We start from the raw sequence: 72,089 nt of genomic DNA, 5'->3' as shown, positions 1-72,089 counted from the left end.
TAGACAGTGATGACATCCCTGAAATTCCCAGAGTTCTTGCCTGAGAAGCCAAGGACACAGCAGCACCTGGCACATTGATTTGCACATAGTGACATGCAACGGACACTTTTTAACTTTTCCAGTTCAGTAGAATACAGTCGACTGAAACAACAGTAGTCAGTTATTGTCCTTTCATGACATACATGATAGATGTCACTTTAATCTCCTAGCCCATTTCTACATGCTGCACAAGGTTGTTTCATGTAGAAATACCAGCTGCAATAGCACTTTCTCTTTCCCATTCTGGAAGCATATGGAAATGAGCATGAAGGTTTAATAACAAAAATAGTAATGATAAAATAATAATGATACAACTAGAATATTTAAAACATCAATCTGATCACTACTTTGTTAATAACCTTGTGATAGAGCTTGGCATGGTGGTCGTGTCAGCAGCTGGGCACTTGTGTACCTGCAGGATGGAAATTTATTCTAGCAAGGGCCCCACATCCACCACAGTTCACACCGCAGAATTATCTGCAAAGAACTTAAGAGAAGCAGGAATAACAACTTGATCTTCAATGTGAGCTCTGCTCGTTTCCTGGTCAGACGGGGTATAGATAGATTCCTGGGCGCGCAGGGACTGTGAACTACTCCAGGGAACTCCCAAGGGGGCAATTTGATATGGTCGGCTTCCACCTCGGGACCTTCCGAAGGGTTTGTTAAAAGTGGAATGACAGAAATGCTGTGGCCTGCTATGGGGTGAGAGGGACCGCACAACAAAGATAAACTTATTTGACTTTGATGATTTTATTTTTGAGTACCACACTATCACTTCCCAGTTCTTTGGCAATTTAATTCTGAGGGAAAAAAACACACAACCCTCAGTTTTTCTCCATAATAGAATTTTAATTTTCATTGCAGTTGAGACATTAATTTTTTTTTTTTTTTGTCTTTTATAAATTAGTTTATGGTACTTCCTGAAAGATCCTCGAGGAGCAATTGAGCCTGATGAACTGACTTGACTAGCTTGTAATGTCCTAAAGCTAAAGTAGTAATTAACTAATTGATTTTTGGTGCTCTTTTTGGTATAGTGGAAAGAGAGACTGGGTTCAAATCCTGGTTCCATAATTTACATGCTGTTAGACATTGGGCAGCTCATTCATTCATTCATTCATTTGTTCATTCAACAGATTATAGAGTTCTTACTTTGTATCATAGTATTAAAAGCTCTGAGGAGAGAAGTCAAATAGACATAATCTTTGTTTTTAAAAGATTTTAGTCCAAAGGGAGAGACTGTCCAGTAAATCAATAATTATGGTACTGTACTATGGAAATACATAAAATGGTATATCCTACGGAACCAAAACCAAGCCAGGTGAGCATTGGGAATGGGAGAAAGTGTTAGGGAAGGCTCTCAGATCAAGTCATGCTTAAGCTGAGTCTTAAAGCCAAGTATAATTCAGTTGAATATAGATATAGAAAGAACATTCTAGCAACCTGTGGGGAGCTAGCAGAGAAATGTGAAAAGATAAGATAGGGGATAGGTTTACAGATCAATATCGACTCTTCATTATTACTGATAAGAAACTTTTATCTTGAGACAAAGGAGATAAAGTTAGACAAATGTTTCCATTTTCTTTTCTCTAAAATGAAGATAATTATATCTGTGTCATGGGTTGGTTGTAACCACTCAATAAAACAGCATATGCAGACTACTGGGCACATTGGTGCTCAAAAATGTTAGCTCCTTTTCTTCCCATCATCTGCCCTATTGATGGTCACTGACTTTTCAGTTGCACATTATGGCTGTGTTTAGGGAACGCGGAGGAAGGATAAAAAGCTTTAAAACCCTGGTTTTTTCCTGACCTGGACTGTGGCATGTTGAGTTGAATGGGGGCAGTACTGGCATTTTTTGACACTGCATTTTCCTTTGTCATCACAGTTGGTATTTGAGAAGGGCACTGGTTCCCAAAGGGCACTGCATTTTTCTTTTGTTTGATTTGCTGAGTGCAGCACTGGGCACAGGCCATGGGCACTGCAGAGCCCGGAAAAACCTTGGACTGATGCTGTGTGTATTCTTTCTCCACCTTGAGGTCTCTGAATTTGGATGTGCTTCAGGGAGCTCAGTTTCTAAGTATGCACTTTACTCTAGGTAGCCCATCCATACAGCCTAGCATCTAGTAAATATTATGGGCCCCTACTTTTAGGGATGTTTGGTCTGCATTTTGATATTTCTTTCAAGGAGCTTTGCTCAAGTACTGGTTGGGTTGTGATAATTGTCAGCCTGGAGAGATGTTCATCATCGCATTGCCTTTTGTTGTTGCTGTTAAGAAATTGTTATTTACACTCAAATGTGGTTTTCCCAAGTGTTTGCCAATTGCAAATACTTTTTATGATTTCTATCACACCCAGCTACCTCCGTTCTCTTATTTACTTAATATTTTTCTTTAACTCTCCAACCTTTAAAAAACTTGTGAAAATTTAACCTCACCCTAAGCAATAATACTTATGGATTTATGGACTGGTTATGCTAGTTCTATTTTTCTAATATATATTCAGACAAGTGTTAAAGTAAAAAATTATCTATTCTATCACCTAATATTGGAGATAAGCAATTATAGTCAAGTCCATTCATTTATGTATTGTCTGTGCCTGCTTTTGACTTCCAATAGCTTAGTAGTTGAGACAGAGACAGAATGGCCTGCAGAGACTAACATATTTATTATTTGGCTCTTTACAAAAGTTTGCCAACATCTGACCTAAAATTACCTCCATGCCATCAATAGGACAGAGAGCACACTCTGTAAAACATTACTATAGTACAGTTATCAAGGGGCAGGGTGCATGAAATCCTTAATCACATTTTTTTCCCAGAACCAGCAAATACTTTATATTTTACTCTGGAATTAAAATATTTAATTATAAATAATTTATGTTCTGAGAACCTTGGTGACAAATCTGTTTGAAACCAAAAAAACAAAAACAAAAACAAAAACAAAAACAAAAAAAAACCCTCAGAGATATTAAGGATAATTTATATTTTTAAATAAAAGAAACATTTACCTATAAAAATATTTAATAGTAGGAAAATGCACAAAGTAAGAAGTGAAAATCTTACTGCAAGGAAATTCCATTCTCACCCACTAAAAATGGCATTCTTTGTATTTCCTTTTAGTCATTTCTGGGCATATTTGAGATTCAATACTTTTTTTGTTCTTTAAAATGTAACTTCTCTTTTTAAATGAAAAAAATAGAATATCAATATATACAACTTGCTTTTTATAACTTATATTTTTGTTGTTTAGAAATCCAAGTAATATGTCTAAAATGATAAATTGCTTAATAATACTTTAAAGTGTTTCTTAAGAGATGTATTGAGATATTATTTACATATTGTGAAATGCATCCACTTTAAGTGCAGGATTTAGTGATTTTTAGTAAGTTTACAGAGTTATGCAGCCATCAGCATAGTCCAATTTCAGAATGTTTCCATCATCTCAAAAAGATTCCTTATACCCATTTGCAGCCAATCTGCTCCTACCCTGGGCCCCAGGCAACCACTTATCTACTTTCTGTTTCTATAGATATTTCTTTTCTGGACATTCCACATAAATGGAATCATATATTATGATCTTTTGTGTCTGGCTTCTTTCACTTAGCATTTCAAAGTGACTTTAATGTGAAAGATGAGGGAAGGGTTCAGATAGCCCCAGGTATCTATTATTTTGCATAGGATGCTCTAGTTACAGTCAATATTCTGTTTTCTTTCATTTGGAAATCAGTCTTTGAGACAAACAATAGTACAAGTACCAGGTAACTGCAAAAGTTACAGTCCCTGAAACCAACAAGTTCCCATACTTTGTGCACAGATGCAACTGTGGATATTTATTTTGCTCTCCGGAGCAAACAGAAGAGGCTGCTCACTGCCGGCGGCCACAGGTCCAGGCAGCTCTGCACCTTGCCTGGCTATTTTGAGGGGAATGATATTTTGGCACAGCTGTAGCCAATGCACCCTTCAGTGTGCTGTGCTGTGCAGGCTGGGTGTCCTCCTACAATTCTTTACCTGGTCACAGAACCTTTCAAATGTTCTTAACTATATAGACCCAGCCTTAAGAACTTTTGCTCATCTCTGCTTCTCTGTAATAATGACAGCCAAAAGCCTGCTCATTGATAGTAAAAATCAGTGATGAAATTAGTTATTTTTCTCTATTATATCAGCAGATATACATTTTCTTATTCCTTTTTAACAGCTGAATAGAATTTTAATGCTTTGATGTCCTAATTTATTTAATCAATTCAGTCCTTCATTTGTTTTCTTTTTAATTATTTATTACAAAAGTGGTGACTTTCACATGGCCATTTGCATATTCCTACCTTCCTGTGTATCAGTAAGATAGGTTCCTACAAGTGGACTTGCTGGGTCACAGGCTGTGCCCATTCCAAATGCTGATATCTGTTACTTGAAGTGGCAGGTTAACTAATGGCATCCTGACCACAACTTGTTATGGTGTCAGTGGTAGGCTGCAGTTATGAGAGCAAAGGTCTTTTTGTTGCTGTTGATAACCCTCACCTGGGGATATATTTCCATCGGAGAGCAGGGGTGGGTGGGGGTTGGGGTTGGGTGCGGACAGGGGAACAGAGAGAGGGAACAGAGAGAGAGAGAGAGAGAGAGAAACAACAATGTGAGAGAAACACATTGATTGTTTGCCTCCTGAAGGAGCCCTGACTGGGACCAGGGATTGAACCTATAACCCAGGTATGTGCCCTTGACCAGGAATCCAACCCATGAGCCTTCTGTGCGTGGGCTGACACTCTAACCACTGGGAAACACGGCCAGGGCAAAAGCAGAGGTCTTAATGGAGTGTGGTGGGTGAGAACGAGTGCATTTCAGGGGGCAGGGAGTGGGGGTGAGCTTAAGTGTGTAATTTGACCAGCCTCTCCCAGTGATTCTGCTGTGGACACCACAGGGCTAGAGTTCGTTTCTGTGCTTTCTACCCCAGCATTTGAATGCTGCTGCGAGGGGTGTGCTTGGTCCTGAGCTCATCAAGGTTGTCGTAACAGGCACGATGGTTTGGGGGCTTGTTCTGCTCAGTAACTAAGGAGAGGAGCCAGTAGAGCAGAAGAGAGTGACCCTACAAAATGATACTAGAACGATCTCTGGTCTCTTTAGATAAAATACACATACGCCCCTTATAGCTCTTAAAGAAAGAGAGCAGAGTGAGCCCTGCTCCCTACCAGGTGTTCAGTGCAGACTGCCCTTTGGGGAGGGAGATTTCCTCTTCCAGCCTGTGCCCACTGCTCACGTTCCCCTGTGCAAGCGGGGTGGGAAGCCGCACACGCAGCGCGCCTGTGTGCTCTGCACCGTTAAACAGCTGGCCGCCTCCTGATGCCTGCGAGTCCCCTCTTGCACTTTAATAAAATAAGCCCGGGGTATAGTTTCAAGTCATAGGACAACGATACTCTGCGAGTTCCAAGGATGGGAACCATGAAAGCGGATGTTTCTAAGTGGGTGTAGGAACACTTCAGCAAAATCAAGTAGTAAGGAATTAACCTCTTTGAATCACAGCATACTGTGGAGTAAAGAAGCAGTTGTGGGTCAACTTCAGAATAGTGGTATTTTCATCTCTGTTGGAATTTCTTGGCAGTGACTCCCATGTAAAGGTTTATAGTGAATATAATATACCATTTCTGCTGATCAAAGAAAGCTATTTGGTGTCAGAAAGCAACTTGGGAGCCAGCGTGTTTACTGGGTAAGTTCGTAATGAGTCCTGTCACATGGCTCTCATCTCCCTAAGAGGGGGATGTCGCTCGGAATGCGCCGTCCAGCCGTGAGCATGTTGGCAGATGTGGAGATGCAACACAGCTGGGGAGAAACTCTTCCTCTTGAAATCACATCTCTCAAACACGACATCCACTTTTAAACATGTTCCACTGCCAGTCCAGATTTTAATATGAACAGGATTTGGGGGATGTTTATTGCTATAGTGAGAAAACTGTTTGGAATCTGTTCACTGGTTGCCCTCTTTTGTCTCACACATAATCTGTGAGGACAACGGGTGAGGGACAAAGAAGGAGGGGAATAAGGGGTCCTGCTGGGGATTGGCAGGGACCCAGGCAACCAGGGCAACTAAGATAGTCACTTCTCCTATGGCATGACCTTCGCCTCCTGAATCAGCAGTCCTCTGGTTAATCAGGGCGCACAGACACAGGGAGCAGGGAATTATTCTTGTTTATTTATTTATTTATTTATTATTATTTTAATCCCCACTGGAGGATATGTTTATTGATTTTAAAGAGAGAGGAAGGGAGAGAGAGAGCAACATCAATGTGAGAAACATTGGTCGATTGGCTCCTGTACAGGCTCCTGACCGGGGATTGAACCTGCAACCTAGATATATGCCCTGATCCAGAATCGAACCCGCAAGCTTTTGGTGTACCGGACGACGCTCCAACCAACTGAGCCACCGGCTGGGGCAAGAAATTATTCTTTTAAATATGCCTTTTTTTTTTCATTATAGAGTTATACGTGTTTGTTTTATAAAATATAGGGAATAAAGGAAAAATGGGACTAGATGTTGCCTGTGCAGCTCCCAGCATTCTGCCTTTAATATATCATGTTCCTTTTGGTGTAATACAACTTGAATAAAGACCTCAGTTCCCCCAAGCAGCACAATCTAGTTCTTCAGTACCAGTCAACAAACATACGTCTCATGCACTGAGTTCGGAAACATACCAGGGCTGAAAATACAAAGAGAAGAGAGATTTGGTTCCTGACACACAAATCGTAAGGGATAAGTGGTGAACAGTTAAACTGGTGATTGAGTCTGAGAAATTACAGTGTGTCTGGAGCCTGATGAGTCTGTCTAAATAAGAGGGAAAAAAGGACAAGTGTTATGGGTCACTAACTGTTTGACCCATAACACTCATGAGTTCTTCTATGAGTCTTGGCTTCTTTACTTGTGAAATGAAGGGGTTGGACTCGATGATATGTAGAATGACCAATTTGTTCAGGTTTGCCTGGGACTTTCACAGTTTCAGCACTGAAAGTCCCATGTCACTAAATGTCGCATGTCCCAGGATCCCCTTACTCCGAATTTTAAAACTGAAAGTCCCTTGTGGTGGGAGCCCCCCAAATCCAGGGCAAACTGAGAGAACTGGTGAGCTTACTTATAGGGGTCCTTCTAATTCTCATATTCTATGATTTGTTAAATAACAGAATTCAACTATGGAAATTTTAAAGATCTTATTGACCTTATTCAATGATTCATGAATCATGTAGCATCCAATCTAGCAGATAGAAAGGAGCTCTGAGGAGCTGTACAAAGTGGGAGACTTTATAGGCAGAAGGGAGCAGGACACGGAGGTTATGCTAGGCAAGAGAGCAGGTTAGTTATTGCAAGGTTACTTTTCTTTAGGGGATAGCAGGGGTGTAGCAGGCAGATTACTAAGTAGTGATGATCAGGTGATTCTTTATGGACTGGTTTAAGATTCCATTTTTGGGAGAGCAAGAGCCAAAACTGTAATTAAGTTGTTTCAGTTTGGTGATGTAGGATTTAGCATAAGTGATTCCATTTTGGTCCTGTTGTCATGTTTTTTAGCAGATTATCTATTGAGAAAGAATATTTGGCAAGGTTTATGATAGGGCCACATGGTAAGACAGATTGAAATAATGTATGTACATCAATAAGACTATTCTTTTCTTTAAAAAACCACCTAAACACATTTTAGGTAAAAGAGGCTTTGTGTACTAGCTTGTGACAAAAAACATTATTATGTTTATGGGAAAAGGAGTTTTATTCTTTTAAGAAAATATCTCACAAATAAATGTCATTTTGTAGAGTCAGAGAGTTTTCTGAAAGCACCTGCCCTGTTGTGGTTGTCAGTTGGGTCCTCCAGGAGTCTGGTGCAGAGGAAGAGGACTGGCTTTGCAACCAGACAATTTTCACTCTCTTGTTTACCAGCCATGAAAGCTGGAGAGAATAGCTTCTCCATTTCACTTATAAAATATAAATTATAATAGCTACCCAGCAAGGCTGTTAGGAGAATTACAGAGTATATTGGTATGTAGTAAGTGCTCAACAGATACTTGTTTTTTTCCCTAAACAGTGTTCTTTTATTTTTAAATCAAAGGGAACTGGATCTGATTGGAACACAAGTGAGAAGGGTACTTTTTACAGGAGCTTACTCCCCAAAATCTTAAATATAAATATATATATATGTGTGTGTAAATGTTACTACTGAAAATTCAGGTCCAACCTAGGTCATAGTCTTACAAACTGCACTTAACTGTTAAAAATAACTATTATAATGCAGTAAAAACCAATTTAACTTATTCAATATCCATTGAGTATAATTATTTGTTTGTGCTTTAACAGCACAAAAGAGAGCTATAATTGTGCAGGCAATAATACCTTATTGAATGCCTATGCCTAGTTATTCTAACAAGGATAATTTTAAATTTAAAAGAAATATTTAAAGACAAAATTCTGAAATGCACACCAAAAGCAATGGCCAAGAAGCAATAGCTTTTAACGTTTTCTAGTGTGCATCTGTTACAAACACTACTATGGGGAGCAATGGCCTAAAGTAAAAATAAGGTACACATAAAAAATAGAAGTCTGATGCCATAATGCATCTGAAAAAAGAATGGGAAACTTCAGAGGTTTGTTACATGCTCACTGGTGATTGAAAGAGCAAGGGGGCCCAGCTCCTTGAGATGTATAACTATTCAGTGACAAGTCAGAGTGTTATTAGCCTGTGTTCTAGACAGCAGATAATATGATTCCTCCCCCAGCTCTACATTTATACATTTCTTAGCTAGGAGACAAGTGTCATTTTGCATTTCATAGCCTTGGCTATTTTAACATCTCCATTTTCATTTGTCTGTATAGGAAAAATGTTGGCTGCTGGAAACAGCCTTAAATATTGAATTATTTAATTCAATGTTCATTACCAAAATGCTGTTTTGCACCCACTGTGTGCATGGGAGCTGTTCTACGCACTTTGAGGAATGATTACAATGCTAATTAGCTTACAAACAAACAAATGACAAGTATATTTCTTGTTCTGTAAGAGTTTACAGTTTTGCTATGGAGGCACAACTTTACAAATGAAAATAAGCAATTTAGTTAGGATTATTTAAACATGAGTTTTTGGAACATTTTCCGCCAGAATGAAAAAAAGTAGGATTAGTGCCAAAGCGGTCAGTTCCAAAATGATGTTCTAAAACTTTAGAAGTTTTTTTGGAGTAGCAAAAACTTTCCAGGAAGTGAAGCAGTTTATAAATAGTTTCAGATCTTTGTGGAAACATACTGAGAAACTGAAAGAAAATGAATCCATGGAGCTTTTGACAAGACCCACCTAAGCAAGATCTAAACACAAAATCAGAGGGGTTGTCTTTGCATTATGTGCCTATTGTCAGAGACATTCATGCACAAAGGGTTAGGCGACAGGATGCAAGCACAAGAACATGAGGTAGTGAGATTCTGAAGTGCTCTCTTAGGCTGCATCACCTTCAGAAAGAACACCCCTGCTTTTGATAACAGATGAAGAGAGGCTGTGGAGGAGACAGATGCTGGTAAGGCAGTTCATTCTCTAACAAACAGTGGAGATGGTGTTTCTAATCTACGGGCATGGGCTTTATTTCAGTGCTCCAGCTGTTTTTGAATCAAATGGGTTGTTCAGGATTTGTGACATAATAGGCATTACTGGAAAAGGTTTGGGAATTTTAGAGAGCTGCTCCTTCACTATATTTCAACAGTGCGATTGGAAGAGTTTCAGGGAAGGCTTCCCATCGCCTGTTAGCTCTCACACTTCTGAATCAAAAGTCCCTATTATTAGCAATTTCTGTGTGTGAACACCATCCTTTCCCTTTGTCTCTTTTGAAGGTGGAAGAATTGCCAAGAATGGCAGCTCCGTTTCTCCTTTGCACCTTAGATCAATGCTAATTAGATCACTTTCCTGTTTGATGGGAGAGATGGGAAAACTTGAGATTGCTAGGGAGTGAGTGTGGGAGGGGGTGGGGAGAGCAGAGGCTGCAGAAACGCAGCCTAAACCCTGGAGGATGGTGGAGCTGGCTTACCAGTTTTTTTCCTGGGCTCTGCTGAATGAAAGATGGGATTTATATACAAGGACTTGAGAGTTAAGAACTCTCTATTTTGTGTAGGAAATATCTTCTGTTCTATTCCACTGGGATATTAGGATGGAAATCATAAGGAAATAATAATAATAATCGTAGTAATAATAATAAAACAACTTTTAAAGTTCTCCGAGCATTGCTGAAGAATGCAGCTCAGCAATGCGTGATAGTGGACCAGTTTTCAATACCGACTTTCATGCAAATCTAGGTCAAAGAAAATTTAACCACAAGGGGAAGAAAATACATCCATGAAACTGTGTTTTCAGCAAGGTCACAGAGCAAGTAGATTCCAGCCCTGAGAACCCATGGTTTCCTTCCTGTTTCTTTTCGGCCTTTCACCATCCTATATCCTGCTACTTTTTGTCTGATGTCCCTTCCCCCACCCTGGCCTTTCTCAGCAAGACCCGAGGACACTGCCACTGTTTTGGTTATTGCCTTTGCACTTGTAGAGCAGCTTTTCAATTCTCATCTTTTTTAGCAGCTGCAGCCAGACAAACATATGAGTCAGTGGGAGGGGTTTAGAGGAACTGGCTCAGTTCTCCAGGGAGCAGTAACCTCTTGGCAGTCCAACAAACAGCACATTTAAAATCCAATGACTGCAAAAGCTCCCTCTGTACATGTGATAGCAACTGCAGTTTTCCCAAGGTCTACCAAGAGTTTTTTCAGAGGGAATCAGGTTTCTGCCTATAGAGAGACGCATTCCTGAAGGCTTAACTCTGACCTCATAGCTGAAGTGGATACAGAATAAAATCTGGAGACAGCTGGGAAGTGATAATGTGGGGGAGAAAGAAATTTGGGAATATGAAAGTGAAAAGTCTTATTAAATGTTCTCACTGGATTTTGTTGCCTGTGTGTTCTACACCCCAAATAGTGAAGCAAAGCGAATCTTCCCTTTTTCAGTAGTTCAAGGTATCAGGATCTTTTTCTTCACAATGTTTATGTAAGTGATTCTCAAAGTGTGGTTTCCCAACCTGGTGGTCTTTGAGGGACGCCTAGAGGGTGGGCATGTTCAACTTAATCTTTTCACATGTTTATCATCCAACAATGACAAAGGTCCATGGCTAAGATGGGCCTGGGGCTGAAGCTTCTACTTCAAGTACCTAATTACTGATATTTGACGTTTAGAAAAATTCCAATTTGATCAACTTAATGTTAAGAAGAAAACAGAGAGGAGTGGGTTGTTGATTCCTATGAGAAACCAATAAATGATTTATTTCTCCATTTCTTGACAGTTTTCTTCCCCACAGCGCCTCTTCTTTGTTACTTATCACAAGGTGAAAAGAAAGGGACAGTCTTGTGGAAGGATGAATCATGGAAGTTGTGTGTGTGTGACAAGCAGGAACAATTGTTTCTTTTGCTAAATGAAAATTCAGACAATAGTTTCCTTGATACTTATTTTGCTAAAATAAGGTTTCACAATAAAGTTAGTTTATACTGAAAAAGGCAACAAAATAGTATCTTAGTTAACGTAGAAGAAAGCAATATGAGGCCTGTTAGAAAGCCAGAGCTTCAATTCCAATGAGGTTGGAAAGTTTTACTTGATGACCCAAGTCACCAAGTAGGGTTTTTGGATTCAAATAACAGAGAACTTCTGTTCAACATAGGCAGAAAACTAATTTGTTGGAAGGATATTGGGTTTCTTACAATTTGGGCAGACAGCTAGAGATCTGATTCAAAAAGAGACTGGGAATCAGGAGAGGATAAGCAGCTGAGGACACAGCCGAGTTCATTCCGCTGGCATGGCTTGCTTAGAATTGGTTACTCTTACTGTTGCCATTGACATCGATGTCCCTGGGCACTCTCCACCACACCACTGGCCACTGCCCTCTGCTGCAGGGGCCAGGAATATTCTCTGGCTATTTGAACAACTTGACCTCTATTTCTCAAGAATCAAAGGGCCAGTCAAGAGCACCTAATTTGCCTTGGCCAGGTGGCTGAGTTTGGAGCATTCTCCGGATGCACAAGGGTTGTGGGTTCTATCCCCGGGCAGGTCACATAACAAGAATCAACCAAAGAATACAGAAATAAGTGGAACGTCAAATCTCTCTCTCTCTTTCTTTCTCTAAAAAAATAAATCAATAAAAAATTTTTTTTTAAAGCAAACACCTAATTGGCTGAGCCCATGTCATGCGTGTTTGTCCAAAGAGCTAGGGATGGTATCCAATTTGGGGCCGGGGAAGGAGGGCAGGAGATTGGGAAGTGGGCATTTTCATTTTCAACTTAATTTTATTATTCATCTCCCAGCAGTAACAAGAAGTCCTCTCCCTCTTACTTACGTGGTTGAAAGTAAAGAAATCCACCTTTTTTGTGCTCTTGCCATACTTTGTATATTGTTCTATTTATAATTTATGTTTTCCCTCACTAAACTGAACTTATGGAGAAGAGAGATTGAGTTTTGTTTTTAGCCACATCACTTAAAGTGGCTAACAAGTAGTAGGTGCTTAAAATATATTAGTTGAATAAGTTGTGTTTAATGATGATATCCCAGAGAAGGCTAATATAATGATAACGTGTAATATAATAAATTAGCAAAATATTGATGGAGCACATGTATACTGGCTATTTTCTCATTTCATCCATATAACAATCCTATGAGGTAGGTTATATTCTTTTCTTCATTTATGCATAAGAAGCTAAGGCTCAGGTTAACTAACTTTTCCTGGTTTACGTAACTGAAACGACAGAGCAGGGATTTCAGCTAGGGCCTGCTGACTCCAGATCCTATCATCAGAACCGTACTGCCCCCTGGAGGTCAAATCAGAGAGAAGCAGAAAATAGGTCCTGTCTCAGAGAAGAGAGGTCATTAGTTTACTATTCTCTATTCTTAATGTTCTCCTAGAGTGGAAGGTATTTATTCGATAATAGACAAGCCAAGAAAGAGTTTGATTTTTACTGATATAAATTAGATTTTCTTTTGAATTTGCCATTTCCCTGAAGGAACTGGTACTTTTCATAGTAACTTGAGTAATAAAGCATTCCTTACTTATAGCATTCTTGGCTATGTGTTTACCTAATAATATAAGCAAATAAAATATAAATAAATCCACATAAATGTAGAATATTCAAGTGAGATTTTAAAAATTTTGTATTTCATCAAAATCTTTGTTTTTCATATTTAGTTAACATAAATCACATAATGCACTTCATATTTTACCCTAAAACTTACGAAATTTGAATTTTTTCCTTTCATCTTTATTAAAAATTTTTTTTAATTGATTTTTTTCTTTCTTTTTTTAAAGAGAGAGAGGAAGAGAGAAATATTAATGAGATGTTTCCCATTATTCGACCAGCTGCCTCCTGTAGGTCCCCCCTCCCCACCCCAGGGTTCAAGCCTGAAACCAGGGCATGCTGACTGGGAATCTAACCGATGACCTTTTAGTTCATGGGTTGACAATCAATTGCTGAGACACACCGGCCAGGCTTTCTTCTCATCTTTAGAAGATATGCCAAAGTTACATTTAGGTTGTCTTTATTGGAAAAGATTTCTTACCTGAATATGAGTTTAAAAAAAGTAGTCATCAGATATTATTATTGGCATAAGTGTACATATTTTTATTTTTAAGGTGAGTTATATCTGAGAGACAGAACATACCTCCTTTTGTCAGAAATGATAAAAACATGGGATTAGTCCTTGGGAAACATCAAAAGCAGATTTTCTTCATGATACTTAAGAAAACAGAAAAGATTGTATCTAGAGAGAGTAACAAACCTGAATTTAAAGGTGATTGTTTTGTACTTGGATAACCAATTGCTAAAGCAAAGATGTGTTCTGCTATGTTATCATTTTATTTATGATACTTGAAACATTTTCACAGAAATATGCAGAACTCATACCTGTAATTAGATTCTTATACATAAGTCGTCTTGTACAGCTCTGTTACTCCTGGAGGCTCGTTCCTAGTTGTGGATTTATTCAAGCTGCAAGTTTCAAGTAAATGGAGAAGTAGTAAATGCAGACATAGAGGAATAATTGGAATTTAAATGGACTTTTGGGAAAGATTTTGCAGGCTATGAAAGGTTGAGTGTATCTGTAATAGAAGGAAGAGAGAGGAGGGAGAAGGAAAGAGTGAAGGTATGAGAGGCAGGAGGTTGTGTATGAGGCTGCATACTGTTGACAAAAGGATGGAAGGAAAAAGGTCAGGGTCAATAATGGAGATGCTGGCAATGGAAGTAAGAGTAAGAGAGACAGAGAGGGAAATGCAAAGATCATAACCTTGAAGGGGGGCAGTTCTAAGAGATGCCAGGATGCAAAGTGATGGCAGTGGATCACAGCTGTAGTTGTTTGACAGGAAAGATGTGATGGCAGGTGTTGGGCTGTAGAAGATTTTGTCTTGGGTGTTAAAGTTATGAAACTTGGGAACGTGTCCTAGAGGGCAGCAGATGATGGTGACAGAAATGCAGGACAGTACATAAACGCTCAAGTGTGCCTCGAAAAGCGTGCTGAGAGCTGGTGATGGGCAATTTTTGGAAGCAGCCGTGGAGAGTATGTAATCCAGCCCCCTGAATTCAGAGGAGTGGAAGACAGCAGCAACTATTGGACAGAAAGCTGGGAGTGAGCATCCTACAGGAAAACTGAGATTTCCAATAAGATTAGGAGAAAGTACATCTCTTTTTGGCTCTTTCTTTAGCTATTAACATAGTCTCAATGAATAACAACCATGTGGGTAGGCATCGTGTCAGATGTTGGGAATTCAGAAATTTAAAACAGTGTGTCATCATGAAAAGTGGATGGATTTTGAAGCCAGCTGAAGTTGGATTTCAAATCTGACATCATCACCACTAGCTCTCAGTGGTCCTATGAGAGTTCTTGGCCTCCCTGAGACTCAGTGTCCTCATCTATAAAATAAAAATTCTACTAACTCACCTTGCAGGGTTGTTGCGAGAATAAAATATATTGTAAGTAAAACATCTGTCAGAGTGCTGCTTAGAGATGTTGTTATTATTATTTTGGTCCCCAGTCTAATTAGTTGGGGCAGATGATATGCATATAAGTAACCACAAGCTGTAAGAAAGACTAAGGTTAAATAATTTTTTTTTTTTTTTAATATATCTTTATTGATTTCAGAGAGAGGAAGGGAAAGGGAGAGAGAGAGAGATAGAAACATCAATGATGAGAGAGTCATTGATCAGCTGCCTCCTGCACACCCCCAACTGGGGATGGAGCCCGCAACCCGGGCATGTGCCCTGACCGGGAATCGAACCCCGATCGCCTGGATCTTAGGTTGACGCTCAACCGCTGAGCCATGCCCAGCCGGGCTAAGGTTAAATAACTTATTTGGGATGCGTGGCACTGGGTTTGAATCTCATGAGCCCTAGACCAGCAAGGTTTGTCAGGGTGATGTGGTGAGGAGCTAGGACACGCAGCCCGCTTTGGCAGTGCTGCGGTGTCTGGTGGTTGTGGGCGCAGCCTGGAAGTAAGGCCCAGGGGGAGTGGAGGGAGAAACGGTTGCATCAGAAACCAGAGAAACCATCAATCTGGGCTTCAGTTACTTCACTTATTGCAAAAATAAACTTCCTTCTCTTCTGTTTGGATGTTGTGAAGCTTACATGAGAAAATATAAGTGAAAGCACTTTGACAACCGTGAAGGGTGTGTATATGAAAAGTGTTATGTTTATAAATATTTGTGGGCAGAATTTCCAGTAGCTGCTGTTCCCACCATCCTGAAGAGACGTGGGGAAAATGTTCTCAACAGGAGATTAAACACAAGCGTAAAAAAAAATCACTTTAATATAAAGGAAACATTTATGAATCACAAGTTAGTGAAAAGACAGAAAACTATGTAGCTCTGAGGAGGGAGCTGCCTGATAACTTCTAGTCTTATCCCATTAGTTATTAGAAACTATTTTGCTTAGTAACCAATACTAGAATATGATGAAATGGGACATTTTTCTAAGCCATTTTTGAATCCTTAAAAAGGAAAAAAATCTTCCATTGTTTATTTAGAAAAATATCACAAAATGAGGATTTTTTACCCACTAATATTTCTGCTCAGACTTATATTGCTCTTTGTAATATAAATATCACTCACACAGGTTCTTCCTCCCCTCTGCCTGTCTGTTGCCTGGTTGGCGCAGGTTCTGCTTATTGGACTTACATCTCTGTCTCGTTTGGCCTCCAGTGATTGGCTGTATCTAGATCTTTTTGAGATCTAGCCAGTTAAAACTATGGTAGGTCAAACCGAATAAATAGAAGGGATTGATTCTCCAGAAAAGAGCTCCCATTTAAGACCAGATCAGCATTTATAATAATAATGGTTAATCAGTTGTGAATGCATTTTTTAACCTGTTTAAAATCCTCTCAACAACCCAACGAACTTTTGTTTTTACTCCCCTATTTGAACGCTGAGGGGATTGAAGGAGGAGAGGACTCCACTTAATCAGTGGCAGAGCTGGGACTGGAAACCAGATACTGTAGCTTTACGCACTAGAATATAGTCATTTTAGTTTTGAAAAATTAAGTGAAAAATGTTAAAATAGGGGGAAAATAATTGATCAATCAATCATCAAAGACCTGGAAAGGATTATATTTGGTTATTAAATTTTAGAATGTGAGGAATAGGAGGTCTTTGTGAAATGTGAAAGAAGTAAATTTAGGACAACAACTGGAAGTGTGTTTGAGAAATTTATGCAATTTAGTAACCCAAGACACAATTTATACTGAAAACCTTCAGCCTTTAAAAAGTCTGGAGAACCGTGGCTGAGTAGCTCAGCTGGTGAGAGCATTGTCCTGCTGCACCAAGGATGCAGGCACACCTAGCCAGGGCACCGCAAGGGTCAACCAGTGAACGCATAAATACGTGGAACAACGAATCGGTGTCTCTCTCTCTCTCAAAATCAAAAAACCCACGCACACAACAACCTCTGGGGAAAGAAACGTGCAATTGACTGTCCTTGCTCTTAGGGCATACATCTTCAAATTCTTAGGCTTATTTAAGGGCAAATAATTAAACTGCCTTTTATCAATGTGGTGCTGTTCATAGAAGCACAGTACTTGGCTGTCCTGTGCTCTGTGAGAACTTTGTTCTGTGGTTCTGTCTCCACAGGGAGCTTTCTTCAAGTTTTTCAGAATCACCTGCCACTTCATTAGGTTTTTAAAGTAAATTGCCCTGCCTTTGGCTTTAGAGACTGAATTTTGGGTGGCAACCATATAACAATGAATGGAACAGTGGGAGGGTGGCTGTCAAGAGCCAGAAAGCTCAGGTTTTCAGTAGCTTGTAATCGAATTTACTGTAACTTATGGAGCACTCTAAAGAGAAACTTTTCATTATGAAATTAATAAGATAGATTTTTAGATCCTTAAATCTGTCTTTGCAAAATTATTCTGTTTTAATTTGTTGAAATGTGGCTCTTGATCTTTCCATTCGGAAATGTGGGTAGTGACTTGGTGTTATTTGTAGCTGTGAATTTTTCTTAGCACATTCACTTTGTTTCAAATGGTTAAATGGAATGACTACTTCTATTGTTTTAAGTTTGATTTTTAAAAAAGTTATTTCAATTTCTTTTCTTTGACTAAGTAGTATTCTAAAGAAGCTTAAGATTTAAAAATATATTACACTTGCAAAGTTGGAGTTATGGTATATTATTGTTTTGTAAAATATTTTAGCCAAAGAAGGGACCAAATAAGGAATGTGGTCATTAAGGAAGCTTGTGGAGACATGGATTAATAGTAAACTCAACTCAGTTACTCCCATGGCTTTCCTGATCTATTTGGCAATAATAGGAATTAATTTTTTAGATCATACTGTTTAGAAATACCAAATTACCCATAAATACTTTCTACTAAGATATACTATGTGAGACAAATGGTGTGGTATTTTGTTCAGCTAGAGGAAAACAGATGTTTCAGTGACAGTGGGTGTTTCCTAAGTGGCTTGTGGGTAAGTGGGACAGCGCAGTGATAAGGTGACGATTTCCAGAGGACATGGGAGTCAGACTGATGGCCAGGCTTAAGGGAAATATTCTGGCTTCTTGGTCTTGGCTCTCACCCCCTGGGCCAATATGCTGCATTCCCTGAGGCACATTTCATGCTAGCATGAGAGGAAAACACCCTTATTGGCACATGAAGTCACCAAGAGGCGTGCACAGATGCCATCTCTGACAGCTTCTGAAGGGGCCTTTCAGCTGTCACCATGACCCCCGCTGGGCTAAGCATATGTTTAGCACATGTGGAGGAGCGGTCAGGCTTGGAGGCTCTGCTGCTGCTCCGTATTATTCCTGGCTCTGCTTTCCACTCCACTTGCCAGCACTCTAATTGTGTGGGGCCTGCAGCTGCCACCGTCATGCTCGTTTCAATTTGGCATTTCCGAAATCCTGAAGATTCCACCACTTCCTCCAATAGTCCTCCCAGCTGTTACCATCCGGATTGCTTTAAAGTTCAGAGGCAAAGCTGGGGAGACTGCCTCTCTCTGTCTCTGTCTCTGTCTCTGTCTCTGTCTCTGTCTCTGTCTCTGTCTCTGTCTCTGTCTCTGTCTCTGTCTCTGTCTCTGTCCCTTTCTGTATCTACTATATCTACCTACCTACCTACTTATCTCCTGATCTATGATCTGTCTAGCGCCTGAGTTCACGCTGTCTTAATTACATACTCAGCTCAGGGAGGACAGCTCTGCTAACTTTAATTGTATGGCGCCCCCACAGGGCTCTGTGCCGAGGAGCGCTTTGTGTGGCTTAAATGTCACTCACCAATGTTTTCCTAGTCCCCTTTGTTGCTTCTTGTTAAAAGAGTGTCTGGGTTAACTTAAAAGCTTCTATTAAGCAGGAGGTCTTTCCTCTGTAGCAATGCATGATCAATAAATTGATCATGTATAGGCAAGTTGTGATATTTAACTCTGGCAGCTTTTCATAAGGGATCTACCATGTTTATTTAAATGATTCCTTCAATTTCCTGCCATGCCCAGTCCCTAATGTGAGAGTTTAGACTTGTCAGGATAAAGTAAAATAATTGATAGGACAGATAATTCGGTTGACCCAATGAGGTCTCATTAAAGAGTCTGCAACACAGTTGATTCTGATTTTTTGAGCGATAGCCTTGAAGGAAAGAGCAGAGATGGGGGTTGGAAGACAACTGACATTGGTCTCTCCCAGCAGCCACATTTGGGCCTTTTCTCATTTAATCCTAGCAAAAGCCCAATGATCTAATTATTTTATTCCTATTTTAAAAATGGTAAAAAGGAGGCTCAGAGTTTCAAGTACCATATTCTAGGCTACCTTTATGATAAAAGGTAGAAGTAATTTCAAATCCTGATGGGTCTGACAATGTTCTTTCACTTAAATATACTGCCTCCAAGGTTAATTCACACTTACCTTGGTAGGTGTATAATGTATATATGTTGATTTTGAAAGGCTGTTTACCTGCCCTGTTATCTGCCAATGCTGTTGGCCAAAATTATTACCTACTTTATAAGATTTAAATATAAATTAATGAGGCTTATTTTAAAAAAATGTTCTTTTCTTATTTGTTCCAAATAAGAGCTGTCCCCTAATATCCTGCACATCAGGAAGCTATGAAATTATACCAGAGCATGTCCCTGTTAGTGACATTTTAGCAATCTCTCTTTGGGAGTTGCTTTCAGAGCAGATTTCTAGACCACAAAGGGTATGATATTTGTGCTGGGCATTCAGTGTTTTCTCAAAGGATACAAATAAGAAATGACATTCCAGATGAAGGTCTGGACAAGCATGTTGTGGTCTTCTAAAGAAACTGGCCTGGCTAGAGTGGAGAGTACTGGAAAGGAGTGGACCTGAGCAAGGAGGGACGTGGTGTAGCATGGTTGTTAAAAGCATGGTCCTGGGAGACAATAGATTGGGTAAAGTCACACTTAGCTGTGTGACTTTAAACAGTTAAAATGGGAATAATAATTGTTTTAGTCAGGATTCTGCACATCTACAGAACCAATAGGAAATAGATTGATTGATTTAATGATTATGTGGAATTGGCTCATGTGATTGGGGAGGCTGAGAAGTCTCACCATCTGTCATCTGCAAGCTGGAGGCCCCAGAAAGCCAGTGGTGAAGTTCCAGTCTCAGCCCAGAGGCTTCAGAGTGCGATGGAGCAAGTCCTAGTCGGAGGGCAAGAGAAGACCAGTGTCCCAGCTCATTCACTCAGCAGGGGGGAGAATTTCCCTTCTTGCCTTTTCATTCTATTCAGGCCCTCAACAGCTGACCCTCACTGGGGAAGGCAATCTGTTTTACTCAGTCTACCAACTCATATGCCATTCTCTTCTGCAAACACCCTCCCAGATGTGCCCCAAAATAAAGTTTAACCAGATATCTGGCAATCCTGTGGTCCAGTCGAGTTACGTAAAATTAACCATCATGACCATTCCCACCTCCTTCCCCACAGATTATTACCAATAAATAACATGATGTGTTTTTAGTCCTCAGCATAATGCCTGGCATGTAACAAGCATGATAAAGTGTGGCTGTTATTTCCTAGGACTAGCAATGAAAGGTCTATGCCAAGAGGTTTAGATGTTTTTCTGAAGTCTTCATACATAATACGATCAGTACATAACATATGAGCTTGATGTTTTTGCAGAATGATACTGTGGAGGATGGATGGGAAGATGTTGAAAGTAGAGAGAACAGATTTAGGGAACAATATATGAAATAACAAGGCATTGCAGGAGTGAAGAAGCAATGACAGGTGACAAATGTAAAGGGGATTAAATGGACCAGTTGCTGATTATCACACATGAGAAGAAAGGAACAAGGATAATTCTGTTTTGAGCCAGGGTGACTGGGTGGTATCAATACCCAAGAAAAGAATTCTAAAAGTAAACACATTTTAGGACAAAATATTATTTTTGAGATGTTGCATTTTAGAAGCCATTGAAGGCACCAGGTGTTAGCATATGACCTAACACCAGCACCCAGTAGAAAGCCCGGTGCATAGAAGGTGCTCAAGAAATATTTGGTGAGTAAATGAGATAATAATCCTAGGAGCCAGAGAAGGCCAAGGAAGAGTTCCAAGTGGAAAGGAGTCTTGTACAATGTTCACACTCAAAGAGAGGGCAAGTAAGATGCACAAGGAAAATAATTCATGGTATTTGATGGTGGCGTTAGTCATTTCTCACCCTTGCCAAAGTACATTCAGTGGAGGGAGGGGCAAGAATGGTTTAAGTGAGTTGAAAATAATTGGAGGTGAGGATATGGGTGTAGCAACTGGTGACTGAAAGTAACTGTTCTTTCAAGGAATATAATTGCCAAGAGAGGGAGGTGAGGCATGGTGGGTAGAAGAGGGTTGAAACGAGGCTCTTCTACTTGACTGTTGTGGAGGCAGCGCAAGAACAGGGAGGGAACATACAGGATAGAATGACCTGTGCAGTGCAGAACTGAGCAGGTGGGAAGGTGTCCCCTCAGGGGCATGTGCAGGGTCATTGACCTTGAACGGAGAAGGGCCATCTTTCCCACCAGGATTGGTAGGAAGGATATGAGACGAGCCAGAAAGCCGAGGGAGTTCCTGTTTGCTAGCCTTGCTCTCTCCGCAACAGGAGACAAGATTTTCTGTTGGAAGCTGGGTGGGCCGCAGTGAGACGGGGTCTTGCAGAGACGTTTGGAGTAGCTGCTGTGGGAAATGAATCAGAGTCGCATAGCAGCAGTTCTGAGGGCCCACCTTAATTTGGACACAAAGTGTTTGATTTACTCTAGGAGTGCTGGATGGTTGGGCTGATAACTATGTAGAGCAGGTCTGGCAAAAGGAGCCATGGCAGTGACGATGGCAGGAGGCAGGTGAGACGAAGCGCTCTGGCTTCTGGTTCTGGGAAAGAAATGGAAGGGATTAGAGGGAGGCGTGTTAAACAAGGGGACGGGATAAATGTCACAGGTGATATATGATGTGAGTATAAAGGACACACTTAACAGGCACGGGGCTGGAAGGATACCTGTCCCCATACTCTAATCTGCAGCTGTGAATATTTATGGTTGGTAGGGGGCAGGGGTCACCTGACCAAGTTGGCAGGCTTCAAAATAGTTTTTAAAAAAACGTGTAGTTACTTTTGATTATTTCAACCTAATGTAGAATGCCACTTTTACTGTAATTTTACACATTTAGTCCATTCTAGTAACATCGTTTGGGTGACAAAAAAGCAAATAAAATAAACTTGTAACTAATTATAAAATTTATGTTCCTTTTCAAAAGTTCAGTGGTAAATTGAAGTTGATAAGTCTGAGGTTTTTCAGATTTTTTTATTCTTCAAGTTCCAGGGCCAGGGCTCTCAGTTTTTAATTTGAGACCAGAACTTTATTTCTACATGGGTGGGTGAAAGTAGGTTAATTAAAAAAATAATCATAGCCCAGCCGGGCGTGGCTCAGCAGTTGAGCGTCGACCTAGTATCCAGGCGATCGGGGTTCGATTCCCGGTCAGGGCGCATGCCCGGGTTGCAGGCTCTATCAATGACTCTCTCATCATTGATGTTTCTATCTCTCTCTCCCTCTCCTTTCCTATCTCTGAAATCAATAAAGATATATTTAAAAAAAAATTTAAAAAAATAAAAAAATAATTATAATACATAATACAGTAATAAATAAATAAATAAATAGATAAATAAATAAATAAATAATAATACAAGAATAAACTCTGTGTTTCATGTACTCACAACTGTAAGCCTACCTTTGGCCATCCCGGTTTATTCTGGGGCAGAACACATGAAGAACTTTATTTCATTCAAGGAAATTCAGCTTATGCTATTCAAGGTTGCAATGACACTGCACAGTCTCGGAAGGTGAAGTGAGCAATGTATTTGCCTTTAAAAAAATAGTTAACTGCATTTACATTAGAGACAATTTCAAAGCTCAACTAGCATATTTCATAAATAATGTCTATCTTTACGTAAACTGAACCCTACAGTAGTAAAATCTTTTAGGATAAATTTACAACCTGTATATTCTGATAATTTGAAGATTTTCAAAATGTCACAAAATTGTCATAAGCAATATCATCACTGAAATTGCTTTTTACAAAAAGAACACTCTCCTTTATTACTTCTACTGAATATATGTTTTGGAAATATTTTGCATTAATTTTTTTCTCTGTGTTAATTTTTATGAAAAGTAATAATGTGATTTACTTGAAAGGTTCATTTTTTTTTTGGAGAATAAATCAATGCTCCTTAATCAGTTGTCTAATCTGCAAGCATTTTAGGTATAAATCAAGTTACAAATTAAGTTAGAAATCTAAGTTAGACACAGATTGATTTTGACAATTGCCTGCAAATGAAATAGCCTGGATCCAATAAAAATCTCTCCATTGAGTTCCAGAAATGGCATTTGGGATAACCTCCTGGTATTAATGTGATGGTTATGGCCTGGTATTTGTACTCAGCTATGTAGTGGAGTAAGTTTAAATAGATAAGATTGAATAAATAGCATTTTTCATATGTTCTGGATGACAGTATATCTAATGTAATTGCATTTGTCTGCCAGTTTTTGTGTTAGAGCGCAAAAGATTTTTACCGTGAATAATTTTGATAGAGACATTCAATTCACTTCCATCTATAATATACTACAAATAATAAATTTTCATTACAACTATGCAATCACTTGAGAAAAGAATGCATTTTAAATCAGTTTCCATGCCAAATATCTCATTTATGAAGTCATGCTGCTTAAAGTTGGACAAATTGATTACCTTATTGAATATTGAAAATATTAGTTGGAAGCATTAAAACCATCTTTATTAGTTCTAGGATCTAAGACTACTTATACTTGTGAAATAAATATTAAGAGCTACTAGTAGAGCAGCTTTTAAGGTGGGAGAATTTCCATTTGTTTAATTATGGTGAATTGTTGAGATATGATTATGTAGGCCTGGGTGCTGAAACATGACTAAAATATTCAAGAATCCTATCAGCTCCTTTAGGCAGCTAATATATATGCCCATTAGATAGTCTGATGAGATATTGTGGGCTTCAAGGCCTGATCATAATAGTGATTTATGTCTGGATAGCTACTTTTATTACAAGAGCGTGAAAGGCTATGTGGTCACTCACTAATTGATCACCACAATCCCTTTATGAGCTACATGGCTGGTATTTATTTATTGTTTCTCCAGTATCTAGTCACTTTTCAAAAGACTAACATATTAATCAATTCTTTTGGCTCCAGTAACTACATGGCTTGAATATATGGTACTGAGTTGAACTATAATATTTAGAAACTCATTGATACAGCTTCTTTAATCAAAAGTTTTATTCCTAACACTGTGCACTCTTTCCTTACTTTTTAATATTAGGTTTAATGCTGTAGCTTTGCCAAGGCTTTCTGGTATCTGTCATGCAGAATCACAGAATTGTGATTGGAAGTGACCTTTTTAAAGTTTCAGGTTCTGATTCCAAGCATGAATTCTCTTCTTGGCATCTCTGAAAGATGGGCATTGGGCCAGGATCATAAATGTGTTCCTTGGAGTTTGCAATGAGAAAGCCCTGATTTGAGTCTCTACCTAATGAACCTGGTGGGGTTATTGCAGATTTTTTTGAGATCAACTTTTCAGTGAAGAGACAGCTTGAATGGTTATAGTTTTATTTTTATGCCAAGGTAAAACTTCTCTTGCAGTGGCCTTAACATGGCCTTTGGAATTAATAAAGTGTGCAGTTTCTACTATTTTGGCACTGCTAATGACTGATATGTTTCCTTTAGGCTTCCATATTCTGTGGCAAATATTTTCATTTTTTTCGATCCCAAAATATTGGCATGGTGCCCAGAGGTCTCATAGATCACCTTCATCAGTGTCTTCTGATATCCACAGTTGTCTTAATTGTCATTTCCAGAATTGAATATGTTGGTTGCTGGTCAAAAATAGTAACAGCCAACATCCCCCCTCCCCCCACAAGTAGGTCTTGTGCTAGGTGGTTTACATGCATTGTGTATTTAAATTTTAAAAAATTAAACATTTGATTCTAAGATAATAGATTTTATCACATGCAGTTGTAAGATATGATGCAGACAGATCCAATGCACGCTTTAGTTTTCCCCAATGGTATTATCTTGCAAAACTATAGTATATTATCATAACCAGGATGTTGACATTGATGCAAGTTATTTGTCTTATTCATATTTCCTCAGTTTTATTTGTACTCCTTGTGTTTGCATATTGAGTTCTCTGCAATATTATCACATATGTACATTTGTCCACCACCACAATCAAGATACAGAACATTTTCATCACCAGAAAGATCCCTTGTGTTGCTCTTATGTAGATAAATCCCCTACCTGACCCCATCCTTAACTCCTGGCAACCACTAATCTGTTCTACATTTCTATCATTTTGCCATTTTATGAATGTTAATAAAAATGGAATCATGCAGTATGTAAACTTTGGGGGACTGGCTTTTTTCACTAAATAAACTTATCTGGGTAAACCCCCAAATTGTATCTATAAGTAGTTCATTCTTTTTATTGTGGAGAAGTATTATATAGTATGGATGTATCACAATTTGTTTAACTATTAATCCACTGAAGGACATCTTGGTTGTTCTGAGCTAACATGAACATGAACAATTGTGTAGTTTTTTGCGTGAACATGTTTTTATTTCTCTGAGATAAATTCTCAAGAATGCAATTGCTGGGTCATGTGGTAACTGCATGTTTAGTTTTTGAAGAAACTATCAAACTGTTTTTCAGAATTTCACACCAGCAATGTGTGGGTGATCTAGTGTCTTCATATCCTTTGGTGTTGTGATTATTCTTAAAAATTTTAGCCATTTTGATAGGTCTGTAATGATATCTTACTATGGTTTTAATTTACATTTCTTTAGGGGCTAATGACTTGAACATCTTTTCATATGTTAACTGCCATCTCTATATCCTTTTTAGTGAAATGTCTGCACGCATCTTTGCCTATTTTCTAATTGGATTGTTTGTTGTTTTGTTTTGAGAATTTTTATATATTCCAGTCTCTTGTTGTATACTAGTAGTTTGTTGGTTTGGAAAATTTTATCTTGGTCTATAGGTTGCCTTTCCATTCTTTTAATAGGGTCTTTTTCAGAGCAAGGTTTTTAAAAAATTTTCTTTTGATGAGGTTCAATTTATCAATTATTCCTTATATGAGTTGTACTTTTGGTGGCAAGTCTAAGAACACTTTGCTTAGTGCTAGGTCCAGATGATTTTCTACTGTGCTTTTTTTGGAAAAAAAGTTTTGTAGTTTCTTATTTTATATTTAAGTTCATGATATATTTTAGTTAACTTTGGATAAGGTGTCTGGTTTATTTTGAGCTTTGTTTTATTCCCCCTGTGAATGTTCAATTGCTTTAGAACCATTTGTCGAAGACTAGTTTTCTTTCACTGAGTTGATTTTGCTTTATTTGCAAAAATCAGTTGAGTGTATTTGTGTGGGTCAGTTTCTGGGTTCTCTGTTCTGTTCCAGTGATCTGTTGTTTATTGCTTCACCAATACTACATTCTCTTGATTATATAGACATATAATGTTGGTAAAGTGATTCTGCCCACATTTTTCTTGTCGAAATTGTTTTAGCTACTGTTTCTGTGTCAAAATTGTTTTAGCTATTCTAGGATATGCACCTTTCCATAAAATTTCAAAATAAGTTTGTCTATGTAATAAAACACATGACTATGATTTTGATAGGAATTGTTTTAAGGAGAACTGAGATCTCTATGATGTTGAACTTTCCAACCCATGAACATGGTATGTCTCTCCATTTATTTAGATCTTTAATTTTTTTTATCAGCATTTTGTAATTTTCAGCATACAGATTGTGTGCATGTTTTCATAAGATTATACCTGAGTACTTAATTTTCTTTGGAATGATTATAAAGGCTACTGTGTTTTTAATTCCAGTATCTCCATATTCACTGTTTGTATACAGAAATGCTGTTAAGTTTTGCATATTGATCTTATAGCTTCCAATCTTGCTGAACTCACTTCTTAGTTCTATAAGTTTTTTTGAAGATTCCTTGGGATTTCTAACAGAAACAATCATGTCACCTGCAAATAAGGAAAGTTTGTTTCCTCCTTTCCAAACTGTGTGCTTTTTATTCTTTTTTTTTTTTTTTTTTGCCTCACTGCAGTGGCTAGAACTATGATGAATAAGAGTAGTGAGAATGGATACCCTTGCCTTGTTCTTAATATTAGGAAGAAAGCATTTATTGTTTTACCATTAAGTATTTCTAATTGCAGGGTTCTTTAGATGCTCTTTATTAAGTTAAGGTAGTTTCCCCCATTCCTAACTTGCTGAGGTTTTTTAATTCTTCTTTAGCTGTTAGTATGGTGGATTACACTGATTGATTTTTAAATGTTGCAAGAGCCTTTTATACCTGGAATAAATCCCAGTTCATTGCAGTGTTTAATTTATTTTATACATTGCTCAATATGATTTCCTAATATTTTTGAGGATTTTTATATGTATGTTTTTGAGATATATTGGTCTTCAGTTTTTGGTTTTGTCCTATCATTGGCTGATTTTGATATTCAGGTAATATTGGGCTTATAAAATGAGCTTAAAAGTGTTACTTCTTTTATTTTCTGGAAGATATTCTGTAATTCTTCTTTAAACATTTGGTAGAATTCTTCAATGGCTTGGAGATTTCTTTTTTGGAAACTTTAAAGTTATGATTTCAATTTCTTTCCTTTCTTTCTTTTTCTTTTTTCTTTTTTTTAGAGCAATAAACACCTTTATTACCTGAGCTAAGATCAAAGGGAGGAGGATTTATTTCCCTTTCCGGACCTTGATTTTCCTCAGATGGAACTCCAGCTTTTTGCCATCTACCACATAGACATCTACTCTGTCACACTGGCCTGGTCATGGAGCGATGTGTGCACGAAGCTGGCCTTGTTGGAACTGCTCATCTAGAAGTTGGTTGATACTGGCATTCTTTTCCCTTTCATCATATTTCTTCTGAATATTCTTTGATCAGTTTTGTTTAAAATCTCTTCCTTCTCAGGAATCAACTTGGTCCCTTTCTTGCAGCTCAGGGATAGTGCCTAGTGGGACTCGTACCACTGTTAGTCGGTACAGTGTGCTGGCAAAGAGCACGATGCAGTTCTTTACTAGGGTCTTGGTACAGACCAGTTTGTGGTTGGATGCCTTTTAGATAATATCAGTAATCTTTGTTTTGTGCATACATCACTTGGAACCCTAGGAGAAGTTGCCTAGGCCCAGCCTCAAGGCACGGTAGTTCTTGCCTCCCCGCACGGGGACTCTCTGCATGCAGTGGGGGCTGATCTTAGTGTTGGCACCAGGTTGTCCCAGCTCATATTTTTGCTTGTGGTGGGGCTACCTCTTGCCCCTGGCCTTACAGCGCTTGTGCCAGTTGTCCTGAGAGATGCTTGTGTCTGGTCGCTGGATGGAAAAAAAGCTCAATTTCTTGATTGGTTATAGGGCCATCAGATTCTCTACTTCATCTTCATAGACACTGGGTAGTTTGTGGTGTTTAAGGAATTGGTATGTTTTTTTCAAAATTTTTAATATATGAGCATAAAGTTGTTTGCAGTATTCCTTCATCATTTTTTAAAGGACTTCAGGATCTGTTGTGATATCCTCCATTTCATCCTTTATATTAAATTTTTGGATTTGTGTATTTTCTCGTTTTTATCTTTGTCAGTCTTGCTAGAGGTTTATAACTTTTATTAAAATTTTTTTGAAGTAGCAACTTTTTTCCTCATTGATTTTCTCTGTTGTTTTTCGGTTCCCATTTTATTGATTTCTTCTCTTTATCTTCCTCTTGCTTTTGGGGGCTATTTTGGTCTTTTCCTAGCTTCTTAAAGTAACAACTTAGTTTCTTAATTTGACACCTTTTTCTTTTCTAATGTAAGCATTTAGTGCTATAAATTTCCCTCTCAGCAATACTGTAGCTGTATCCTACATATTTCAATATATCTTATTCTCATTTTCATTCACTTCTTCATATTTTAAATTTCCTTTGAGTTGTCCTTTTTGGCTTATGGATTATTTAGAAGTGTGTCATTTAATTTCTATTTTTTTATTTTCTTCAAGAGAATTTGTAATTGCTTGTTGAAGCATTTTTTTCAAGTGACTATTTTTGGGCGATTTTATGTTCTTTATATTCAGTTTCTCATTATTATCCTCCCTTTATAAAGAAGTATAGTTTTCTGAAGTATTCTTGCAAGGGCAGTTTTAAAATCATTGTTAGATTATTCCAACATCTAATTCACCTTGTCCTGTTAGTTGATTTTTTTTTTTTCTCTTTCAAGTTGTGAATGAGAATTTTTTTTTTTAAATTCTCACCAGAGGATATGTTTATTGATTTTTTAGAGAGAGAGGGAGACAGAGGTAGAGATAGATAGAAAGATAGATAGATAGGAAGATATAGATAGATAGATGATAGACAGATGATAGATAGATAGATAGATGATAGATGATAGATAGATAGATGATAGATATTGATAGATAGATAGATAGATAGATAGATAGATGATAGATGATAGATAGATAGATAGATAGATAGATAGATAGATAGATAGATAGATAATAGAAAGATAGAAACATCGATGTGAGAAAGAAACGTCGATCAGTCTGTTGCCTCCTGTACATGCCCTGACCAGGGATTGTGCCCACAAACTAAGTATGTGTCCCGACTGGGAATCAAACCCACAGCCTTTTGGTGTACAAGATAATGCTCCAACCAACGGAGCCACCCAGACAGGGCATGAATGAGGAATTTTTAATTTAATTTTATAATATTCTGGGCATGTTGGTTATTATGTTAGGAGACTCTGGGCCCTACTTAAATCTTTATTTTAGCAAGCAGTCATCCCGTTTTGGTTTAGCCTATAGGTCCTGGTCTACTATTTTGGGTTGTGACAAACTTCTGGTGGGAGTTTTATTTTAAGATCTTTCGTGAGCAACTTCCTCTACCAGTATTGCTGGGCGTACCTGGTGGTGTTGTTGGGAAAAATGATTTATTTGATCTGGGGAAAAATAAGCCTATGCGGGTTGCCTTCTATTGATGGGTTGGATGTCAGAAAATGCCAGGCCTGGGTTGCCTTCTCCTGTTGAGTTAGACATCGTGAGAAACCTACTGCTATTTTCCTCCGGTCCTGCATTCCATAGTCAGTCTGCCTTATTTCCACATCTCAGGGCTGTCTTTTAGTTGCCTCTTGCATTATTTACAGAGTATATGCTTGTACTTAGTGGGGAGGAACAAAGAGAAATGAGTCTACAGCATCTTGTCTAATATGCACTATATATTTTAGTTCTAGAAACTACCCTATTATATAGAAATAATTGCCTCCATGCTGCTGCTTGCCCTATAAGATGTTTTCCCTCGGCAATTGGTGTTATGGCTGTCAAAATGTTTTGTAAATTCTATAAGAGGATACTATTATATTAATTGATAGTCCAGTAAAAATTAAAATCATACATTTATTTTAGGAGGACCGTATTTCAGGTTGTTTTTATTGACTGTCTTTTTCTTCTTCTTGTTTTCCTCAATAGTTTAAGTCACTTTTGAGGTTTTTTTCTAAGTTAAAGTTAAATCTCACAGTTTCTGGAACCATTATATTCATCTAAGAAATTTGCTTATATTCCATCACTTGAGATATTTAAAAACTATATGGCAGCCAAAATCTGTAAATAGTTCAAGGGTTGGGTCATCAACGGGTGATATATTGATATAATGGCACATGGTTCAGCAATAAAGAAGAGTGAACTATTGATACAGAGAAAAATATTGCTAAATCTCAAAAACATTAAGCTGAGAGAAAGCCTTACATAAAGAGGACATACCATACGCTTCCATTTATATGAAGTTCTGTTGTAGGCAAAACTAATCTTGGTGAAAAAAGAATCAGAAAAAACCCCTGTATGAATTCTGTATCCTATGCTTTGACATATAGTGATAGGGGGACTTGCTTTATTTAGATATGCTCTTATTTCATTATTTACATATCCCTCTTTATTTAATAATTCCAGGCTATTTTCCCTTTTGATAGTGTTTTACAGGGACTTCAATAGTATCATTCATTTCATTGGTGAAAATAGAAGAAAAATGGGAGTTGAATAGGTCTTTGTCTTTTGTTAACATTGCACCGTTTTCTCCAAAAAGGGGCCTATTCATCCTTATACCTTCATTTGTTCTGAACATAAGTTTTGTTCTTTATTATATTCTCTATCCCTTTTCTTTCATTTTTACTCCAAAGCTTTTTCTTCCTTTTTGAGTCTCAAAAGTCTTAGCAGTTTTCCTAAATAGAGAAAATTAATCATTGTCTTTATGTAAAAAATATAATTTTTTTTCAAATGTCAAAGTAACACTATTGCGTATAGATGATCATTGTGTTATGTTTTCTATCATATATACCGATAAAAACGACCTGTTCCATCAGAATGGAGTCCCTTTGGATAGATTTGTGTGTGTTGATAAGTTTTGTTTTTATCCATTTGTATGACTTTCTCCTTTTACTCCTTTGTAACGGAGAATGTGTTTTCGATTCCGCCGTCATGCATGGGGGTAAAATTTGAGTCGGTCTACTAGTCATAGGAGATTTGAGCCCGACAGCCCCCGGGCAATGCCTGCACTGACATAGCTGGCTACTGAATCACAATATGCAGAAGTTTTCAACTGGTGGGCTTTCCAGTAGGGTTAGGAAGTTCCTTTTTTTTTTTTTGCCATGAATAAAAGATTGTTTCAGTTTCTGAGTACTATACTCAATATTTTGTTACCTAGTCACTTTTAGGAATACATGGTCACAAAAGAGATATTTATTACTTATGACCACTTTAGATGAAACGTATTTGGTTGATTGCTCTTATTTTTAGATGCACCGTAGAGCCCAAGGGCATTTCTCATCCTTATTTTTTTAATATGAAAAAACATACCTCCCCTATTTTTAATATTCTTCTCTGTCTCCTTCCATTTATGTGGACAATAATTATCTTGTCTAATGTGAGGAATTATCTCACCCTCAGACCAGAGAAGGCAGCAGGTGGCATAGTTAAATATATGGTTTTGTAATCAGAATGCACCCTAAGTTCACAGCTGAGTAACCTTAGCTTTGTGACCTTGTGCAAGTTAATTATGGTCCTTAACCTCAGGACACATTGGAAAGAGGATGGCTTATTTTTTAGGTTGCCAACAGTTAAAAGTGATCTAATTATAGATGAGTTCTGTCTGGCCTGGGACCCACCCCATAGGCCTCATCCAGTGGTGTTCCCCCCCCTTCCCTCCATCCTTATTTTTAAAATTGATATAAAATTCACATACCATAAAATTCACCCTTTTGAAGTATACAGTTTATGGTTTTTAGTATATTCACAAGGCTGTGCAACCATTATCAAATTCCAGAACCTTTTTATTACTCCAGAAAGAAATCCTGTGCCCATTAGCATTAACTCTCTGTTTTCCCCTCCCCTCAGCCCCCTGCAACCACTAATCTACTTTCTGTCTCTATGAACTTGTGTATTCTGGACATTTCATAAAATATGTGGCTTTTTGTGTCTGGCTTCTTTCACTTAGCATAATGTTTTCAAGGTTGATCCATGTTATATAGTATATAGTATATAGTATATGGTATATGGTATATAGTATATAGTATATAGTATATAGTATATATCATATTCCCTTACTTTTTGTAGTTTTGTAATAATCTATTGTATGGAATAGGTATACTGTAGTTTAGTTATTCATCGTTGATGGATATTTGGGTGGTTTCTACCTTTTGGCTTTTCGCTGCTATGAACATTGCACAAGTTTTTGTGTGAACATGTTTTAAGCCTCTCAATTATGTACCTGGTGGAATTGCTGGTCATATGGCAACTCTGTGTTTAACTTTTTGAAGAACTGCCAAACTGTTTTCCAAAGAGGCTGTGCTATTTTACACTGCCAGCAGGGTATAAGGGTTCTGACTTCTTTCTACATTCTTACCAAACTTGTAATTTAAAAAAACATAGTCCTCTTTGTGAATGAAGTCGAATCTCATTGTGGTTTTGATCTGCATTTACATAATGACTATAAACTCACTGTCCACCTTTTCCAATATATTGCAGTATTAACTCTGTACAAGCTTGACTGTTGCTGTCTTTTTTAAAGACCTATTTTGTTTCCTATGCCTAGAATCCCTTTATCTAAACCTCTTTCGTCAACACTTAGTCCTTGAAGGTTCATGGTTAAACCAATACTTTAGCCATGAAATAACTCTTGACCTTGCTATCATTTAAATATCCATAACACTTTATGCTTCTTTTAAAAATAATTATTTTGCTGTTTATTATAATTTATAATGATCTTTTACCTCAGCAGAACAGATTTTATTATAAAGGGCAGCCTGTGTTTTTTGTTTTCTCTGAAGTGTCGATATGTATCTCATATATCACAGACAATCAGATATTAGTGAATTGAGCTGATTATAGTGTAACACTCTCCCTTCCTTTTCTCTTCCGTCGTAGTTTGGGCTCTTAATACTTTCTGTCTGTCCTAATTTGATAGCATCCTAATCTATTTGCCTGATGCCATCTGTTTTCAATCTAAACCAATCTATATATTGTGTGATGATAATTTTACAACCCAAGGAAAATCATGTCTTTTTTCTACTTCAAACACAATATTGTGTCCTCAATAAGATCCAGTCTACTCAGTATGGCACCCCAAACGCCCTGTCTCCTTACCTTATGTGCACAGTGCCTGCCCTAAACTCTATGCATTCATCTTGATCGCTTGAACAAGATCTGTGGTATCTTGGTACATGCAGGCATGGGTTAGTAACTCAGAAGGGACTAAAGGCACACAACTACCAATGATGGGTAATTGGCTTGGGACTCTGGCTGCTCCAGTCTTCACCCCACTGCCCTAAGAGTTGAAGAGAATTTATATAATCACAGTGGTACCCTATCAATGACATAACTTGGAGGAAGCTTTGCACAATGCTTTTGTGCACTTTGGCTTTTGGTCATATTGTTTCCTGGGAAACGTTGCCCTCCACCAATTCCATGGGGTATTCCATTCCCTCCCCACAGCGTTGCATCTATTGTAAGAATATATACCTGTCTTTTAAGACCCTACTCTGATGTTGCCTCAAAGCTTTTTCTAATTTTTTCCTCTAAAATTATCCCCCCCCAAGGCATTTTGTTTATACATTTTCTATAAAACTACAAATAACCTCTCTGGTATTAGTTACTCCTTATTACCTTCAACCTCATAAGGTTGCAGGTTCCTTGACTTGCACTTCACTCACTGTGTAACCCCTTACACTTTAACCTTCCTTAGCAGACAAGATGGCCTGCACATAGAAGACATGGAATAAACATCTTTTTGAGTTGAAATTGGCTCTCTCATAGGTAATATTTTATATTACATGAAAAATAATTACAGTGTTTCTAATCATTTCCTTGTTAAAAGAAATTAATCTTGGTTTTCTTACATCATTTTTTCAAAATCTAGATCAAGTGGTTTTCAAAATTCAGTGTACATAGAATAACCTGGAGAGCTAGGTCCCAATCTCAGAGTTTTTTATTTAATAGGTGTGGGGTGGTATCCAAAATCAGTATTTCTAACAAGTTTGCATGTGATGTGGATGTTGTTGAAGAAAATGCTGCATTAGGCCACAGATATACTTATTTTTCTTTAGGAAGTCTTGTAAAAATATCATTATAGAAGGATTTTTTTTTTTTTTTTCATCTATATGACAAAGTAAAATTGTTAGGGGATATATGAAAACCAGAGGTTAGGCTCCCTGACCTCAACCATTTTTTTGTTAGGCTTATGCACAAGAAATAATGATGTTTCTTTGGGATTTACTCTTTTGCCAATATATTGGTAACTCTCGGTCTACGTATCTGCAATGCTGTGTCAGAGAAGGGTCCCTTTGTGGCCCAGGAATCAAGAAACATTCTTGGAGCCTCTGTATTTTGCTTATAATCTGCTAGAAGCCAGAGGTCATCAGGCCGACATTATATTTAAGTTCAAGCTCTAGAGGAGAGGAAGGAGAAGGGCCAGCCTTATTGCCTGAACTGGTTGCCACCTTGAAAATGGATAATTACAGCAAATGTATGACAGAGAGGAATATAACTCTGAGCAAGAGAGATCCGTGTTCCTGGTGCCACATGGTTTCCCTCCTATGCCCTGTGAAGGGTATATTCCTCATAAAGAACAGTCCATTATTAAAGGCAGTGTCATTTTAATTATGCTGCGAGTTTACTAGGGCTTTGTGGGTGACGCCGTGAAGCTGGCCATAATGTATAGCCCTGCTTCTGGGATAATGCATTCTTAGTTCCAAATAACCAATTTGCAGATCAACTCAGGAAGAACAACCTATCTGCAAATTGGGCACAGCTTGTACTGCAGTTTCTAGAGCATAGATGTCCTGTTCATTTCCTAAAATGGTCCATTTGTGTACAGCAAGGCAATAAATAAGCAGGTACTTGGTCTGTGTAGGGGAACTGACAACTTCATACAGCCAAACATGGTTTATTCACATAACTGTAGGGACAATGACGTTAAAACCTTTTTGTGCAGTTGTAAATTTTGTCCTGGGTCAAAGGAAAACTAAAGGCTATGTCTGTGTTGGCCACCAGTTCAGGTGGCAAGTGCACTAAAGCCACTGTGTACGTAGTGGCCTCTCCGGGATGCGCCTGGCTGGTGGGCAGGCTGAGGAAGAAAGGCCCTTAGGAAGGAAGGACTGGCACTGAATGATTGCACTGACTAAGACATGTAGCAGTGTCCAAAAATAGTGGCCAACAGGGTTAGGAATGTTTATTTTGTATCAGGACGACTGAACAGTGTCAACGATAATAGCTAGGTGAATGGGTTTGAGCAGGGAATGTGGTAACTCACTGTCACCAGATGGTTCCCCAGGAGGCCAACTCTGGGCCAGAGTTTGGTGTGCGGGATGTTTGGGTGTGTGGCGGGGGGCGGGGCTCTTGGGATCTGTATTTATGGGGTAAAGGTAAGGAAGCAGGTCTGGGCTGAGGGGAAAGTTGGGCTGTGGTGCAGTCACGCAAAACCTCCCTGGGCTGGCCCTGCTCTGAGGCTGGGGTGATCTTGCAGTTTCCCTGGCCTGGGCTGGTGGGACTGCCCTTCGTCCCCCTGCACCCACCAGTCTTTGGATACAGGCTGCTCCTCTGGGAAGAGGCTATGACTTTGCTGAGGAAAATCCCGTAAAAGGCCGAAGCTGTCTGCCATCAGTGGGGGGAATTTTTCAGTCCCGAAGGGAGTCTAGGTGGCAAAGCAGAGCACCCCCTGCACCCCTTCAGGAGGAAGGAGAACAGGTGGGCAGCCGGTGATACATGGAATAGAGCTCCATGTTCCCATGTTACAGGGCTCTGGGCACAGTGGAAGGAACTGGAATAATGGGGCCCTCATTTAGTGATTTATTGTTCATCCTTGTAATGGCCCTAAAAGTCGGCATTATTAGCTCCACTTTACAGAAGGGCACTTAGAGAGTGGCATGCCCACAGCCAGATGGGTGATCAAGGGCCCAAGCAGAATTCAACACAGAGTCTTTCTGAAGCTTCTGTCCTTTTGATTCTGTTCCCTGAACAAACTCAGGAAATTAAGTCACAAAAATTTTCTTTTTATTATTTTATTTTATTTTTCCCCCATCACCATTTATCCCCCCTATCCCCTCTTCTCCTTCCACCTACTCCCTTCCCCGCTGCAATCACCCACTCTGTTGTCTGTGTCCACGAGTTCTTTCTCTTTTTATTTTCTTTTTGCCTCATTCCTTCCACCCACCCCCAGCAACACCCCTCCTCCCTACCAGAGCTGTCTGCCTGCTCTTTATTTATGAATCTGGCTCTAATTTGCTTGTTAGTTCAGCTTGTCCATTAAATTCCACATATGAGTGAAATCATATGGTACTTACCTTTCTCTGACTGGCTTATTTCACTTAGCATAATGTTCTCTAGGTCCATCCATGATGTTGTAAAGGGTAAAATTTTCCTTCTTTTTATGGTTGAGTAGTAGTTTTACCCATTCACCTACTGATGGGCACTTGGGCTGCTTCCAAATCTTGGCTACTGTAAATAAGGCTGCAGTGAAGATAGGAGTGCATATGTTCTTTTGAACTACTATTTCTGGTTTCTTTGGATAAATTCCTTTAAGTGGATTTGCTGGGTCAAAAGGCAGCTCCATTTTTAGTTTTTTGAGGTATCTCCATGCTGCTTTCCACAGTGGCTGCACCAATCTGCATTCTCACCAACAGTGCACAAGGGTTCTCCCTTCTCCACATCCTCACTAGCACTTGTTGTTTGTTGATTTATTGAAGTCACACACGTTTTCAAAGCCAGGGCAGATCCTGGAGTGGCCTCAAGACTGGATGGACACAGGCTGTGGGGCCCACCTTCAAGTTTCAGGCTATGGCAGTAAGGGCTCCTAACAATTAGCAGTAGAGGCCTGTGGAGCTTAGCCCAGAGATGAGTAGAGCCAGGGGAGGAGAGATGATAGAACAGAGACACAAAACTTGATATTTCCACCCCAGAGTGAGGTTGTGTGCTGACTGAATGCAGTAATTCATTATGGGTGAAGCAGGCTTGCAAATTAAACTCGCACCACACGGAGCTGTGAAAAAGAGTAATAGGTAAATGTTCTGTAGATTTGATTTTTTTCTTTAAGACCTCCCTTCTCTCTAGTGAGAGGGTGGAAATAAAACACCCATATTTAGTCATTTTAACCCATTAATTTATTCAGGCTCTTCAGGTAACTTAGTCTTTTAGATCAAGCCCTTATCTTTCAGATTTTTACCTCTCTCTCATGTTTACTTTCCAGATTGGTATTGGGGTGTATGGAGCTGGAGATGACATGGCTGGATGGTGTCAAGAAAGAATTGTGGGGGCCTCAGGAGCCACGGGCAGGTCCTGGTACTGCAGTTTTCCTCACCTGTCTCTAAGGTTGGCTCAGGTCAAGTTGAGGTCTCTGCTCTGGTTCATTTATGCTCCTGAGGATTTCCTGAAGACCCAGAATCCCCTTGCCTTGATGGTCCTATGAGCCTCCATGAAATCTTGCTTGCAACTGATTTCACTCACAGCTCTGGCCTTGCCTGCTGCTCCCAGCCTCCGGGCCATTTGACCTCTGCTGCAGCCCTGTCTCTTTCCGGTCATCATGATCCACAGTGCATGTGGAAATCTCAGCCTCTCAGGAGCTGAGGTAGCCTCCAGATAAGAGCAAGCCTTAGATCTCTGACCAACACTGATGAATGCCCCTTCCCCTGGAGCAGCCACCCCCATGCTGACCTGAGCATGGTGGGTTAAATCGTCACCTCGCTGTCTCAGGGAGAAATGGGTCAAAACGCCTTGACCCTCTGTCTTTTTACCATGCCTCCCGCGCTGGCTGAAAGGGAGGGCGGGGCACACATCTGCTCTGCTCCTTCTTCCTCTCATGCCCCCCCTTCCCCCGCCAGTGCTGCGTTACCAAGTGTCCCCCCCCCCCCCCCCGAACTTCCTGCTTTCATCTTTGACTCTTTTTCAGAGTGATGATGATGAAATTGCTGTTGGGGGACAGGGAGAAGATTGAAAGCACATCGATTTAATATTTCCAAATATCTTTTTCTATCATTTATGGCACATTCAGTGAACTGTCTTTGTGTCCTTTCTCAGCACCCAATTTCTGTATCAATTCCCATTGATATTTGCCTTAATTTCTACTGACTTATATAATGCCTCAGAATTAAACATTTTGCCAAAGTGGAAGAAAAAGCTTTTCTAAAAACTCGCATATTGTTAAATTGCTGAATTCAATAATTTAAAGAATCCCTTGGTTGCTGGATTGTGTGGTCAAAGTAATAATAAAAAGCTGTAAATTTCTCAGAAATTTAAATATTCATACACTAAGCCATTTCCGATATAATTGTAATGGGTACTTTTAAGCCCATGGTGTATGATCCGAAGTCTAAGAAGTCAAAAGGGAAATTTTAAAGCATTAATATGAATGACTTCTTTAGTTATTCAATGTTCTTTAAAACCTCATCAGTATGTAGCTTACTTTCATTTTCTGATTGACCATTTATAACATTTGACAGCCTGTTTTGACCAATCTTATATTCTGCAGTGCTGTGTGGTTGGCAGTCTTGCTATTCTGAGTGTCATCTGTGGACCAACAGACCTGGCTTCACCTGGAGCTTGTTAGAAATACAGAATCTCAGGCACATCCCAAACCTACTGAATCTGCATCTGAAATTTGATAAGGTCCCCAAGGGATTTGTGTGCATATTAAAGTTCAGAAGCACTGGTCAGCAACAGGTGAAAACCCTCTAAGGAATCAAGATGACTCAATCAGTGTGTTTTTATTAACTGTTTATAGTACATAGTAAAATGAAGTGGAATGAAACCATCCCTTTGCATTCTGGTTCTTATAATATTATTTTTCAAATTGGTGAACACTTCCTTCCCCTAATTAACGTAGAGACAGCTGCTCACTTGGTGCACCTGGGTTACGCCTGGTCCAGGTCCAGGTCCAGGTCCAGTGAGGCTTCTGCACCAGACAAGCCAGCTGAAAGCAGCTGTGGGCTCGCTTCGAGTCAGCAGTTTCTCGGGCCACCTGTTTCAACAAACACATTAGAACACTCCCAAGCAATCTTGTCTCCAATTCTTTCCTCCCCCGTCCCCCAGCAATAGCCTGCAGTAATTGAAAGCAACGTATATTACTTGTGAAAAGTAAATCTCTGTGAAGAGAAGCAGCTGTGTTGTATGAAGGGAGCTAATTTTACTGAGTCGTTCCCTTCCTCCCCATCAGTTAGGACCACAGGAGGGAGAGGAGTGGAATGGTGGGTTATAAAATTCCGGCAATCCCACCAGGAGAGGCCTCTACAGCCAAAGCAAAATGAGGATCTGCACACAGGTCCTGCTAATGTAGGCCAAGCCCAGAACGTCAGAATAACTGAGGATAAGAGTTCCTTCGCTCTCCCTCCTGACTCCCTGCTATTTTCTCCTGTCTCCCTTTAGCTTTAGCCTCAGCGATTGTCCTACCTTTTTAGCATTCCAAGAATACCTCTGCGCATGTACCTCTTCTTGTGTACACCCACACCTTCCTGCCCAATAGTCTTCTGTGACTCAATTAACTCAGTAGCTAGACTGATTCAGGGTCATGTCTCTAGCTCAGTTCTTCAATAACGGGGGACCAGAACCTGTACGCCGGCACACTCAGCACCTGGAGCAGAGGTTTCAGGAGGAAACAGGGCAGGGAGGGCACAGGATCCAACGTGCCTGGTGACAGGTGTAAACTTTCAGTTTTTATTAGGCAAGTCCAGCAATGGTTATGAATAGAGATGATAACAGTAGTTGCATTTGGATGCCATTGTCATGTTCATTTACTTATTATATTTATTACTTATTAATTACCATTATTAGCATCACAATCAATGTTGTTTTAGAAAACTAAGGCTCTAAGAGGTTAAAAAGAACTCTACAGTTACTAAGCTATGGTACAGGACTCACACCCAGCAGTGATTTGACTCCCAAGTTACTGCTCTTGCTACAGTGGCCTGCTTGCCTTGTGGGTGTCTCAGCAGATGGGCACAGTATGAACATAGACATGTCTGGTAACAAGACGATGCATGGGTATGCAGCCAGGTAGCCATATGGTGGGCATTAGGAAAGTCTGGTTAGAAGTAATAGAACATCTGCTGTGAGCCCAGGGTTCATGGGCAGGATTCAAGTGCTTGAAAGTATGGGCAAGAACCAAGTAGAAGTAGCATCCAGTCTTAGGAGAAAGAGGGTTCCTGGCAGTTATCCACTGTAGGCACTCTATCCAAGTAGAAGCAATCATCTGGAATAGAAGATGGGGACTGAGTCCTAGCAGCCAGTTACTAAGAACTAGGAACAAAGATAAAGTGGGAACAACAAGGAAATGGGAGGAACGTATTTCATTTTCACTTGCAATATGGATCTATGAATTGTGGAATTCCCTCTAATGGTACAGAAGTGGTCCCAGACCAGGGTGTAATGGAGTGTGAAGGTGGGGATTCAGAACATTTCTAGGGCTTCCTTTTGTGGTAGTAGGAATTGACGTGGAAATTACAAAGAGTTAGAGTCAAGTATGAGAAGAATCCTCTAAATCAGGATTTTGGGAAACATTTTCCTGCTTACAGGATACCTAATGACTTCTGTTGCACTTTTTTACACTTTTAACTGTGGCCACGAAGCCTTATCTAATGCACCCTTCGTTTAGCTCTCTGACCTTCCCTTTATCAATTTTGGGTAGGAAAATTGAAATTTTGGGTAGAAAAAATTTGTTCTGGAGAAGGGCTGTTTCATACAGTGCTAGATGCTCAGCATCCTTGGTTTCTATTCATGAAATAGTAGCAACACCCCAAGGCTATCATGTGACGGTCAAAAGTGCGTGCTCCCCATTTTTAACACTACGGTGGAGATCCACTTTGTGGCTTTCTGGTACCCCTTCACTTTAACATGCCAAGCTCTTTCCCTTCTCAGGGCTATCACATTTGCCTTGGGTCTTCTTTCTAGGATGTTTCATATTACTTCTTATGTTTCATTCTCTGTCACTTTCTCCAAGAGCATCTTGCAGCCCCCATTCTGAGCATTTATGATGATCTGAAACTGCTTTCTTTTCTTTGCTTCCTTCTCTTCTATTTCCCCTGCCCTTACAGAGTGAAATCTTCATGAGGAGAGGATTTCATACTTCACATTCACCATTGTCCATTGGCACACAGTGGAATGCCTGGTGTATAGTAGGTTCTTCTGTATTTTTGAAATTTATGAATTAAAACACATTGAATGTTGAGCATTATGAATAAAGGGGGCAGATGATCACTTCCCAAGATCCAATATAAGATTTTTGCATCACATAGAAAAAAAATTCATGTGTTGAAATCTAATTTTCAGTGTTCAATGTGACGGTATCAGGAGGTAGAGTTTTTAGGAGGTGCTTAATCAACCTCATGAATTTAATTAGTGTCCTTATGAAAGATACTTCAGAGAGCTCCCTGGCCTCTCCTATCATGTGTGGACACAGCAAAGGACACCTTTTAAGAATCAGGAAGAGGGCTCTCACCAGACACCAAATTTGCCAGTATCTTGATCTTGGATGTCCAGCCCCCAGAACTATGAGAAGTAAATGTTCATTGCTGTTAGGTCACCCAGTTTATGGTCTTTTGTTCTAAGAGCCAGATAGACTAGGATGACTTGTGTGTGAGATGGGGAAAGTCTGTGTGAGTGCTATGATTGAGCCACTGTAAGTGAATACAGAGGAGCGTGTCTCCATTGATGAGGTGAGTGAGCGTGACAGCAAATGCCTGAGAGGGGGTAGGAGAGAGTGGGGTTCTTTGAGAGTTAGCAGGACAGAGTGTGACCAGGTGGGAGTTGGGCCGAGTATGACTAGGTGTGAATGCGACTGAGTGTGACTAGAAATGAGCCTGGGATTTTGTGTGACTAGTTGGTGACTGGGTGTGTGAATATGAAGAGTGTGAATGTGGCTCTGTGTTGGAGTATGAGGGATTGTGAGTTTATGAGGGACAAGGACTGAATGTGTGTGTGACCGTGACTGTGAGTGAGTTGACTTGAGTGAGTGTGTGTGTGTGGGGCTGAATAAGACTCAACAGGACTGATTGGAGGTCAGTGGGGTGATCGGTTGTGAATGTGAAGAAGTGTGAGTGGGATTCTGTGGGAGTAAGTAGGGCTGCCAGTGAATGGGACTGTTGTGAATGATTGTGTAATCGTGAGTGGGGCTAGTGATTGTAAATGGTCGGGACCAGATGTGAGTGACTGTGCGAAGGCGGGGGCCTGGGTGTGGTTGATTGTGAGATTGAGTGAAGGTGTGCCCCTGGGTGTGTGTGAATGGGAATGAGTCTGTCCACATGCTGGTACCACTGGGAGTCAGACGAGGAGGTGGGCCAAAATCAAGTAGTCATTTCGGGATTAGGGAACAGCACAGAGTTAGGATCTAAAGCAAGGAAGTAGCTAACTTGGCAGGAGGCAAGAGAACATAATTATTGTACAATAAGTCAAGGAAAGAAATAATTTTAAAAAAATCATGAGGACAGGAGGGCAGGGTGAGAGAATAAGGTCAGCCTATAGCCAGCAGCATAAGCACTTGGGCTCCAACAAGATAGAAATGAAGCAACAACCTGGGGAGTAGACATGTGTGCCAGCTTTAGAGAGAAACTTTTGTAGATGCTCTTGATAGAGCATGGATTAATTCCAGGGCATGGGTCCCTCAGTGCTCATTGATGAGACTGGGAAGATGATTTAAGGCCCAGTAAGAGGGGAGATAAAGTCCTGACAAAAGAACTAAGTTGTTTAGTTAATTGAACTCTTTATTCTGTTTTTTCTCACCACCAGTATTCATAAAAACTTCAAAAATTTCATTCAACACAGAGATCTCAACACAAACATCAAAGAGATTTGATGAGGCAGGCTGGTCTTGGCACTCTCGTCTTTCCTTCCATTTCTACCATGTTCTATGCTTCCCCTGTTCTCTTTTAGGCTCATTTATGTTACAGAAATAATTTCTTAAAACTAAAAATAAAAGAAAGATTATTTCTCTTACATAAGTAAACAAATTAAGTTGAACATCTGGGTGATAGCTACATGTCAGGTTTTTTTGCAGTAAGTTATATAAGGGTTATTCAGAGGGAAGGTGTGTCTTTCATATATAATAAATAACCAAGCCTGGTCAGAGTGGCTCAGTTGGTGGAGCATGTCCTATGCACTGAAATGTTGCCGGTTCAGTTCCCGGTCAGAGCACATAACTGGTTTGCAGGATTGATCCCCAATTGGAACATGTATGGAAGGCAGCTGATCAATGTTTCTTTCTCACATGGATGTTTCTCTCTCTCCTCTCCTTCCTTTCTCTAAGCATGTCCGAGAGTGAGGATTAAAAAAATAAATACATAAAATTTAAAATAAATAAATAAATAACCAAAAATTTGATATGGCTGCTAGATACCACTTCCATTGGAACCAAAGAATAATATATAATAATCTCTAGATGACAAATCAAAGGTTTGTGTTAGCTAAGTTCCCATGAGCTAAGGCCCAAGAACCCCTTGGTTCATATGCAAAAATATGATTACCCATTTTTCTGGATGGAACATTCATAGTGTGCATTAGAGTCTCAAAGAGAGACTGATACCCTCATGATTATGAACTGCTGTTTTAGAAATTACCCCCTGTACAAACATTGAGTTCCTTGTGGAAATTCTGTCTTAATGGTTTCGTTACACTGCTCCTGCTGCTTTGCTAGTGCTGACTCTGACTCAGCCTTGACCTTCAATGGATTGTTTCAGAAGCTTTTGCAATCCTTAAAGTCAACACCAAATAAGGAAAAGAAAAAGAAGAGGGAATTTGCCATCTATTCACATTAAAAGCTGTAAAAAGGAATTCAGTTTATCTGTATATATAATAATTTTTGTTGTACCAGTTTCCATGCCTGGTAATTTAAAATACTGGATTAGTTCTTTAAAACATTCTATGCTCCTTTTAAAAATATGTTGTCATTGATTTTTTAGAGGGAGAAGAAGGGAGAGGGAGAGAGAGACAGAAACATCGATAAAAGAGAAACATTGATCAGCTGCCTCCTGCACCCATTTAGGTTTGTTCATTTGGTCATCTTATTTGCAGGTATTGGTGTCCAAAATTTTGGTCATTTTCCATAATATTCTTTCAAAATCAAGAAGAGCTTCTCTCCCTCTCTCTTTGACTATTTCTTTTTATGTGTGTTACCATTTACCAAGAGATTTGCATCTCTTTTAATAGTATATGTAGGGGTAGATCCAGATTTTGTGGGGCATGAAGCTTATGCAGTCTTGAGACCCTCTTTAAGAGGAAGAATAAATGCTCTTAGAACAGCAGTGCTAGGGACTTTCTCTGAAGCTTAGGCTTCACTAGCATCACCCATGCTAATTATGCACATGGGGGACAAACCTATTTAACATTTTAATGTTGGTTTAAGGGTTAACTTTGCCCATTTCGCTTTAATTTGAAAATAAGTTCACCCTGCCAGGCTGGCATGGCTCAGCAGCTGAGCATAGACCTGTGATCCAGGATATCATGGCTCGATTCCTGGTCAGGGCACATGCCCCGCTCAATCCTTGTCAGGGGGCGTGCAGGAGGGAGCCCATTAATGACTCTCTCTCATCATTGATGTTTCTATCTCTCCCTCCCTCTCCTTTTCTCTCTCTCTGAAATCAATAAAGACATATTAAAAAAGAAGAAAAGAAAATAAGTCCACCCTTAAGAAGAACTGTCTGGTTAAATTATTTATTTAATGTTAGCTTGAGGGATTTAGACAAATTTAGGCTATGCCTGAATCCATAAGAATCTAAGTACCACAGCACCTAGAACCCAATGGGCAGCTCTGGGGAGAGCTGATTCAGTTTACAAGTTCAAAACAAGAGGGAAAACTAACTCTAGAAACTCGTTCCCTTGAGATGCTCAGAGCAGTGTCCTGATTTAGAAAGGAAAACGCAGAAAGGAAGCTTTGTTCTAAAAGGCAAGTTTTGCTTTGGAAAAAGGGTTGCTTCTACTCATTGGCTCTGAATAAATTAGTAAATAGAAAACCATTGTTATCTTGAAACTATCGGTGGGACTTAGTTTGAAAAATAACTGAATGAGCTGAGAGAGAAATATGGGTGGACAAGAGAGACTGGAAGGAGCTACATAGAAAAACTGCCAACAAATATTGGTCTGAGCATACGAACAGAATTTCCAAATGTGCCATTAATAACTTCATTTTGTAATTTATTTGTAAGTTGCGAAGGATTCGGAATTTGTTGAAGAAATATATGATTGCAGTAAAATAAAGCTTTGGGAGAATACAGGCTTTTGGAGGAAAAAAATGTAAAGGAATTCTTACTATAAGGTCAAGGTCAAAACATTGCATTTCTTCTACTGCTTCACTAAATAAACTTAAGATGTCTGGAAAGGATCCAATCAATTAAAACAATAGCTAGAGCGAACTGCTCAGGGAGAAGGCTTCTGGCAGTAAGAGTTCATGAAACATTCCCTTTTCCTTTCTCTCTGCCCAAGTGAAAATTAAACCTTGATTATCCCTTTATCAAAGAAGGGTACTCATTTGCTGGTGAAATGTGGAAATTGCATATCCTGAGCATCAAGTATCCAATTATTTTTATAGAAAATAATTTTATCTTTCTGTTACATAATTTAAAAAGACATGATGTCTCTTTGGGTATGATTAGTGAGCGTGTGTGCCGCACATGAGCGCAAATAAACCCATTTACAGGAATATTTAAAAATATGCCTTGGATTTCTTGAGGGTTTCTGGTTTGATTAGGACATCTGAGTAGATAAATAAAGGTGTTAATGTGGTGATATGGAAACAATTACTCAAGGTGGTCCTTTAAAACTTGAAAATGTATCATATAATTCTCATTGCTATACATACATGTACGTACATACATACATACATAAGAATGTATATATATGTGTATATATATCTTGTGAAAAGATGCAGGTCTAATCAGTATAATTTGTGTGGTAATCATTAACAAAATTCTCCCAATATATCTGTTCACCTTTTGGGCTCATGATAAGATTGAATTCCATATCTCATGGTCTTTTTATATCTGGGTTTGGACCATGTGACTAGTTCTAGGTAAATATTTCTGAGCAGAGGTGACATTTCATACTATGGCTGATTGCAAGTCTCACTAGATCCCCCTTTTGCTTTGCAATGTTTGAAATGGTAGGTGTTCTATGAGTTTGGGTTTCTGAATGATTTGATGAGCAGAACCCCCTGTTGACTTATTATGGACATATAACATGAGTAAGAAATAAATCTTTCCTGTTTAACTCATTGAAAAATTGGGGCTGTTTGTTATTGCAGCATGCCCTAGGCTATTCAGGCATCTACAATCTGACAATAAGGGAAAATTTGGAGACAGTTTACCAAAAGTATAATTCTAGTGACTTAGGTTGGAGAAAACAAATCCCATTTGCCACCTGGAGCTGCCATCTCTAGAAATAAAGGGCAATTGTTTCAATTTGTACAGATTCCAGGGGTGTTTTTTTTTGTTTGTGTGTGTGTGTGTGTGTTTACTAGAAATCAAAGAGTTTGTTGTACTGTACAACTTTTGATAAACTTAAGCAGAATAAATCACTTGGAAAATCCATTTTTGCCTCTAGAGCTGTTCATAGGCTCTTTTCAATAGTAGGAAATAGTTTTCCCTGCCTTGGATATAACATAAGCAATGCTAGTTTTTCTTAGCAATGTTCAACCTTCAACTAACCATAACCTTGACTTAAAAATATATTTATACAATGCAAATATTGATAGTTTTTTTTTTGGGGGGGGGCATCCTCTCATTAAACACATTTTATTGATTGCTAAGTTGCACAACCAAAGGTATTATAGAGAGTGTTGGAGGACAGATGCCTAAAAATGCTGTTTGTTGGCAGACTCTCCATGACTTAATTTCCAACAGAATGTTACTTTCTTGAGGCTGGAGCCAAAAGGTATTGTTTAAGCCAAGCTTCTTGAAAGATTAGCTTATAATGTCTTTTCCTGCTTTATGACATTTTTATTCATTGTTATAAAGTTTTAGTCACCATCTCCACACCATGCCTGGTCTGGAAAAGGTCTCTAATTTACCCCAAATCACCAAGACCTTTGGGCACATTTTAGACTTATCATTTTGATCTCTGCAGCTTTCAAAACTGACCAATCACTTCCTTCTTGACATTCTTCTCTGCCTTTGTTCCTTGATACCACTCTAGTTTAGAGGTTCTGTTTGTCTCTATCTTAAAGCTCAGTCATGGGCAAGTGAATATTTTTAATATTCACCTGCTGCTGCTTTTATTGGGATCATCTATGGGGGTACTACACTCAACATATCAAACAAAATTCATGATCTTCCCCTCCCCAAGTGTCTGTACCTCAAAGCCTGTTCTTTCTTTTATATTTCCATTCTTGGTGAATGAAACTTCCATTTGTTGAGCTATTAAACCAGAGACATTTGAGTCATTGACCCTTCACACAGAGTGGGGCAAAAGAAGGCTTACAGTTGTTTGTACGGAAAATAATATGATAATTAATGAATGATACAAGAATAAACTGGGCTTTGTGTACTCACAACTGTAAACCTATCGTGCCCCACCCTGTATATAAGTATTTAAATCTTATCATTTTGAATGCCTAAATATCTCTGGAACTTATCTTCCCCTGTATATTCTTGTTAAAGCTACCATGTTTCTCTTTGTCTTTTTCTGTTTTCAAGAACTAATATAGCAGCTCCCTAACCAGTTCGCTTTCCTCTTATCTTAACTTTCTAATTTATCTTCCCCAGTGCAGTCAGAATGATCTTTCCAAAGACAAGTCAGAACATTTCACTCCTTTCAGCAAAACCCACCAGTGATCCTCCATTGATTTAAAATTATACTCCAAACTCTTATATGGTATATAATGCTTCTTAGAATGATTAGCTCCCTACATTTTAATTTATTGTTTGTCTTCTTTATGTACACTCCAGAACTCTGTAATTCTTTAGGTCTCATACACACACACACACACACACACACACACACACACACACACACACACACATATTTTTCTTTTATCTTTCAAACAGGTTGTTCCTTCTGCTTAGACTGGGATATCTAATGTGTTCCTGAACTTACCTGGTTTTAGCCCCAAAAGTCTCCCCCATCCCAGGCAAGCCGTCATTCCCAGGCAAAAGGGGATGGTTTATCGCTCTCACTCAGAATAACTCTTTCCCTTTTGTCTTTCTGATTTGTCTTCAAGAGTGTGCTTAGGTTGACTTCTTCTAAAATCTTATTCTGATCCATATTTTTCCTCCAGGCTGAAATGTGTCTGTATATCCCCCAAGGAAAGGGTTTACCATGTTTTACTTTAATCTGGTCTTGCTACACTTTGCGCTCTTTGAAGATAGATGCTCTGTTTTGTTTGCCTCTAGATCTCTTCATCTCATGTACATCTAGAACAGTGTTTAGCACATGGTGGGCCAGTGATAAATATTAGTTGTGTGGTGGCAGAAAACCCCAGGGCATCCATCTATCTTAATGCTCTATTTAGCAAGTATCATAAATCCTTTGCTGATTAAATGAGCCTAGTATTTCCAAATGTTTCCATTGTTTTCACCTTGAAATAACATACTTTCCCCCCTCATTGAATTTACTGCCATTATTTAACTCAAAAGTAGTGACTATATTCCTTATTCTTTTAGTATATCTTCCATCATATGTTTAACACTCATTTGAGTATATCCCCCTGTCTCTTCTGTCCTAAATTTAGAGAGCTTTGAAATACTTAAGAATATTTTTAAAAAAGATTCCTTACAGCACCCAGTTATGCCCAAAAATGTACTGCGTGTGTGAATTATTAGGTATAAGTCAAGGAAATTTGACTTCTGCTCTCCAGAAGTTTACAGTCCAGGTGGTGAGGCAAGCATGTAGAATTAACTATAGAATATTTTCTTAAGGATTCTTTTTGGCACATGGGCCTGAGAACTAGAAATCTAAATTATGGCTATACAATCGAATGACCTGAGAATCTCTTTTAATAATGTATGCATACAAAATGTGCAGTTGGTAGTGATAGGTAGAGTGGGGTATTGTTTAGGAAAAAACAAACCCAGTCTACCTCCTGTGCTTCTCCTTTACTACCTGCTGTACTCAAGACATTTCTGATCACAAAATGTGTAGGGTTTTCCCTCACCAAGCAGCTGTTTGGGATACCAGCTGGGTGTTCTACAATTTAACTCAATTTTGTCGCTGTCTACCTGGAGACAGCATCAGATCCCATAGATTTAAGGGCTCAGTTCCCACTCCATTTCAGACACCTTGCAAGTCCCTGTTGTCCCTGTGCTCCTGACCCATAATGTATAAATCAGAGATTCCCACAATACCCTTTTTGGGTTTGATTAATTTGCTAGAGCAGCTCACAGAACTTAGGAAACCAGTTACTTATGTTTACCAGTTTATTAAAAGATATGAAGAGATTTATAGTACAAGGTCTGGGGGATTCCTGAGCTCAGGAGCTTCTGCCCCCTTGGAGTTGGTATGCATCACCGTCTCAGTACATGAATGTATTCACTGACTTAGAAGTGCTCCAAACCTCATACTTCCAGGATTTTTAAGACATCCTCACATAAGCATGATCAGTTACTAACTCCATTTCCAGCCCCTCTCCCCAGCTAGGGACTGAAGGGCAGGGCTGAAAAATTCCAAGCTTCTAATCATAGCTTGGCCTTTCTGGTGAGCAGCCCTCATCCAAAAGCCTGCCCAGAGTCTCCTCATTAGAACAAAAGTACTTCTATCACCCAGGAAATGACAAGGGTTTCAGGAGCCCTGTGTCAGGAAGCAGAGTCAAAGAACAAAAGATGCTCCAATGCTCTCTCATCATTTAGGAAATTACAGGGGTTTTTAGGTGCTCTGTGCCAGGAACTGGGGTCAGAGACCAGTACAGATAGCTCCTGACTTCCAATGGTACAATTTAAGGTTTTTTTTGACTTTACAATGGTATGAAAGCAATATGTGTAATAATTTACGAGATAGTTAACACTTTATTATAAAACAGGCTTTGTGTTAGATGATTTTGCCCAGCCGCAGGCTAATTTACGTGGTCTGAGCATGTTTGAAGGTGGCTAAGCTACAGTGTTCGGCGTGTTAAATGTACTAAATGCATTTTTGACTTGTGGTATCTTCAATTTATGATGGTTGAGAAACATCCATCTGTATATTTTCTAATATCTCACAGGCATTTAACTTGTTAGGTGCCAGACACAATTAAAAAAAGGCATATTTGAAACACAAAACAGAATCTTTCCTTTTTTCCCTTTATTTTATTTCATTTTTTAATTTTTGCTACGCTATTTTTAAAGAGCTTCTTGTCTCCCATTGCTTCTTTTCAAAAACACTCTGTTCTTTGTTACTGATGTAATCTCATTTCTCAGAGAATGTTAATAATAGCTTTTAAATGCTTTATCGCACCTTGCATTGCATTGTCTTTATTTCCTCTGTTTCTATTTTATTGCGGTCATTTTTCCTGTTAGCGGATTCTCGCACACCCTGGTGGCACTCGGCTGTTCCCGTGGTCCGCAGCCCAGCAGCCTGCGGGGCTGCAATCATGCAGCCCTCCCCCCCCCAAATGTCAGACGTTACTAAGGAGTAATATCTTTTTTTTTCCTTTCCACATAGATATACAAAACATGCTTCAATCTCCAGGGTTAATTGACTTTGTTTCCTAGTTTTCTCACTTTCTTATGCCTGCACCCTGATCAAACCACCTTCACTACTCACTGGTTCTGAAGAAAATGGCAAATGCCTTGCCGTCCTTCACAGCATCTTTTTTTGGCGTATCTTAACCCAATTGCCATTATAAGGAAGGCTTAAAACAAAGTCTAGAGCAGGATTCATAACCTGAAGTCTGAGTCCCTTGAATTTTAGACAAAATATTTTGTTTGTCATTTTCTTTTCAAAATGTTTTTATTGATTTTAGAGAGAGAGGAAAGAGAGAAAAATCCATGCGCTGCCTCCTGCATGCCCCCCACCTGGGATCGAGCCTGCAGCCCGGGCACGTGCCCCAACTAGGAACTGAGCCGTCACCTCCCTGTGCATGGGCTGATGCCCAGCCAATAGGGCCACACCGGCCAGAGCTTGTTTGTGATTATTTTATTTCATAGGAGAAACATTGGTATTTTGTCATATCCTCTAAAGATGCTGTGATACCACCATATGTTGAAAATCACTCCACAGAGACTCAAAATGATGAATAATGATGAAAATAGCTGGTGATATCAACACCACACACTATAGCTGGTGACCTCAACACCACACACCTATAAAAAGTGGCCGTTATTTACCTGGAAACGTGGTTACCAGCAATTTAAACGGCATCTGTGATTGACTGCTATTGTTTTCTCCCCATATAATGGCTGCAAAAGAATGACTTTTAGGGAAGTGTCTGTCAAACCAAACCACAAACATGTTCATTAGAAAACAGGCTGCTGAAATGGATCAGGTATGAATATATTTTGCATATCGCAAAGACACCTAAATTAGGGAAAGCTGTGGAAGAGCAGATAGCCATTTTTCAATTACATAGGACTAATGTGGCATTTTTTGATATCTTAGTATTTCAAAAATCTGGAAATGCCATCCCACCTGTGTAATTTAGGGTCACTGCTTTTAACGCAAGCAGCAAGTCTAGAAATTCCTACTCCATTCAATACAATGATACTTTGACGTTTTCCTATTTGTGTAATTACCAATATTGCACCACATTGGACATTTTAATGTTTATGCTCATGAATATTTCCTGGGAAATAGATCTGGGCTTTGAAAAAAGTCTCGCTGATTCCTTGACTTCATCAGGTTGTTTGCGGAGAAGCTATTTCACAAACACACAAGCTACAAATCAAAGGGATGTGACACGTTTTTATATTATCAGGCAACATGGTGAAGAAAGAAATGAAATGGAGTTTGTGAACTTTATTACTCAGGGTGACAAGTTAATATGTGGGTGGTGGTGTGCTGCTCCCAAATGAGATTTGTTGCATCCTGGGAACTGTGTAAAATGCCTAAAGAGAGAGGGAAGTTTCCAGGCCACAGACAGCCTCATTGGTTCTCCGGAGGAAGTGAGATTGGAAACTTATAAGTCCACGATCGTTTGAAGGCGATAAAGAGTGTGAAGTGGAGTGCTGTGAGAGGCTGTGCTTGTGTGAAGAATTTTAATGACTTAAAGTTTATTTTCTTATTAATTTCAGCATAGGGAGGGCAGTGAGGTAAGGAAGTCATCAATCTTGCAGACGTCTTTTTCCCCTACGAAAGGCAACGGTGATTTGGTGCAAGCATCATAAAGCAGGAAGCTAAAAAATAGAATCAAATCAAACATGGTTTTATAGTTGTTATCATCCCTAAGAATATCTGCACTTTCATAGCCTGTGCCTTAGGAGAATGCTATTGGAATTCCTGGTCTGTGCCCGGGGGCAGTTGGTCACTTGGAAAGGATATGCCTGTTGGATGCGATAGGCCTGTTCCAAGAGGCTTTGTTGGGTCTGCTCCCAGGCCTACTCGTGATTCAAAGCTGTGAGTGTCCTCTTTGCACACAGGGCAGGTGAGTTATGTTACTTGCTGGGTAAAAAGGAGGGCAGGAGATGAGTTACCTGAAGCCTTCTGGCTCACTGTCATCTGCTGCAGTGTTGACGTAACGTCCGAAGAGGATCTCTGAATCAGATAGGACTAAAGCCTTCTTTGCAACCTGCCAGTCGGGGGCTTGTCCGCCCTGCTGTGCTGGTCTATGCAGATGGGAACCAGATCAACACTAACAGATTGCCTGATTAAACGGGGCAAGTGTTTGAATCATGGCCCAAATAAATGATGTTTCTGTATCAATTTCCACACATATACTTTTTCCCAGAGGAGACTTAGAAGTATGGGAAAACTGTTTTGAAATCCTTATTAAAACCTAAGATTGAGGCTCCTGATATTTTTCCTCTTTATGTGGGTATGCTCAGTTTAAATAGCTTTCCATTTTACTTTTGATTTAAAAATATGAATATTCTCTTTGGGGCTTTAAAATAGGATCATTGATAAGACACTTGTAATTGTCCACTTGCCCCACAATTCCTGCCTTTTTCTGAGATGGCACTAAAATATTTGATCTAAAATATCACAATATTTTCCAGATCAGACCCTCATTCATTAAAAGAGTGACCTAGTATGAAAAGCCAGAACTTGTACTTACAATTTACTATTCCCTTACTAAGTCAGCTTTAAAGCTGACATTCCATTGAATCCAAGAAAACATTATTTGAGGATCTATTATATGTCAAAACCTGTGAAAGGCATTTGAGAATAAAAGGAAAATGTTATGCCATCTAGAAAAATAAAGATATTAACAAACAACTCTAACACAATATTGTAAATGCTATGATAGGGAATTTGGTTGTGAGATGTGTCAGTAAATTTCTGATTCAGTTAACCTCATTTGCGAACAAAATATTTTTGTAATGAGGAAATGTCACCTCTGTTCACCACTGGAAGTTACTATTTATCAAGCCATGATTTACTTAGATAGTTGCACGAAATAAAGGCATACCCTGAAGATACTGCGGGTTCGGTTCCAGACCATTACAGTAAAGTGAATATTGTGATAAAGTGAGTCACATGAAATTTTTGCTTTCTCAGTGCTTAAAAAAGTTATAGTTACACTATATTGTAGTTTATTAAGTGTGCAATAACATTATGTCTAAAAATGTACATATTTTAATTAAAAAATATGTATTGCTAAAAAAAGTTAACTATCATCTGAGCCTTCAGCAAGTTATAATCATTTTGCTGGTAGAGGGTCTTGCCTTCAATCTGTAAAAAATATATCTTCAAAGCTCAATAAAATGAGGTATGCCTGTATTGTCTTACAGATGATATTGAGGGAAAATAAAACTGTTTTTAGTAGAACCATCTTTGGTTATAAAAAACTGATGTTCATAATATTTAGCGCATGGTGTATGCATATGTAGCCTCCTGCCCATCTAGTCTTTTGTCGGACTAAATAATTGGTTTCCGGGGGACCTAGTACTAGTGCAATACCTCACTGTGATTGATTTTATTAATCTCTTCCTTAGTCATTTTTTTCAAATGAGAATATTTACTGAGTACAAACTGAATTGCTTCAGAGGTTTTCAGAAAGTGTCTTATGGCCATGGCCTTGATTTGTTCCTTACATCAAGGCTGAATTTTAATTGATCTTTTTTCCTCAGAGACTCTTTCAGTTTTATTTTTTACCACTTAATAAAAAAGACCGGCTGTGTGTTCCGATCCAGAAAGTCCCTGAATTTCAGAAGTCTGAACGAAGGGCAAGAAAGGAAGAATTAGGGGTGCCCCATGTTCCTCCCTGTGCCATGCGTCTGTCTTCCTCATGCCCGCTGGGGCAGGACCTGGCGCTCACGCCCAAGCCCTGGACAGAAAGACCTGCTTCATAGTCGCCTTCCTGTCCCCACAGGGAGCCTCCTTGGCGCTTCACCCTCCTGCTTTTACAGATCACCTTCCCCTTGGCATCCTTCCCTGCCAGGATCTGCCCCGCAGCACTGCTCTGGAAGCCCCCAGGGGCCTTATCTCTTAGCTTTCTCTCTGGCATTTGCACTGGCTGAGCACTCCCTGGGTAACTGAGGGTATGAGCAGCCGCCTCCTTGCCCGGCTCCTTCATGACATAAACTGGTATGTGCGTGTGCTGACCCCGAGAGAGGTCAGACCTTGTGGACCTAACAGAAGGAATCCCGTTACCCCAAAGGGTGTGGCTACAGAGCAGGAGGCTTGGATATAGAGAAGAAACTCACTTTGGGACACCGCAAGCTTTCTGTGACTTCACGCAATGTGTCTCTTTAGTTATGGCCCCCTGGGGACTTGGGGGAAGGCTAGTGAGCAACTTGAAATGACAGGAGTTGTATGACCTCAGTAAGTCATCTTATTTAACCTGAGTTTTGGATACATATTTCTATTGCGCAATATTCCAAAGCCGAGTTTTACAGAATAATTTCTCCTAGGTAAATCGCCTTACTCTTCTGAGCAGAGCCCAGGTAGCCTAGTTCTCTTAACTAGAAAGAACTGATAGAGTTTTCTATCTCCTTGGGGGATATTTAAAAACACATAAAGCAAAATTATATCACTTTAAGTACATTATGACTTTAAAAGTATGCAGTCAGCCCCAGCACATTTTCCTTTGCCTTGGAGAATTGGAATAATTATAAGTGCAGACAAGACGAGGTTTCTCTCCCAGGCAGCGTTTGTGATTTCACTCTGCACTTTTGCTTAGGAACTCTTTTCAGTTTCTTAGAACTAAATTAAACTGCTGCAGTGAGGCCAGAGGGGGGCACCAAATAATCATGATTGATAGAGTAGTTTGGCTGAGCGGTTGTGGGAGGCTCAGGCACCTGCCTGGGAAGCCTCTGTGTCTGTTTTGAACATTTTGGGCAGAAAACATATTGAAGTCTCCGTGTTTACTCAATCATTGTCCAATAAGGAGCTGACACCCCAGCTTCAGCGACCCAAAATGTGCTCAACGACTGGGAAAGCAGCAGTTGGCAGGATCTGTGGTGGCTAACATTTAGAAAGCCTCTGCACTCTTTTAAAATCTTCATAGTTCACCAATTCTTGCTACACTGTGGGAAGAACTGAGAAACTTTCCCATGTCCTTGGAAGGTACTGGGACGGGTCTTTCCTGATCTTTCTGTCTGAGGCCGAGAAATTATTGGCAGCTTTCCAGCTTGAATTCTCCTTGATAAGTTGCGGAGATGTCTCTTTGGTCTCCAGGAAAAGGGGATACATTTATCACATTTTAACAGTCATCTTTATCTCTGGCTATTTGAGAAAAGTCTGCATCCTTTGCTGTATTTTCTTAGGCAGGATTTCTAATTTGAAGGCAGTTTTCAAACGTATTTCACGACGACTGCTGCTGTTTATCTAGCATGGGAAAGGCATGTTCCATGTTGTTGGTACTTACTACCCTTTGTGATCTGTCATTTGCTTACACAACTTATTTGTAGTGGATTAATTGAGGGCAGGGGCTAGGATGAGAGCAAAGAGGTTAGGATTTCCTCTGTTCAGTCGAGGTGGATGTGGATAAGATTTCTCTGCCAATACTTCATGGTTTCCAACTCTTCTTGCAAAATACATTTGAATTCCAACAGTGATTAGTTATGATCAAGGGAAAATTAAAACCCATTTTAGCCCCAGGCTCCCATTTGTCACTTCAGTTCTCCTTTTCAACTTTTAGTAGTTTAGGGCCCATTTCAAAGTCTCCTTTTATGGTCTCTTTTTGTAAGGTTAAATCTGTGCTTATTTTCTTTCCCATTATGGGGGCATGTAACAAGTAAACTGACAGAGGCAAGAACAATTCTGACTCAGGAAGACAGAGCCAGTGAGGGTCCTTATAAACGCTGGCCCTATATATGCCCACATTTTAACTTAGTGTTTGAGAACTTGGGTTCCGGAGCCAGACTGCCTTGGTATGAACCTAGGCTCTGCCTCTTACTGCTTATACGACCTTAGCAAGCTGTGCTGCAGTTTCCTCATCTGTAAAATAGGGTAATGACAATATTGAAGGGGTTCAGAACAGGTCTGCCTAAGATGTACCACTTTGGCATGTGAATTATTTTGAACTGAAGGCAATCAAGACCCTGCAGGCAATGCAGAAACTTTTACCTCTTTCTTAAAGAATTTAAATTAGGTGCCTTGCCCAAAATAACAGTTATCACCAGAAATAGCTTAAATTTTTTTATTTTTCAATTACAGTTAGCATACAATATTACATTAGTTTCAGATGTACAACATAGTGGTTAGACATTTATATAACTTACAAAGTGGTTACCCTAAGCCTAGTACCCATCAAGCACCATACGTAGTCATTACAGTATTACTCACTATGTTCCCTATGCTGTAATTTCCATCCCCATGACTGATTTTAGAACTGGCAATCGGTACTCCTTAATCTCTTCACCTTTTTCACCCATCCCCCATCCCATCTGGCAACCATCAATTTGTTTTCTGTATCTGTGAGTTTGTTTCTGTTTTGTTTGTGGAGAAAAGGGAACTCTCATGCACTGTTGGTGGGAATATAAGCTGGTGTAGCCACTGTGGAAAACAGTATGGAGGTTCCTCAAAAACTTAAAATGAGACCACCATATGACCCAACACATGCACTCTGGGCATTGATCTGAAGAAATACAAAACACTAATTTCAAAAGATATATGCACACGTATGTTCATTGCAGCATTATGTCCAAAGTCTTGGCCAAAATATGGAAGCAACCTAACTGTCCATCAACAGACAAATGGATAAAAAAGATGCGGTGCATATATACAGTGGAATATTACTCTGCCATAAAAAGAATGAAATCTTGTCATTTGTGACAATGTGGATGGACCTGGAAGTCCTAAGTGAAATAAGTCAGACAGAGAAAGACAAATACCATGTGATTTCACTTATAAGTGGAATCTAAAAAACAAACAACCAAAAATAACTTTAAATGACATATATAGGACAGGGCAAACTTCTAATTACTGAACATCGGCTCTTATCATCCTGTGAATGACCTTCCTCCCTCCTGTAGCTTCAAGATGCCTTACCTCATCCTTAGCTGGGACTGTCATGTATACCTCATTTTCACTTTCTGTTCCCAAACCTCTCATGAATGTGGGGTCTCTGACATATGTATGTAATTAAATTTGGCTATCTTCTCTTGTTAGTTTGTCTCATGCAGACTTAATTATGAGACCAGGTAAAAAAATCTTGAAGAACAGAGGAAAGTTTCTGCCCCACAGTATAGGGTTACTGTGAGAATTAAATGAGTTATTGTATATAAAGCACTTAGAACAAAACCTGATATTCAGTGGTTTAGAAGTACTTGCTAAATAAATGTTTAAATGCAGTCTAAAACCTGTCATGCCAGTCCTACAAAATTTTATTTTTTCAGAGAAATTCACCATCAGGTGATTTTTATAGGGTCACATATTGACTTGGTTGTTTTCTGTGCTCAGCTTCCTGGCTGGTATTTCAGGACTCTACCATTATCTCTCATGCCTATAGAACCCTTTAAGAGAGAAGAAATGGAATAGCCAAAGTCTTGTACAAAGATCATATTACAACTGACTGCTCAACATAATTTATTTAACAAACATTTCTATAGCACTTACTGTGTGTCCTGCACTGTTTAAACACTATACAAATATTAACTCATTTAATCCTCATTATAGCCTGAGAATACTTGGTTGAATTTCAATTAAGTGATGTCGGAACATCCGCTTTCCCTGTGTCTGACATGATGATCCTTCAACAAATATTTGTTGAAGGAATGATTACCTGTGAGGGACTCAATCAGTGTATCTTGTTTGGTATCAAAAAGCAAACAAGACACCGGGATGTTATATTAAGTGGTCTAATAGGCCCTCAGAAACTGGAAACAGTTGAAACTCTTTCATAGCTCTATTTACTTTGTACTAGAAGAACTAAGTAGCCTAAATGGTCCTGTTCCCTTTTCAATATCAAATATATTAAGTTTAGCTGTTTAGATGTCATAGAATAGGTAAGTAAGGTCTTTGGTGACTTGTAGACTGTTACACTCAACTATATTGACAGTTGAATGTACTATTCTAAATTTCCATTTTTATCAATATTTTGGATTTTGAGAAGAAAGCATAATAGTTGTTTTTAAAACAGTAAGACTTACCATTTTTTTCTTTGAATCACATCCTTTATTTTTATTTTAATCTGGAAAAACATTTAGATCGCATTTCTTGATTTGTCACTGTGTCAGTAAAACAGACATGCAGCCAGATCCCAGGGCTACACAAAAACAGGGGTGTCCAAATTAGATTGGAAGATTAGCAAAACAAGAACTTAACATTTTGCAATGCTTTATCATAATTGAAAATACCCACATCTTAAGCCTGAGGAATAAATTACCTTAAAATAATTCAGATCTATTCCAACAACTTTTTGGAAACACTTGAGATGACAGTTATATATGAAGCTGAAATAAATGTTTTTATTCAACATGGTATTGCTCCAATCAATTGTAGACTCTTTTTATACTCACTAAAGTAGTTGCATTTAGCCTTAAATTATACATGTGGAAGCACAGTTAACATGAGGGAAGAGAATCACTGTAGTAACTTCTTATGCCTTTAATAGGCTCTGTTTCTGTGTCTCTTTTCTCTTGCTCTCTTGGTCTCTAGTTATCAGTCAAAATATTTATCTCTTCCCAACTCTGACAACCATCTGGTAAGTGGAAATTAAATTTTTTCATGGAACTATTGAGATATGACAACTGAAGAAAATTTGGAAAAGTGTGGGCAAATTTACATGAAGAGCACAAGTTCCCTTGGTGGCTGTGAAGAAGTGAAGAGGAGATGTCACATATCTCTGAGCTTAAATATTATCGATACTCCTGGGGGTAAACATGGGTGATTGTGGGCAAGTCGTGGCTTATAGGAAGTCAACAAGGGGTTACAGGAACTCAACAAGTCTTCTAAAGTCACATTTTTGGTAAAAATAAGAGTTAGGGAATGGATTGCCTCTGTCTCCTTGTCCCGTGGTCAGAGGTGGAAGGTGGGTTGAAGTTTGTGAATTCACGGTTAGTAAAATCTGTCTCAGTGCAGCCAAACTTGAAGCCAAGTGGCTGTTCCAGTGACTCTAAAAATTCCAATCCAATCTGAACACCCTTGTTTGTGTGTAGCCCTAGGATGAGGCTGCAGGTTAACGTTTTATTGACAAAGGTGAGAGGCAGAGTGATGGGAAAAAAGTATATTATTGTAAAGTCTAGATTTTATCTGTGAACTGAAGCCTCACATTTTGGCAGTAGGGACAGGGGGAAGGTCCTCAGACAGGAACTACAAGTTTCTAATAGGGGTGTGGCACAGTCCAGCCCTAAGGGATATATCTGAACCCTGTATCACGATAAGACGTACAAACTACTGATCTTAGACACCAGTAAATGTCTTAGAAGATGTGTGGACATGTCAGGATACTGGTATTGGCATGGTCGCCTGGAGGAAAATAGTGGGTTTGTTTATTTGTTTATAAGCATGTCCCTATAGGTATTTAATAAAGATTTGGGTGGCTAAACAAATATTTGTGGAAAAAATATTGAATGGAAGTAAAATCTTGAGACTTGTACTATAAAACACCATTGGGAGTCTTATTATTTACATGCCAACCTGTGAAGTAGGACCCTTGCCTTTCAGTTTACAGGTGTATCCCCTCCCGCACATATGCAGTCAGGCATCTTATGAATCCCCGACCCCCTCTTCTGCCCTGTCTTCCTCTTTCGAGGATGTCTTGCTCCTCCATTCACGAAATTGGAATTTGTCCTGTTGGCCTCCACCCCTTAAACCTTCATCAGCTGAGAGCCACCCCCCCCCCCCCCCCCCGGGGAGCGCACTTGCCTTAGTTCTTCGTGGCCCTGAAGTGCTGCTTATGCCATTTCTCTCACCTGGTCACCCTCTCCTTTGGCACCTTCTCAAATATTTGCCACCCTTTAGGGTTGAGTAAACCTTTTCTTAGGTACTTTGCCCAATTTTTTGCCCTTTTCCTAGACTTCTGCAATGTAATCTTACTAGATAGAAAACTTCAGAGTGAGGGCCACGTTTTGGGGAGCCTGGGCAATGCATTGGCTCTGGTGATGTGCACCCGCAGACCAGGCGCGCAAAATCCTCGCTTCCTTAATCAGCTTTCCATTCTCTGAACAAACTCAACCTCTGCCCTCCCAAATTAAGGATTACTTCAGATAAATTAGTGTGGGTTTTTTTTTAGTGGAACAAAAAAGAACCTTCTTTTCTTTTGTTTTATATTTATCTCCTTCAAACTTTCCTCAATTCTAACCATGCCAGAAAACTTAAAATAGTTGAAGGTGTTCTCCCCGGTGGACAATGGTGTTATGAGATTAGATGTGCCTGTCACAAGACCATTACCTGAAAAGATTTTCTGCTAAGTTATTGAATAAATGTTTATTTTGAAGTCTTCTGAAAAACGAATCTAAACCTGATCTGGTTAGACATATATATCTTTCCATGCTACAATGCTCAAATTTATGATTAGAATAGTAGTGAAATAACTTATTTTCACAGTATATTTTAAGCTCTCTGGGACCTTAATGTCAAGCATATTGTTAGGTTCTCAACAAATATTTGATGGAAAATTAAGATATTTTCATATATAATAACCTATGTAATATAGGTTATTCCATTTTGTCACATTGCTAAATATAATGTAATTGAGTAGAAAATTTTGTCAAATGCTCATTTGTGACCAAATTTAAAACCTCTTTGAAGTTAGTAGAGGTGCCTTTGTCTTCAGTGGCTTGGAAGACAATACACCATCTATGCACAGAAATTATATTTAGCTCTTCTCTGAGATTCACAATAGTCCCTTATTATGATTGTATTTTAGCACAGCCTGATGAAGGAGACATCAGCATTACTATCTTTCTCTTTCCTGTTTCAATTTTTTCTTTCTTTTTAACAGACTTCTCTCTCAAAACTGTTCACAAGCATTTACATTAAATTAGTATTCTTTAGGTTACATATGATATGAATTAATATTCTTTCTGGATTAAGTGCTTGATGATTATTGTGATAGATGCATTATGGACTTTGGTATTATTCAAAGAATACAGAAATTAAATTCTGACAAGTCTTTAAAACGTTTCCTTCTAAGTCATGCCTACAAATTAGTCCTTTCCTTCCCTTCTGAGCCTGGGCTGTGACTGAAATGTCAGATGGGAGTAGGATCATAAATTTCTGTTATATCTGGATTTAGATCAACAGGAGCATAGTTATGGGAGCTTCTTGAGCCTGCTTGCTGATACAGGCTTGTGATTGTGGACTTCTTAAGTTTAGTTTTTAATCTACTGCCAACTAGCACAATATCACATATGGCACAAGAAAATAAACATTTAGTCTTATGAGGAATGCCACTTTCATCTAATCCTTTCTCTGAATAACTTAACAAAAGATCCCATCCTCTATGATTTGAGAGAAAAATACCAGTAACAATGTTTTGCTGCATGAAGTATATTCTAGTCTAAATTAGTGTCATATAAAGTTATCATCTTGCTTGAACAAAAATCTTATTAAATTGAACATATTTTTATTCCACAAAATGAAATTAAATTTTTAGACAGTTATTTTTTTCCAGTTGGAAATTTACTGAGTTCATAGAAAAGATGTTACACAGCCTTCCAAAGATATATTACATGCTTTTGCACTTGGTTTTCTTTGGCATTGTGCAGTTTTTTGAAAGTCTTGCAAGTTAAATATATTAAAGTAGAAATTGAAAGAAAATAACGGGATAGAGTAATAGATTTGCAAAGATAAATTTAAATAAATGTTCACTGAAGTACTATTTACTGGAATAATCTGGAACTGCTAAAGTCTTCAACAATAAACATATTATTAGAAAAACTGTGGCCTTTTCACTAATGGACTATTAGGTAGACTTCTAAAATAATTTTAAAGAAGTTTTAAAAGCACAGGTCATTGTTCCTAGTGTAAAAAGTCACAACAACACCCCTCAGAGAATCAATCAACTGGTTTGGAGGGACACTGGAGCTGGGGTAGGTGGGGGCTGGGGGGTCCTGGGACTGCCTTGGCAGGTTGGCTGGCTCGGGTGCTGGCCAGGAGGGTCCTGGAGTGCACGCCAGAGCTGCCCTTGTGGAACCACTGGGGCTGGGGTGAGCATGGGCTGGGCATCTTGGAGCATGCCATGCCAGGGACACCTTGGCAAGATGGCTGGATCAGCTGCAGGCCAGGGGGGTCTGGGATGCACTGTGCCAGCCATCCTTGGCAGAGTGGCTAGAGCTGTCATGGATACAGGCTGTGGGGTACTGGGGTGTGCTGTGCCAAGGCTGTTTTGGTGGAATGGTTGGAGCTAGGGTGTGTTCAGGCTGTGGCTCCTGGGGCGCACAACTCAGAGGCTGCTTTGGTGGGATGGCTGGAGCTGGAGCATACATTGGCTGTGAGGTCCCGGGGGGTGCTGTGCTGGGGCTCCCATGGTGGCATGGCTGAACTGGGCTCAGCCTGGGGGTTCTGAGGCATTCTGTGCCAGGGCCACCTTTGGGGGATGGCTGGAGCTACTCTGGGCCAGCCGCCCAGGGCTGGGACAGCCTTGGAAGGCCAGTTAGATTGCCTGAACTGTGCTCTTGCCCATGCTATCAAGGTAAAAACAGAACATAAAAATGGCACATGCACCCAGCTGGTGTGGCTCAGAGGCTTGAATGTCATCCCATGGACCAAGAGGTCACTGGTTCGATTCTTGGTCAGGGCACTTGCCAAGATCGTGGGCTTGATCCCCTGTAGTGGGCATGCAGGAGGCAGCCTCATCAATGTTTCTATCTCTCTCTCCCTCTCCCATCCTCTTTCTCTAAAAAAATATAATAAAAACATATTTTTAAAAAATGGCACTTGCTGGCACCTCCAATCCCAGAGAGAGTCTTAGCAGTTCCCTGCCCATTTGGCAGATGCTGTAGGGTTAGTGAAGGGATAGTCTAGGTGCCCTTTACACTGCTGTGTTTTGCTTTGTCCCATGGCAGGCTACCCTGTGTGCAGGCCTCTCAGTGACATGCCTTCTTACTGCAGGTTGCTGCATGGGAGTTGGGTTTCTGTCATTACTGCGTCTCAGTCCTTCCTACCCTTCTCTATAGGACCCTCTGTCGCTTGTTGTGCAGAAGCTGGTTAATCATCCCTCAGTTCTTCAGGAGGACTTGCTCTATATGCAGGTGCTTATTCTTTTTAAAATTTTTTAATTTTTATTTGTTTAAAATATTACAGATGTCCCTTTTTCTCCCCAATGACCTGTTCTACCCGTCCCTTCCCCCTCCCCAGTCCCTCTCCCCACCATTGTCCATGTCCTTGGGTTGTGCATATATGCACATGAATTCTTTGGTCACTCTCTCCCCCTCCACCCACCCGCCCTCCTTCATCCCTCTGACATTCGTCGGTCTCATCTACAGGTGCTTATTCTTTGTGTTTGTGGGAGGAGGTGAATTCAGGGTCCTCCTACACTGCCATCTTGAGGAGGTTCAGATGATATTAACTTGGCAATTAAGTAATAAATGTTATGAAAGTAGAGATAACACATTTTTAATCTAATCTGAAGTAAGAAGAGTTTTTTTCTCTTAATGAGAAACGTGGCCCTGGTTCTCTTCCATCCTGGACTGACTGCTGAGATTGCATCTGCTATCTTATGCTGAAATGACACGAAGACAGGTGGAAACAATGTGTTCTAGAAGCCCGAAAATACCTACCTAGGCTTACAGTTTCATGAATGCCTATGTGACCAAACTATGCAGGAGTTAGTGTGTATTATTAACTAAACTCATTCACGTGCAAACTCTTAATAAAAACACAGAACAATGAAAACAAATGATAAGATATTTTTAAAATATTCACTGCTTGATTTTGTCAAGTCCCAACAGGATTCTGGTTAGCTGTAGGAACTTGAGTATATACAAATTTGCATGAGTATAATCCTTAGTGCTCTTTAGGTTAGGTTTCCTTGCCTCCAGAGAAGAAACAGAAGTTCTGGAATACATTTTTATTCATGAAGGTGCTCTCTTTAGACTTTTGAAGAAATGAACTGCTGGGCAGATGAGTTCAATATGTTACTCCTGTCCTGTTGTGTCTTCCCATGGAGATTAGCTGATACAATGCACTCTAATGCTCCTTCTACAGTCACAACGGACATTGAGACTAACAGAAAGGACGTGGGATAAAGATCTGTAGTCACCTGCAAATCAGCCTCAAGCATCACCACAAGTCCTGTATTTTATGCTACTATATTCTATTTAACCACACATTTGTATCTATGTAAAATGAATGCTTCTTTAATACTTACGGATTTTATCCTGGACAGGGGAGAGGAGAATTATGGTCACACTGTTTTAGCAGGCAAGTTTTTAAGAGAGAAAACTGTGGCTTTATCATTTAAGAGCTAAAAGCCACAGGACCAGGAGCTACTGAAATTCCTTCGTATTTGTAGGAACTTTTACTTGAGCCATGTTTGTAAATGAAATAGTTCAAACGTATTTCAAAAGCATGCATATTCATAAAATCATTTGATCCTGAGAGTTATTTAAAACTTCAAATACTTTATTAAAAACCTAAATATTGAATGATTGAAGATTGTTAACAGAAGACTGGTCAGTGAAAAAGAATTGGGAGTTGGACAAATGAAGTGGGATTCAGAGACATAATTAATTTACATTGTCCCCAGGGCAGAGCTTAAATAACTAAAAATTTGAATGGACTTTTGAAAGGTAGCTGTTTTTGTTTAGGTCCTACAATAGAGAGTGTTCAACTTTTTTTCTTTTTAATGCTTTTATTGATTTCAGTGAGAGATGGGAGAAGGAGAGACAGAAACATCAATGATGAGAGAGAATCATCAGCTCCCTCCTGCACACCCCCTACTAGGGATAGAGCCCGAAACCGGGCACATGCCCTGACCGGGAATTGAACCATGATCTCCAGGTTATGGGTTGATGCTCAACCAGTGAGCAACACCGGCTGGGCGAGGGTGTTTAACTTTAAAGAGTGTTTAAGAGTGTGGTTCCAAGGAGCTCGAGGGTCCGCAGCCGCTGTGACTTCTAGCATAAGTCGGTAACAAACTTTCAAAAACAGTAAGAATTCTTCTGAAACTGTTAGTTTTTCTGGAGGGATATCAAAACACTCAGTGTTGACTATCTCTCACCAACGCCCATTAATTTTAGAGCAATAATTAGAAGGTAATTAGCCTAGCAGCTCTATTAGTGATTTTATATTTGGGGTGGTCAATATTAACATTTATCTTTATAGTTTCAGTTCATCTATGAGTATTTGTTTTGTAAAAAATTGAGACACCCCTGGCTCTTTGGGATGATTGACTTGGACTGCTAGGGGGAGGCTCCCCTCTGACTCACCCCAAGAGTACTGGTTACTCCCATGGCCTAAGTATCCCAGAAAGAAATGAAGGAAATAGCTGAAGAGATAACTCCTAGTGGTTACATCTGGGGATTATTTAATGCTGGTAAATAGGATATTTGATAGAGATCTTAACTGATCAAGGGGAGTAATCTTTTTTCTGTATAAATGCAACATGAAAATTCTACCAAAGCAAGAATGAGATAAAAATCTGTCCACTGACACAGCTTATGGTGGATAAGGGGCGTAACGCAGCAGAAAAGAAAAACAGAGGCTCACAGTGGAGGCTATGCAGACCTGAGAGAGTTTTTTTCTAATAATAAACACTTGCAGGCAGGATTTTGCAAGGTGTTAGAGAAGAAAACAACACCAAAGAATGCAGTTAGGGAAGACCACGTTGAAACGGTGAATTTTGCCATTTGTAATAAACAGACCAAAGGTAACTTTTGAATTGTATTGAAAACATTGATAAGAAGATGTAATTATTCCAATAGATATTTGTGGGGGTGTAATTAGTGTCAACTGTAGACTGGGTCTGTAGATGAAAAGAATTGGATGGCTAATAGGGACCAGAAACCAAATTAGCATATTGCTGAGTCACGTTCTCCCTTGGCCTGGGCTTCCAGGACTCCCCAGGAAGGAGGAGCCTGCTGCAGAGGCCAGGGAGTGAGAGGGCGGGTGCTGCTGGGTGAGTAAAGCTTATCTTCTCCATCAGAGACAGAACATTTCTTAAAATAATTTTAAAAAACCACTTGTTAAATTAATTAAACAAAGATGCCATTAAATTGAGGTGGCTTTAATGTGGAGCTGCTAACCTAAAAAAGAAAATGAAAATTTAAATCTGTAAATGTCTCAAGGTTACAAAATCACAACACCGAGGACAGCCAGTCAAAAATGGCCAACTAGGCTTTAAGCTATAGCCAATTAAATAATTTCTGTTTCCAGATACTCTATGTATACATATTCGAACAGTGTACATAAACTTCACTAGAGGCTGAAACAATGCAAGACTCATTCACACACTAAAACTAGACTTTTCTCAGTAGACTTTGCAAGTAGCATGTACATATGTATTGATTGTATTTCATAGACTGATATACGCATTACAACTCTTTGGAATATGTTTCAATCTTTGAAGTAATACACAGGTGAATTACTGTGTAGAATGTTCGTATCTTTGGTGAAGTATTTTAATATAATGGCATTTACTGGGGTAGCATGTTCAAACATTCATTATATGGTTATTTTCTCATTTATTAATTTTAGTGTTTGCTTAAAACTGCCAAAATCCTGCTTTGCACGAATTAATTTTTCAATGAGCTGCTCATTGAAACCCTAAAACTACACTATTCAATATTGATTTGCTATTACCATTTACAAATGTATTGATTTTATGTTATGTCTTAGAATAATACATGTATTATTTGGAATATGTTTCAATCTTGGAAGAAATATACAAGAGAATTCCTGTGTAATAATAATAATAATAATAATAATAATAATAATAATAATAATAAATTTCTTTTCTTTGCTTCTGCAAAAAACTTTATAGGTCTTTCCCCAGCTCCTGCAGGAGGAGTGTCCTGAACCATTTTCAATTTGGTGCTGCCCTATTCCAAGTGATAAATGCTTGAATGAACTCATAAAACTTGTAGTATATCTTAGTTTATCTTTTAATATTATTTTTGAATTCTAATGAGGGCAGACCCTTTTGGAGGAGCCTTTGTTTTGCCAACGTGGTTGATGAGTCAGGACACAAACTGGGGAAGTCACAGATGGGCCCAATCGCCTGATTTAAAGAAAGTGGCCTGAGACCCTGGGGAGCAGCTGTGGGAGCAGAGAGGAGGCTACAGATGTCGAGTTCCGCGGACCTGAAGTTAGAGAGGTTTGGAGTAAAATGAAAGCATGCGAAAGAAGAGCATTTCTGCTGTTTTGCTGGGCAGCACACAGTGGAACCCCCTTTTCATTCCCACATGGACACTTCAGTGAAAGCAGAGTTTTACAAGTTTGGAGTAACATTTGTGTGAGACATGACATGTCAAATCTGACTTAAGGGCACATTTGGGAAGGCAGAAGGGAAGCCTTGTGAGGTTCAGTCTCATATGGGTTACAAGCGAATATACCGAACTGTAAACTGTGTGCAATTAATCTATAATCTATAGAGTGCATTTAATCATTTTCCACCTCTGTTTATCTTTATAAAATAGCTATTTAACCTCCCCCCAGATGTTGCTGCACATAACTGAGTTGAGGGAGTTTTGCTGACAATTGAAGTCAGGATACTATGCCTAAAAGGTAGAGTAGTTGAATAGATATTTTTGTGGAATGATTCCAGAGAAACTTTCATTTCTATCGCTATAATCTGCCTACAAATTATCATTATTTGCAGATTAATAGGGTCGTTTATAAGCTTCTTATCTATGTTGTCAAGATGTAATTCTTTATCCAACTAATGAGGGATTGTTAGCACATAAATAACATTCTGAGAGTGTGTCTTGCCCATTTAGTAAGTGAAACGCTTATTCAATTGGTGATAAAAGCAAGATCTAAATTCAAGAGCACATTTATTCTTTCCTCAGTTGAAGGTATAACACAAAGTAAATTGAGGTTCTATATAATTTATTGGATTTTTAAAAGCTTTGTGCACTTTTCTTAAAAATGCCTTGAGGCATTAACAATAAACTTAATTTAAGCATCTGTGTCTACTTACAGCAATAATGATGTATTCAAAAGGAGACTAGGAGCATGCAGATCAAGTAAGATGCCCAGTTGCCCGAGGAATATTGAAGAATGCATTAAAAACATATGGTTATTTTAATAAGGAAGGGTGAACATCTTTCTTCTGTCCTCATTTTACATTTTGGGCACTTCTCTTGATAACGAAGCCCAGAAAACAAACTATTTGTCAGTGATGATATAGAAGTTAAGGTTCAGGAACTCCTCTTGGAGTGTGGATCCCCAAGTCTTCCTTTGTCTGTCTGTGCCCTGCCAGAAGCCCTCCCCTCCCAGACTGCAGGGAGCTGACTCTGGACTCTCTCTCTCTCTCTCTCTCTCTCTCTCTCTCTCTCTCTCTCTCTCTCTCTCTCTCTCACACACACACACACACACACACACACACACACACACACACACACACACCCCTCACCTATGTTCTGCTGCCAGGGAGCTACACACATCCATCATTTCATACAGTGGTCTTTTCAGTAGGCTGCTGGAGGGTCTTTAACATTGATATTTTATTTTTTAAAAGTCTAAAATATAAGAAGGAGGACTCGAAGGATATGGTGCAACTCATGTGAGGAATAAAAGGAACTTTGAAAAATTTCTGTAGCTGATTTTATCTTGTGTTGTGACCTCTTTTGTGCTAATGGGGAAAAAAAAATCCCGTGACAATTAAAGATAATTAAGCATCTTCTGGCTAAAACAGCCTCTTTTAGATAAATATTCCTTCTGTTCAAAATTCAAAGTAACTATCAGAGCTGTTTCTTTTGTTAATGAAGCCCAGAAAATAAACTATTTGCCAGTGGTAGGAAAGCAGGAGGGCAGGTGGGTGCAGGAGGAGACTGTGCTCTAACAATGGGGGGTGGGAATGAGAGAATGAGGCAGGTGGGGGCTCTGGTCCAGCTAGTCCTCTGGGCCAAGGTGTCTTGTCCTGCTTGTATGTGGGCAGAGCTCTCTGCCTCGTTGCCTCTATCCCTGACATGTCTGCTACTGCTCCCACAACACCCAGAGTGTGGTGGGCTCTAAGTTTTTGGGCTGCCCCTGACCATTTCTTCCTTCCCCACTTGTGCTTTTCTCATGCCCTGGATACCTGAGGGTTGGCTGTGACTCCCAGTTCACTCCAACTTGACAGTTGGCCCTTCTGCTCCCTTCTTTGGGGTTACTTCTTGCAAGGTGCTACTCCTACAGGTAAACTTGCCAGCCAGTAACATCAGCTATTCCCTCTGGGACAAAGGAAGTCTCTGGACTGCTTGCTTATATGTCACACCTAGACACTGCAGGATGTTGGGTAATGTCTCTGGTCCTCTGTCTGTCTGAGCCTGCTGTCAGCCACTTTATTGTACCAGTCACCCCAAGTCGGAAGGCTGATTTGAAGGGTTTCCGTCCAGATTTCCCCATGTCACTTGACTTCACTTTTAATCTGGAGTGTTGCCCCTCTTGACCTAATGCCACTTCTTCCCACTGCTCTTTTCCTCTTACTTTTTTTCTGCAAAAAAGGAGCCATTCATATGTGGTAAATATAAAGGAAAAAAATAGCTGATCAATTTCCTATAATCTTGAGCCAAGCCATATCTCAGTACTAGCTCTCCAGTGCTTGCTCTGTGCTATCACATCAAATCCTTTGACACCTGCCAGTGCAGATGTGTGGCCAGCGGCTGCGTTAGCGGGTAACTGGTAGGGAGAAGAGAAGCAACACAGGGAGTGGAAGGAGGATTGGTCACAAAAATCGTTGTCAATAACTTCATAGTGGCAGCAATCGGGAATGCAGCCCAACTGTCATCTAGAAGGATGGCTCTGCTTTCACGCTATTCATCTCCTTGGCTGAGAAATGAAACTAGCTGAGTGACTTTGGTTTGCTTCTTGCCTTCAAACCCTCTTAGTGAGAATAGAGTAAGAACCAACAGGGAATTTTATTTTTACTCTACTCTTATGCAGCAACTTTGCCAGTTTGCTAAGGCTGCCATACAAAATTCCACAGACTCGGTGGCTTAAACAACAGATATTCATTTTCTCACAGTTTTGGAGGCTGGAAGTTCAAGATCAAGGTATCCACAGGTTTAATTTCTTCTAAACTAAACCTCTCTCTTTGGCTTGCAGATGACCCCCCTTCTCTCTGTCCTCACATGGTCTTTGCTGTGTCTCTTCCTTTTCTTATAAGGACACTAGCCATACTGGATTAGGGCCCTACCTTAGTGTCTCATTTTAAATTAATCACCTTTTTAAAGACCTTATCTCTTCTACGGTTACATTTGGTGGCACTGGGCATTGGGACTTCAACATAAGAATTTTGGGTGGGACACAATTCAGCCCATAAGAGGAATTGCATTCTAGGGAATTCAAAGTACTTTTAAATCATAACCAATATTGAATAAATGCTAGCACCATTATTACTTTTCACATCATAAAACACAAAAATAGGGAATGGTTTATCAAAGGTTCCAAAGCTTAGGAAAGAAAGTGAGGACTTAATTCAATTCTCTTAGAATGAATGGGTTATGTGCTCCTGGATTTTATAATTTTATTCTTTTAATTATGCAAATACCTTAATACATGATTGGTGGGGAAATTTCAAACTGTATAGAAAAGCAAAGAGTTGTCTTCTTTACTCTCCTTCCCCCCCCCAGAAGCTAAACACTGTTAATATTTTAATATCTATTCTTCCAGATAAATAAACAATATTTATACACAAATATAATATGCAAATCTTAAAATTTTGACTTTGTTTTTCTGAAGTGGAGTGATACTACATGTATTGTTGTCTGGTTTGCTTTTTTCATTTAACATGTTGACTTGGAGTTCTATCTATGTTAGTATGAGGTTCTTCAACATTGGCACTATAGACGTTTGGGGCCTGATAATTCTTTTTTAGGAAAAGGTGTCCTGTGCATTTAGCATCATCCTGGCCTCTACTCACTAGATGTCAGTAGTGTCTCTCCACCTACCCCCCACCCCCATCCCCACTCTCACCCCCCA

The 72,089-nt window shown here is 39.3% G+C and overlaps 1 pseudogene; it reads right to left on the bottom strand.

Annotated features, from left to right (window-relative positions):
* Window positions 1–27,776: 27,776 nt before the first annotated feature.
* Window positions 27,777–55,152, bottom strand: LOC107523961 (small ribosomal subunit protein eS8-like; annotated as a pseudogene).
* Window positions 55,153–72,089: the final 16,937 nt, after the last annotated feature.

Source organism: Miniopterus natalensis, chromosome 6 (genome assembly GCF_054644295.1).
Source record: "Miniopterus natalensis isolate mMinNat1 chromosome 6, mMinNat1.hap1, whole genome shotgun sequence".
In the NCBI taxonomy this organism is placed as follows: Eukaryota; Metazoa; Chordata; class Mammalia; order Chiroptera; family Miniopteridae; genus Miniopterus; species Miniopterus natalensis.
The sequence above is the reverse complement of the archived record's forward strand: the minus strand, read 5'-3'. Positions and strand labels throughout refer to the sequence as shown.